A 71580-nucleotide genomic window follows, 5' to 3' on the forward strand; every position below is an offset into this window, starting at 1 on the left:
GTAGGCCTCCCTTCATAGTCACTGACATCAATTGTCTTTCAAGAACGTCCACTTGTAGTCAACCTTGACTAATTGAAACTGCAGAAAAAGTCAAAGTCAAGACAAACCTGAAGTGCAGCGTTGCAGCATTTGATGGCGGCCAACTTGTTGTTACACATCTCATTAAATGACAATGGAGGAAAAAGACTCTCTCTGCCTGCCCCAGGAAACTCACCTTATCCAACGCTTCCTGCTCCTAATTGCCTACATGCAATTACAGTATGTCAACAAAGCTATTAACAGGTGTTGGGAACACCCTCTACTTCCAGTGGGGATATTTGCCTAACGTGAATGTAGTTTCTCTTAGTGCATTCTAATCCAGGGTATCTGTAATAACAACAACAGACCATAAATAAATGTATAGCTGTAATTTATATAGGCCATTAAAAAAAAAAAAACACAAAATCTAGTTTGAAGGTTACATTTCCCTATTTCTAATTAGGCCTATTTGACAATGGATACACCTGAAGTGAGTATACTAAGTCAAATAATGAAAAAGACTAGGATGCCAAACTGGAACAGCAGATGAAATGCCATTTTATTTTTATTCCCAGTAACTAAAAATAAAAACTTTTAGGAAATTATTTGCACCAGGGTTGCCTGTTGATATCTGAAATTGCAGATGTAATTTCAATTATGTTAAATGTTCTTTGTTTTGCCTGGTAATATGAATTAAAGACATGGGCTGTATATCCAGTAAGTTTGGCTGTTAAACGGCTTTCCACAAACATACCTGAAAGTAGCTGCTGTGGTACCAATCGAAAAGGGCGTTGCACGTATGACGGAGTATCGACGTGCCCGCTACAGCTGTTAAATAGACGCTGCCACAGGGATTTGAGGAAGAAGTTGAGAGGTTAGTTGGTGCTGCCTGCAAACGCCCAGTGCATTCTGATCAATTACTTTTTTTGTTTCGGCGCACAGAATATCAGAGGACATGGATCGTATGGATGAAATTACATTTGAAACGACGAAGGCGAGTTATTTTGCATCTCAGCACGCTTTTATGCCTAGGACTACCCTACACATCTCATCAATTTAGCCTACGTTTGTTTGTATTCTGTTTTATAATTTTATGCTGAGGTAGGACTATCTTTTTCACAGTTAAGGTAGTATGTTGCTCTCTGACTAGCTCGTTCTTACACCTGCACTGTAATTTTAACAGGCTACATCAAGACTTAGCCTATTTAATTTCTAATTTGGTCCTACTATTTTAGTGGGAATTTGCCTCAAAATAGGGTGGAGTTAACTCTTAGTTTGCCCTGCAAAAGTTACCTGGTGGTAATTTTACCCAAAATTTGACAACTCACTGACAGCAATGAAGTAGCCTATTATTTTCAACTGATACAGAAACATTACACTCAAGGAAATGTATTTTACTTTTCTGAATATTGTTTTCAACATTTTTTCTTTTCTTGAATATTGTTCTCTGTAACCTCTTGCTTGGCATCATCCACACGCATTTATCCAAAATTGGTGGGACAAGTAGGCTAAACTAGTGACTAGTTGTGACTAAACTAGTGACTAGTGCTGTGTGCAATTTAGCATTATCTTTAATTTCAGGGAGATTGTTTATCATTTTTCATGCCAAAATCTATTCTTGTCTAATATTTTTCACTCTGGCCACTTCCAGTGTAATCGAGAAGCCTACTTAGGACAATATGTCCTTCTCAAGTAAAATAATTAGGCTAATTTTAAAAACGACCTGAAATGGACAAAGTAGCCTTCTCATAACAGCTACACAGTTCCTTGAGTAGGCTAAGTGTTACTTTCCACCCCTGGTTTTCAATGTGCTGAATTGATGGTCTTATCTGTTTTTAGGATGAGGAGCTTGCTTCCAGCTCTATGTAAGTATGCTGTTTGTATGGCCATAGACTTTTTCATCCTGCGCTGTAAATTGTTTGCCTTCTCCAGAGGTTTAATACAATAACTACGTTATTATAATTAATAATTAACAACAATTAATAATAATTAATTTTAATACAATAATCATGCATATTGCCTTTTAGGGCCTGAGCACCGAAGTGCAAGGGCTACCATCTCGTTGCGAAAGATTATTATTATTATCATTGCTGTTATTATTATTATTATTATTATTATTATTATTATTGTTATCATCCTTTTTCTTACCTGGCAAAAGATGTTGTGGTGGTTACATGTACGATGACGTTCTTGTGTACAGGACCAGCAAAGTGGACCTGAAGGAGGCATTGAGTGAAAGTTTCAAGGCGCTGAATCTTTTCCTGAACAACAACTTTTTCGGGGCACTTGAGCTCCTCAAACCATGGTATGACTAAGAATCTAAATCGCATTTCAACCACTCTGTAGTCCATCACAGGATACTCTAGTCCAGGGGTTTTCAAAGTGGGGGCCAGGGACCCCTGGGGGGCTGCGAGGAGATGCTAGGGGGGCCGCGGAAAGTTGATAGGGAATATTAAAATAAATGATTGAAGAAATTGAATAACTAATGTACACCAAAATAAACCAAAATTGAGGTACAAAATATTCCCATTAGTTAATTTTATATATTCTAGTGGGGTACTGACTCACAGGCCTAGGACTGTAGTTGTGGGGGGAGCACAAAATAGTGCGACATGACCCATGTATAGGGGGCCTTGTCCAGAATCTACAGCTAAATGGGGGGCCGTGTCTTGGTAAAGTTTGGGAACCCCCTGCTCTAGTGTAAAGCCAATGATGGTTTTGTTGTTTTAGATTAGATTGCCTGTATTGTCCCCAAGGGAAATTTGTTTTCACCAACCGTCATTAAGTGTTACAGCTAATATGGAGACAAAACATACAGCTCAGTACACAATGGAAGTACACCAGGACAAAACCTAAAGACACAAGTACATACTGTAGTCTCACAGAAGCACATACTGTCACATACACACAACTACACATACACGTACCTCCTTCATGCAGCTGTGTGCAATAGGTTTGGCGTGTATACTGTCTGCACATGTGTGCAGTTCTGTGCACTTTCATCCGTCTTGTGATGGCCCCAAGCCAGACTCTTCGTGTGTGTGTGTGTGTGTGTGTGTGTGTGTGTGTGTGTGTGTGTGTGTGTGTGTGTGTGTGTGTGTGTGTGTGTGTGTGTGTGTGTGTGTGCGCGCGTGCGCTGTACTTAAAAAAATTTTTTTTTACAAAAATTAACTAACCCTTTTTTGCATCTGCACTTGTTGTTCTGTATATTTCCTGTGCACTTTGTATCTGCTAGTGATGTTGGCTATGATTATGTCCTCGTTTGTAAGTCACTTTGGTTATAAAGCATCTGCCAAATGCAATGTAATGTGTATGTGTAAGCACCTTTAATTAACTGCATGATCTATAAAGGAAGTCTACTACTTCTACCACTTCTGCAGGAGGAAGGACAGCGTGTATCATGCCATGGGGTACAGCAGCATCATGACTATGCAGGCTGGGATGACCTTTGCCCCCAAGGACATCGAGACAGCCATAGACGCTCTGGAGGAGGCGATTGTTACATGCCAGAGGTATTCACCGTTCAGTCTGGACTCTGGACGCTATATGTAAATTGTGTGCACGACTGCTGTATGATGAGTGTGTGTAGATGCAGTGTATATATATATATGTACTGTAAATGTTGTCAGTTTTATGATACCATTGTATTTTGAATATAAGATTTTGTGCTGCTATTGTACGAGTATGTAGTATTGATAGCCGACATGATTGTCAGCTATGATTATGTTCTCAATTGTTGGTCGCTTTGTTTAAAAGCGTCTGCCAAATGCAATGCATAATGTCATGTAATTGATGTGTCAGTTTGTGCAGGACTACCGCTGTATGTGTATGATCTGAGTTGCATCCTGTTTCCCCGTATTAGGTTCAGAAGAAAGGTGACGTTTGTGGAGGCCATTTCGAACATGATTACAGGGAGAACCGTAGAGCAGATGACTGAAGGTAAATGTTGAAACAAAATGCACATTCTTCGTTTTGGAAAGAGTAGAAGTCTGCAGTGCAAACTGTAGCTCCCCTTTGAAAATGTATTCAGGTCATACAGTGTTTGGACCCAACAGGGTCTTCTTCATCAGGGATGTCACATGCCTGATGAAGACCCTGTTGGGTCGAAACATTGTATGACCAGAATACATTTTCAAAGTGGAGCTACAATGTGCAGACTTCTACTCTTTCCACTATCGGATACGCCTTTGTCCTGCACCTGGCCTCAGAGAGGTGGGATGTAGAGTAGAGTAGAGTAACTTTATTGATCCCTGAGGGGAAATGGTGTCAATACTTCATACTCTGCATACTCTGCATACTCTTACTCTGATGAACGTTCTTAATTTTGACCTCTCTGTGATGTGGTGATTTTTTTTTTTTTGGAGGGGGGGTCTAATCAATAATCATGCATTTTGTATCCTACCCTGTGTTCCTCAGATGAAAGGCATGCAGAGCTGTGCTATGCTGAAGTTCTTCTCCTGAGAGCTACATTGGCATTTCTGGAAGTAAGTCAAGTCGTATTTATTTGGTCGGCCTTTGTTCCTATTGATTTTGTGCTAAATAAAGTGTTGTACAAGCAGGTCTGGGGTGCATTTCTCGAAACCATAGTTGCTAACTTCATTAGCTACTTTGTTGCAATTTGCCATTGGCAACCAACTACCCAAGTTGCTAACTGGCTAACAATTGCGCTTTCGAGAAACGCACCCCTGGTCAACAAATTTAATTTTCAGTTATTTTCTTATTTAGCCTCATTAAGTGCCACACTACATTAAATGTGTTCATGGACTCTTCTAGGATGAGAGTGTGATCGGCTTCTTGAAAGGAGGAATGAAGATGCGAGCGAGCTATCAAGCGTTTAGGTGAGTGATTTTCTGTTTTGGTTAGCGCTATCGATAATCATTATTCTGCGTCTGAGATGGGTGACTTAAGGCATTACACAAATTAATTCTTCACTTCAAAATGATGTGGCTACAGCCAGTAACATGCTGCAGAAATAGCCTTATTATGTCTTTGCTCCATTTTGCCTTGTATGACATTTTGTTTGCATTCTACCAGACATTGCCAGGATATGTTGAACGCGTACAAAACTCAGACAGAAGGACAGAAGACAGAAAGTGAGACGTTCAAGAATTTCGCTGGAGGAGTGAACATGGGCATTGGCTCCTTCAACTTGGTATGAGACTGTTCTTGTGGGTGAAGACGTGGTGCACACATGCATACTTGAAAAACATTAGATATTGTAAATTTCACAGCTGACTATGTGTATTAACCCATTTTAGCCTAAGCCCTTTTTGGGAAAAGATGCCCTCTCCCTATTAAAACCTATATCTCAGCCTCCGAAGCACATAAAAACATGAAATGAGTTGCATTCAAAAGCTAGAACCTTCATTTCGCACGAGAATGTGTTCATTAAGCTCTGACATATCCACATTTTTAATAAAACAGCTCAAATCTAAAGAACTTGAATGCAGTGTATATGTCGCTCCAGGACACAATGGGTTAAACTTTAACTCATCATTTTTTTCCCCCCTCAGATGCTTTCCCTTTTCCCTACCAGAGTCCTTCGATTGCTCGAGTTCCTGGGCTTTGCTGGCGACAGAGTAAGTTCGCCACTTAAAGTGGAATGACTTTGCCTCGTATCTTGAATGCAATACTACTTTATTTTTCTAGTTGCATTATGTACTGTATTAGAGTAGAGTAGTGTAACTTGATGGATCCCAAAGGAAATTCCAGCAGCATACACATAGTCTACATAATGCGCATTGCATGGCAGGTTGAAGATATTGCACACTCCTGCTTACGTTTCTGATTTTCAGGGGAAACGTTTCAGATTTTAAGCAATATCAATGGAGTTATTATTAAAATCATATGGAAAGGGAGATGTCAAAAACAGAAGGGGAACTACCCCTCCGCCTCTTAAAGATTGCACCCTGAGTATACAAACATTACCTGCACCAAAAAAAGTGCAATTCCATTTATTAGCAGTAAAGCTGGTGAATTCCTCTGTTGTTTTCTCAGAGTTTGTTGTTGTTGTGAGCATGGGCTGTTTGCCTAGCCAGGCCACGCCCTCCTAGTGACTCAACACCTTCGGCGTTGCAACTAGTCAGGGTCAAGAGTAATGCAAGTATTTTCTGAGTTCCCGAAAATACGGGAACTCCTTTCACTTTGTCGGGAAGCAAACGACCATAAGCAAACCAAGGGAGGTGGGTCAACCATGCTGTTTGGGAAATGTTCATTGTTATGGGGCCTATACTACAAAGTTGGTTCAGGATAAGTTAATGTTAAGTTAAGAGGTAAATCATCTAATAGAAGAGCTTTTCTGGAGAAAATCTATTAGATGATTTACCTTTTAACTTAACCTTAACTTATCCTGAACCATCTTTGTAGTATAGACCCATGCTCTTGGTCAGACCAAGTCTCGAAGAGATTTGAACGTCGATGATAATCAGGCTACTGTTTTTCTCTTCCAGGAAGTGGGGTTGTCGGAGCTGCGCGAAGGTGCCGCCACGGGGAGCCTGCGCTCCATCCTCAGCACCCTCACTCTCCTCATGTTTCACCTCTACGTCTCTGTTATCCTAGGTGAGGCACAATATGTGTGTGTGTGTGTGTGTGTATATCAGTGTAATGGGTCAGTGACGTTTCAGCTGTAGCACACGTCAGGGCGGTGCAACGACAGCCAATGCCACTATCGTACAGATTTAGTTTGTTTGTTTGTTTGTTTTTAGTGGACTATCTTAGAAACATTATTCATTGCATCAGATCAACCACACTTTTGCAAATTACTTTATGGGTACTAAATGCCGTTACCTAATGTCTGAGCCCAAAAAGAAAGTCTTGAACGATGAAACAAGAAAAGAAAGAAGGTCCGCACACTGTTGCTGCTCCCAGTTAATTCAACACAACGTTTCGACCAGACCAGACTGGTCGAAACGTGTTGAAAAAACTGGGAGCAGCAACAATGTGTGGACGACCTTCTTTCTTTTCCAATATGAAGAAACAGACCTGCCACAGCTGATGATTGACTTTGACAGCAGATGATTTAATTTGTTTAACAAGACTGGTTTTGGTTGCTGTCTGCAATAATATTGTCTTTATATCTTCTTTGACACCATTAAATGAGTCATGTTGATCCCTGTGCAATCTCTTATCGTAATGTTGATCACCACTAAAGATTGGTTGATGATGGTCAGCAGAACAATTAAGTTTCAATTAAAACTTTGCAAATGATGACGGTTTGTCGGAGTTTGGCTTTCGGATGTTGATCAAAATGGAACTTAAATCTATTTGTTTGTTTTGGCTATTAGGTACAGGTGAGGGGAATGTGGCTGAGGCAGAAACCCTGCTGGCACCATATGTTGCAGAGTTTCCCAACGTAAGTGAAGCGCAAACCTTTGTATGGAGCTGTTTTCTCAAAGATAATTCTAGCTGAACTCTGACCAGTGCTCTCTTTCTCTTTCTCTTTCTCTTTCTCTTTCTCTTTTTTTCTCTCTCTCTCTCTCTCTCTCTCTTTCTCTCTTTCTCTTTCTCTCTCTCTCTCATTTTAGGGGGCCCTTATGCTGTTCTACACTGCTAGAATTGCAGAACTCAAAGGGAACTTTGAAATGGTGAGTGGCATTCCTATTCAACACTATACTATTTAATGGCACAAGGAAAAAAAAAGTTTGCTGAAATGTTTTTACAAAAATATTTCTGATGCTTTTTTTTACAGGCACAGCAGAAGTTTGGCGAGTGCATTGCTGCCCAGCAAGAATGGCACCAAGTGCATCACCTGTGCTACTGGGAGCTGATGTGGTGCTACTCGTTTCAGCAGAACTGGACAGAGGCTTACCGCTATGCAGACCTGCTCTGTAAAGAGAGCAAGTGGTCACAGGTAAAGGACCGCTTTAGTTTGGATTGTATAAGTACTGTACTGTATGTTGTTTCTTCTCCTTCCATTCCAATGATTTGGTTCCACTGACTGTGGTTCAGCCTAGTGGTGTTAATAAATTAACTCTCTTTAGTGATGATGACAGCTCTTCAGGCTTGGTAGTTCTTTTTTAAGCAGCATTCTCAGAAGTGGAAACTTCACTGCCCTCTATACTGCTCGCTATAATAATATATCGGAATTTAAAGTGGGTCCCATTTTCAAGAAATGTGATTGCGGCCTCAGAAACCAAAACCACATGTCTGCCTTTGTTAACAAATGTACTGTGTGTGTGTGTGTGTGTGTGTGTGTGTGTGTGTGTGTGTGTGTGTGTGTGTGTGTGTGTGTGTGTGTGTGTGTGTGTGTGTGTGTGTGTGTGTGTGTGTGTGTGTGTGTGTGTGTGTGTGTGTGTGTGTGTGTGTGTGTGTGTGGGTCTTACTGTCTGTTTATTCATATTCATAGACATTGACATATTCCACATACAGGATCTCTCTCTCTCTCTCTCTCTCTCTCTCTCTCTCTCTCTCTCTCTCTCTCTCTCTGTGTGTGTATTAACACATCTGGTCTTTTTCAGGCCATTTACGTGTTCCAGAAGGCATCCATTTTGTCCATGATGACTGAGGAGGAAGCAAAGGCAACTGGCGAGCAGGTTGAAGACCTGTTTAGGTAAGCAACAACAAGCATAAGACCTGACTCAGATGGACTCTTGATAAAAAGTACAGCATATCACTGCAGAGAAACACTCTCCAGTGTTTGATTTAGTGCACGGTGACTTGCATTAGGATTTTTTTGTTTGAATTTCCCTTAAGTGTGTGAAGGTTTCAACCGAGTTACTTATATAATTTAAAAGCTGGTTTCCTAATTCTTCAGGTCGGTAGAAGGTCTCCGACTGAGGCTTGCTGGCAAGTCTATACCTACCGAGAAGTTTGCAGCGAGGAAAGCAAGACGTTACAGTGATCCCAAGCCATCCAAGTTGGTTATTCCAGCACTGGTGAGCACACATTTGATCTAATCCTCTCTAACTCACTCTTTTACCCCAAACAACTGACATTTCCGTTGCACCATGGTTCAGTTGGTTAACCCCAGTGCACACCGGTTCCGCCGAAGTGTGGAGCACTTCGACTCAGTTCCACACATTCGATTCCATTCGAGCCCACACACCCGCACAGATGTCCGGCCGTTGGCAGTGCAGTACTCCACACCTCGTCAGAACCGATGTGCAGAGGCCCTGTTCGATTCCACCGTTTTCAATACAACCCCGCACACCGGCGTAGATGTCCGTAGATGTCGCCTGCCAATTAGGGTAGAGCTTAATTTTGTAACCGAAATTGTCGGAACCAATAGTGCTCTCCTGTGCTGTCGGAGGCCCTAAGGTGCCATACCATTAGATAGGGGACCTGGGTTCAAGTCTGGCCAAAGGTTGTTTATTTCCTTATCCAGTGGGGGGCCCCTTTTGGACGTATTTTTGCGATTACTATTGATGGAAAATCTAGCAATATTAATGGACAAAAAAATTGGCTGCAATTTTTTATCCACTAATATTGCTAGCTTTTCAATTAATAGATTGTACCCTAATTTTGATAGATTTCCCGTTGTTATGCAATGTCCCTTTTTGTTCTCGACCCCCCTGCAGTACCTCCGCAACACCTAATCCTAATCCTTCCCTATCTATCTCTTCCACTTTTGTAAAACCTAGTCATTTCAAGTATGGGTTCTTACTGGAATAAATCAGACATACGAGTTCGAACTGAAAAAACAAGACTTAACTTATTTATCTCCCAGAATCCCCAAAGTCCCTAAGCCTCTTGGGATGCATACAAAAGCATATCTGCCAATCAAACACACAAAGCATCTTGAGGCAGTCAACAAAACACACGACAATCACATTTTCCGTTCCTACACCATCACTCTCGCATGCTCTTATCAAAAAAGGCAAACAATTTCACATTTCACTTAATTACAGTTTTTTTGTTTATCTTTGTTAATCTTCAACAGGAAATGATGTACGTGTGGAATGGCTTTTCCATTGTGGGGAAGAGCCCTGTCATGGCTGAAGCCATTCTCAGCACAATCCTGAAAGCAGAGGACCAACTGGCCAATGATCCAAGTGAGCAAACGTCTTTCTCATACTGACCTCACTTCCATTTTGATTAGGTATATACTGTATATTCACATCTAGCAATTGCTTACTAAACTAAACTGTTGTTTCATCTGTTGTGGTCTTCAGAGCCTTCAGAGTACCATACTGACGACCAGTGCGTTGTGCAAATGCTGAAGGGCCTGACCTTAAGGCATCTTGGCCGCCTGACGGAGGCTGAGGCTTGCTTCAATTACGTCATTTCAAAGTAAGGACCAAAATCATCTCAATGTCGGTGTTCCGTTTCATCAATTCTATTCATCGATTCTTGACTAGGCCACATGATGGCCAATGTGAACAGTGATGGGGAAAATGGATTCGTGAGTTACAATCCAGTACCACATATCCCAAATGACCTGGTTTTACCTGTGCAATTCAGCCAGGTGATTGGCTGTTTGACTGCTCACTTGATTGAATAAGACAGGTAAAACAAGGTGATTAGGAATATGTGGCCTTGCATTGGAACTAACTAATCAATTTTGCCCATCACTGAATGTGAAGCAGCATTACTAATTAAGATTTCTGCATCCACAGTGAGAAGAACATTAAATACGACGACTACCTTGCACCGTTTGTCACATACGAGCTGGGACTCCTCTACAACCTGCAAGGAGATGCTAAGAAAGCAGTCAAGTGCATCGAAAACGCAAAGTGAGTCCAAGCTTCAGAGCTGATTGGTTTTGAAACGCTTTCTTACCATTGAGTAAATGTTCTTTCAATAGGAGGTACCGCGCCTTTTCTCTTGATGCCTGGTGGTTCCAATAGGTAAACTACAGGAGCAAGCAAGGGGAACTGGCACACCTTGGATGCCAATGCAATAGTGTTCTTTTATTGCAAATAAAATAAATTAAATAAAATTGCAAAAAAAATTGCATCGACATCCAAGGTGTGCGAGTTCCCCTTACCATTGAGTACCCATTACATCCTAATATAATTTGACAAGCAATGGCAAAAGTCATTTCTTTTAGTTGCTAGTTTTTCATCCTGGAAATGATGTTAATGAAAATGCATCCATGTGTTTGTTGTTGTTTGCAGGCTGAATTACAAGGAGTACTCTATGGAATCGAGGTTGCACTTCCGCATCCACGCAGCCCTGTCTAGCATACAGCATTGAGATGAAATCGCCACTGAACAGATGTTTGTCCTTCTCACGATGTCATCGCAATGCAGGCAATGGCAATATATGTCTTTAAATCAACTTGTTGTTATTAATCCATGTGTTATTTTATTTGATATGGATATGAAATCCTTCGTCTTGAATGAATGTGTTGTATGTAATATAATTTAATGTTGAAAATTCTCTTGTTAATAAATTCATCCTCAAACTTGTTGAATGAAAAATTGAAGTGGTGTTTTTTTTTTCCTTTTTAAAAAAAATAATATGCTGGAATTTAGATTTTTTTAAAATTAAGCTTTGTACCTAGATGGCTTTTTTGGTCATGACAACCATTTAGACTTGGTAGGTCTAAGCAGCAGTCTTGGAAGTGGAAACTTTACAACTAACTCACTGGTGCTCTCTTTACTATTTTCTAAGAAATATTAAATCAAAGCCACATGTTTTTCCACGGGTCAACAAACTTGGCACATTTATGATGATATTATTCTTATTCTTTCTGTGTGTGTTTGTTTGTTGAGTGATGGGGGTGAGGAGTGAGGACAGGGGCGACCAATCAGGAAGTCCTCTGTTATTTAATATGTGTGAATGAGCTTTCCTGGTGATGTAATGTCCAACACAGCTATCGTCCTTGTTTTACCCAGTGCTGTTAGCGATTCTTTTGTGTATCTGACAGTGTTCTGGTCACCTTGATAAATGTTAACCTCTGTCATAAGACCAAAGCTGCGTCTCTGTTATTCAGTTTAGGGATCATCTGTTAGTCCTGCTGCGGTCCTGCTGAGTCCTGTTGATTAATAACAATGGCATTTCCTCGTGTGTGTGTGTGTGAGAGAGAGAGAGCGAGAGACTGCTGGGTTTGTTAGTGCTGTGGTGACAAATCAGGAATTTCTCCTGGCAGAATGTCTCCTTTTCCCATTCCATTTATTTTACTGAGGCATGGTCTAATGCTAAAGCTCCCTCTTGGAATTCAGTCTTGAAGTTTGAGGTTTAAGAAGTTTATTTCCATGTCAACAGAGTTGAACGGAATTTGTTGAAGCATATCCCTCACTTCAAATACATATACTGAACAAAGATGCCCAACAGCAGAGCACATAAATATGGGCAGACAGCCATGGACACAGATGCATAAACAGAAGACAGTAGAGGGTCCCCTTTTCATTGCATATTAAACAGCATAATATAATAAGGTGCATGTTGAAGTGTTACCAAGGGTAAAGTGCATATTAAAGAGCAAGAGCAAAACACTAAGTTGCATGAATGGCAAAAGCCCTAGCAAGTTCAAGTGGTCTGGTGTGCTGTTTCTAAACTGGGATGTTGGAAGGTTGTAAAGCTTCTATGTCTGCTACCTGATAAGAGGAGATTAAAAAGATGATGTGCTGGGTGTGAGGGATCGGCTATGATTTTCCTTGCCATCTCCGATAACCCGTGATGAGAAGAGGGAGGGGTTGCCGTCTATGATTTTTGATGCCCTGCGGCACGCCCAATGTCTTCCAGCCTTTTCGTATCCTGTGGTGTTACCACCAGACAAGGATTGCGAATATGAGTATGTCAGACTGTAGTGCCATGCCCCCGTTCATACCTTATGTGTAGCCAAGGTATTCCTACACAATCGACCTCACAACTCCGAATAGTCTACACATGCTTTGACATGTTGACAAGTCTGCATCTAAAACAAATCTGAAAAAAAGTGTGTTCCTTACAGCCAGTGTTAAATTTGAGTGGTTCTTCCCTTCTTTGGTAGGCCGCTACAAATGTCTGACCAGACACTGTTTGAAGAGATTTCTGTGTGTCTCTCTGTATGTCTTTGTTTTGAGTTTTACGATCAGTTTGAACTGCCAGCTTGTTGAACCCGGCACCGGGAGGCCAACAAAAAAATGGCACAGGTAGTCCCTTGGGGTTTATCAGCTTTGGGGAATATCTCTCCTCGGGGTTGTGCTGGCGCCAACTCTCAACTTACTAGTGGGGGAGGTGCATAGGTTCAACAGCCCATTAGTCCACCAACCCATAAGTCCAAAAATAAGCCATATAAGCATCCCATTGGTCCGACATCCTGACATTAGTCTGACAGACAGATGTGCACGATACTCAGGCTACTGAGAATCGTGCATACATAAGGGCACGTTCGTTCAGACAAAAAATGCAGGTGCAAAAACATGCCTTTACTGAGGGTAAGGGATAAGAATTATTTTGGTTTGGGCATAGTTTTACCTTTTCAGTTAACTAGGGTGAATATTTACAAAATCATAACGCTGAAGTAATTGTATAATGGGTCCCTTTTTAAAGACTAATACATACTCAGCGGTCAATTGTCGGAATAATGGGATGTCGGACCAATGGCATGGCACCATGCCAGACTGCGTGTGGGCTTGCAGAAAGACCAGGCAGAGACCATTGATCAAGTCAGCACGTCTGACCCGCCCAGCAAGCTGCCTGCCCCCCTATACCCGCCAATCACTGCCCGTCAGCACATCTGGCCTGCCCAGCGGGTGGAGTATACAGAGAGGAATAGAAGCAGGTTCTCCGGATGAGCCAGATGTGACTGGATATATAGTAGAGACCTTTACTATTTGTACACATGTGACATAATTGGGCCGTGCACACATTGTTGGAGCAGAGTTGACCATGTACCGTACATTTGTAATGAAACTAGCCATGTGTTTTTTTTCTGAAATAAGAAAAATGGATGGTCCTCAGTCCAGTCTGTACGTTTCATTTCTTACAACCGTACAGGCTTCTGGACGGCAGGTCTTCTCTCTTTAGAGTCTGCACTATCTGTGTGTGTGTGTGTGTGTGTGTGTGTGTGTGTGTGTGTGTGTGTGTATGTGTGTGTGTGTCTGTGTCTGTGTCTGTGTGTGTGTGTGTGTGTGTGTGTGTGTCAGGTCTTGACACTGGTACCTGCCAAACGGCCAAATGCTGGTAAAACTTGGCTGTGGCTGGTAACAATTTCAGTGTCACTAGCCAATTTGGCAGGTAGCTTGTTCTATGATATCAGAATAGCGTATATTCTGCACTTTGCCCCTTGTATTGTGTATCAATTGTTTGTATTTAAGTTCAAGAAAAGGCTCAGTTACTCAGTTTCTATTTGCTTGATTTATTTCCATGTAGAAACCCATGCACTCATCTTTTTGCTTTAAGCACCTCGTCTTCTGAGGTCAGTTGTACAGCGTCATGATAACAAAAAACAAAAAAAACTAATTTGTGGCTAGAAGAATAACTAGATGGCTAGTGACTCGGGAAAACCACTAGCCACAGTGGCCGGCAAACGAAAAAGTTTGTGTCAAGCCCTGGTGTGTGTGTGTGTGTGTGTGTGTCTGTGTGTGTGTGTGTGTGTGTGTGTGTGTGTGTGTGTGTGTGTGTGTGTGTGTGTGTGTGTGTCTGTGTGTCTGTGTGTGTGTGTGTGTGTGTGTGTGTGTGTGTGTGTGTGTGTGTGTGTGTGTTTGATCCACACCAATGAGCGCGGGGGTCAGTGATGACGTAAAGTCTAAAGGGGTCAAGTGGGCTCTGACTGCAGACCTCTCGGCTCAGGGCAGGCCACTGCCCTCACAGGCTCTGGTTTCTGATACTGATCTGAGATGAGTTAATGCAGACTTCTTGAAGAACTCTGTGAACTATGCTGAAAACAGCATCATCTCTGAGTACAATTCTCCTAGTTGTCAATAAGGTCACTGTTAGGGGTCAAAGGTCGTTTGAAATATTAAAATCCTTTGCCTTTCATTTAACATTTACATGTGAATGTGGGTGTACGACAGAAAAGCACATTAACACATTAGGAACACTAGAATCGAACTCATCACAAACTCTGAAGTTCAGGAGCAGGGAGACCCCAAATACAACATAACTGATTAGCAATCCAAATAAAGGGTGGATAAAGCACTGCACACTGGTCTTCTTTGCTGGTACTTTATTTGGTGAACAACGCGTTTCGCTGTTGCCTCATCAGGTTCACTCTGACATTACGCATGTCACCCATAGGTGATAAGCAGCGCTCTAATTAAACCTTTTTCTTTTCCAGCCAAAACAGCTAGTAGATGTTTATCTTACTAGCCAAACACACACTCACTGAATGGGTCACAGTGGCTAGTTGGTCTTTCCTACCAGCCAAACTGAAATTTCACCAGCATTTGGCCGGTGGGCCGGTGTTATGCAATTTAGAGCCCTGGTGATAAAAGAGTGAATAGGCACGGTCGCAACCAAGCATAAAAATGCTTGGTCAACACAAGATTGGCTTAGTCTAATAAAGGTGGAGTTGAATGCTTGGTAAACAAGTTGGACAGTTTTTTCTAACGTGATTTCCCAAGACATAAAAAACGCTGCTTCCTACTTGGAGCAGCGAGTGAGCTGCCTCACAAGCATGTGGGATACACCTGCAATTCACGTCAGATTGATGAATGCCAATCACAGCAGATTACCGACGGCATGGAGGAGGTCTTCTGCCCAGCAGTTGCTCTTGTGGTACTGCGTGGCTGCTTGACAAAACTTTTGTTCCCGGGATGTAATAACGCCATGTGATATGACTGCCGCGCAGAGGTCACTCCCTTAAACTGCGCCGTGAACGGAAATTCTAAACAGGATGCTTCACGCGGACACAGTGAGCATGCTCACAGCCTAGCAAATTTGCTGCCTGGTTGAAAAAACACCATCATGAACGACCTTATTACCTGGTCACATGACCTCACCCACTTTCAACCACTCCACCCATTTCAGTCCAAGACAACACCCAATGCTGGTCCAAGCTTGCATATTATCACAGAGCATCCTGCCATTTAAATTCCTATACAATTCCTCTATTTACCAGATAAATATGCTCACACTCCTCATATAACTTCATCTACTGTATATCCACGTAGAGCTTATACAGTACATATCACTCCTCAGATATAGGCTCAGGCCAGGGACTCTGTATAACTAAATAGCTTACATTATGGACTTTCTAATTACATTACATTTGGCAGCTGCTATTAAAGACAGATACTTACAATCGAGGACATTGTTATAGCCTACAACACTTGCCGATACAAAGTGCAAAGGAAATGTAGGCCTACAGAACAATAAGTGGAGATGCCACATAGGGTAAGTGTTTTTTCTAAGTAGGTTACATTGGCACAGGATTAAAGAGTTTATGAAACGAAAACAAACGGTCATTCCCATTAAAGCCTTGTTTTTTCTGATAGCATCGATGAGACTTTGAACCCAATCATCCTGGAGGAACTTGTGAAAATGGCAACTCAAAGTGTGAATTCTGTGAAATTTGGTGTGACTAATGAGCTGGGCTGTGACATCAAAGAGGAGAGTCCCTGGTTTGCTAGTATGGCGATCTGAGAAAACAACACACATTTGATGGACCCACATCTTATAAAGGAACCAAAATTCTGATACAAACATCAGCGTGTCGAAAAACCACACATCCAACCTCATGAGAAAAAAAAAAACAGCAGCACAAATCTATTTCAGAGGCACTGATACATCTGCAGAAAGTGACATGTCTGACAGGCGAAGTGACGATTGTTGACCTAGCCTGACAGTTTGTTTTCTTTATGGTTACGGTTGCTAAGGGCGCTTTGCCATGACCCAAAGATGACATGGCGTGTGTATTTGTTGACAAATGGCACTGGGCAAAAATGCTCTGTTTCCGGGGATGTTTGTATGAAGATATTTCTGGATATTTACAATATACGGAGATATATTGATAGATACGGTACTGATACGCTGGTGCCAATTTTCATATATGGAGCATATCCGAATCTCGGAATGGGACAGTTTCGACATGAGACAAATCCGGATGCCGTTTTCTCACCTGATATGGCACGTGCTTCACGTATTTGATGCAGATACTCTCACGGATGTGTTCCATTCTTGTAGTTGTATATCTCCGGATCTGTGAGGCATGGGACGACCCATACCTCCCACGACCAGGCAATAAATTGATTTCACAGGCATTTATGTACATGCCTTTATCACGCTAGGTGTTTTTAGCTTCTTCCCCAAAGTTGTTACAACAATGAACTCACACTTACTGGACAATGTTCATCTATAAACGACTGTGCACCTTGCAGGGAAGCTCAAATCTCAGAATACTTTGTATAATGACAAAAAAAAGCTTTCTATTCTATTACTTAGGCCTATTACAACTTAGTCTTGCCTGGTTACCATCCTAATCACGAGTGAGATTGTCTTTCAGATCGAAACGATTGTGGAAGCTGAGGATTTCCCAGGCTAACATGTGACGGGCATGTTGCCACATCTGTGATGTTGCCAAAGTTGCCGAAATTACTTATGCTGACGTTAGGTTAAACTGCCCTACAAAAGGTAAACAGCAGTGCCAACAATGAAACTGAGGGGAAAAAATGCCTTCAAAGACTTGGTAGGTTGGATATTGTAGTTACTGCAAATTTGACATAGCAATATTTGTAAAACAGGGCACATTTTGACCATACCTCTTCGTCACAAGATAAAGGAGGTCTTTATGAAAATCATTTTCAGAATGAACACATTTTCAGAATGAACCTACGGTAATTGGTTACTGCACTTTGCCTTTGTAAGGCAGTATACTTCTTTCAACATAATATAATAGACACAAATCTACTGCAAAACAACAATTAGGCCAACTTTAAATTACTGCTAAATCCCAGCTAAAATCATATTATAACAGACAATTATTTTGTTGAATGTTCTTTCTTTAATTGCTTATTTTACATTTACATTTAATCATATTTCAAGCTTTGTCGGCCGCAGAAGGGGGGGGGGGGTCACGAAGGGAGAACCGGCCACTATCGGTCACTCGCTGGCTGGGCTTGCTGGCATCAATTGAAGTACTCCAGCAAGGCGCACACTTCTCCATCTCAGACAGAGCACAACAAATGTGCACTTGTTTCCCCATCAGGCACAAGGCTAGAATCAGCTCCTTTGAGGTAGTCGAGGTCGTCCTCCTCCAGGACATCCTGCGCCACCAGCACCACTGCTTGAAAAGCAACAAAAAAATAGGGCAGTTTTAAACAATGTGTTAAACATTTAAAAAATAGTGTACAGTTCAAAACCCACACTCATGCTTGTTTACCATGAACATGCCAAAGAACTGGTCACATGAGATAATACAGCAGGATTTTCACAAGATTATCCAGCAGATCAACCAAGCATAGTTCAATTGTGGTTTATCCACAGGAGTACAGTAGCTGTCATAGTAATATCCCTTACAAAAATTAACCATGGTTCTACTATTTAACTTTGATACACTATTTGCCATAAACCATGGTTCCCCCAAACCACGTGTTTTAAAACTATGGTCCCCCCCACGTTTCCTTATGCTTGCATCTCTTAAGCCTGGTTTAGACTCGTCCTTTAGTTGGAGGACACGTACTGTCAGCAGGGTAACGGCAGATCAAGTACCCAAACAGCCACCACGCCCTCCCTTTTAGCGCTGAATAGACCCCTTGCCGCGATCAACGTATAGTTCTCCCAGTTTGAATTGTTCGCGATCTGCCACTGCCCCCCCACTGACAGTATGTGTCCCCCAACTGATGGAGGAGTCTTTTTAAAAAAAAGATATTATTGTCTTCATAATGACAGTACAGTGCAGATGATGACAGGAAGCAAGTTGGGAGAGAGAGATGGGGAAGGGCTGGCAAAGGACCCAGGCCAGGAATTGAACCCGGGTCGGTCGCATTGCAAACGAGTGCCCTGCCATATGCTCCATGGTAGGGCCTGACGGAGGAGTCAAAACAGACCTTTAGTGTTGGCTGCCCATTTGCAAATACCTTGTACCAAATGCGGTCATTCTAAAAACTAACAATAGTACTCGGAAGAAAGAAAGGGGATATTGGCTAATTGCCCCCTGAAGTGAAGTAGTGACAAAAGAAAGTGATGGCAGTTGTATGATGGGGTTGGTAGTTGTGGTTTTACCTACCCGCTCACGTCTGCCCATCAAATTTTTCCTTTTTTTCTCACGTCATCAGTCTTCCCCGCAAGGCCCAGTTGTTTGACTTTTAAGATTCTCAAAGAATCTATTTCAGGCTTCTGCGAGACAGAAAGAAACTGAGTTAGTCTTTTTTATACATCATAATCACATAAATGAGTTATGAGTAAACTCTCTGGTCCCCAGCTCTACCCAGAATCCTTACTAGCCTGGATGATGGCATTGGTGACCTCGTCACTATTAGGTAATCTACAGCTGAACAGAAAACATACAATGCTGTACACAAGTTTTCATTACTTTATGACTAAACGTGTAATGGTGATCCAAATATACAGTGCACGGCAATAATGACTACACCCCTGTTGAAAAGTAACATTGTGAATAATATATATATTTTTTAAAACACATAAGTTGTTTCCAAAGAGATTATAGAGTAAGTGTAATACAAAAATGTTTTCATCTTATGGCAGAAAAGTAAGGTCAGTAGTATAACTTGAATGACATATTTTGTGCAATTATGCTATGTTAAACTGTCTGAGAAGGGGCGTGCTGGCCCAAAACGTCTTGAAATTGAAATGGATTTAAAGGGAGGTCATCGTTGTGTGTGTTTCATCCTTGCCTTACATTGAACTTTTACATTATGAGTCCCCACCAGGCCAAAATAGATGTGTGTGAGATTTGAATGAAATCATGTGGAGAGTATGTATCATGATCTGCTTCAGTAGTCACAGTACATGTCGACAAGCATGTTTCTTTTGGTGAAATTCAGCTTCCTCCTGTTGATGGCATCCACACAGCCCCAAGCCGTGCAACTCACTACCATGCTTGACTTTAAGCATGGGCACTTTTCTTTGTTGAGAAGGATACAGCTGATACTAGGGAGGGGGAGGTGAGGGGGCGTGGCCAGGCTTATGATAGGGTCAGGGGGGTGTTTGGAGGCTTGTGATGAGTCCAAGGGGGCGTTTGCTCAAAAAAGGTTGAGAACCACTGATCTAAAGCTAATTTGTTTATCATGGTGTCATTAGATCACAGTACATGGTTCCATATCCCATATCCTTAGTCTGTTTGACTCTGATGAGACCATGATAAACAATTTTGCATCAGTAGATGGTGTCAAGCATGTGTGGTGGTAAAAAGTGATTTGTAGAAAGAAAAGTGCCTCATGCTGAAAGTCAAGCATGGTAGTAGGACCGAAATGTTTCGGACCTGTACCGATGCTGTCCGCAGTAGGAAGCTGAATTTCACCACTAGAAACATGCTTGTTAACATGTACTGTGACTACTGAACATCATCAGATCATGATACTCTCCATAGGATTTCATTCAAATCTCATATACATCTTGTTTAGCTAGGTCCAGACTCGAAATGTAAAAGTTCAATGTAAGGCAAGGATGAAATGCACAGCGATGACCTCCCTTTTAATCTTTCAAATTCGTGAAGATTCGGGCCAACACGGCCCCTCCATAGACAGTTTAACATAGGGGTGTACTCACCTTTGCACCAGCATAATTTCAGAACAATGGACAAATATGTCATTCAAGTTATACTATTGACCTTACTTTTCTGCAGTAAGCTGAAAAGATGTTGCATTACACTTACTCGATGGTCATTTTGGAAATAACTTGTGTGTTTATTGAAATATTGTTCAAAATATTACTTTTTCAACAGGAGTGTACTCATCAACATATATATGTTCCTCTGGTTGCATTACATCTTTCTCTATTAATAGCACTTTGATCACAGAAGTATGGGCTGACATGCTCAGAGTAAACCTGTTTACCTGGCCTGTGGTCCAAGTCGTCACTGCAACTCTTCCTCCAACGCACGATGTGTTCGCCTCACTCATGCCTGATGAAAAAAAAAAATGATAACACAATCACATATTGTTATGCTAAGAAATTTCAATGTGATTCACTAGCCGAAATGGGATAAATGCAGAGAAAGAATTTCCCCTAGGGGACCAAAATTGGCTCCAATCCAAATTGGCTAAAAAATACTGTTACAAACAGTGGACAATTGTTTCTTGAATTTCCCACAGGATGAATAAAGTGCTTAGTAATACAGTGAATAAAGTACCTTATCTGTAAAAGACAGCCTGAACCTTACTGATGTTTTCTCTAGTTTGACGATGAGAACCTCAGGGTTATTTGAGATGGTTAAAATGGAAATTGCACATGTAAAGTCTAGATCATTTTCTTTCCCTTAAAACATGCAGTCAAATATATTACCGACAGGTCCTGAGGAACTCCGGAGGGTTCTGGGTTCCATTGGAGGGTTGGGGTTGCGGGGTGTTGATAATGCATTGCAACCACCGTCTCCTGGAGTGTCTCATGACATTCATGGAGCTGCGGATGTAGAATAGAGTGAAGTACTTTTTATCATGTTAGGCCTAATTCCAAACAAAATTAAGGTGTTTATCAGCTTACATAAATACACAAATACAAAACCAAAACATGCAGAGGCCTTATACACATCATCAGTCTTACACATTCTCTCTCTCTCTCTCTCTCTCTCTCTCTCTCTCTCTCTCTCTCTCTCTCTCTCTCTCTCTCTCTCTCGCTCTCTCTCTCTCTCTCTCTCTCTCTCTCTCTCTCTCTCTCTCTCTCTCACACACACACACACACACATCTACACACACACACACACACACACACACACACCTAGATGGGCATCATGTCATCCATACGATGTCATCAATTACCCTATAACAAAACACATTCTTAAATTCACAATTTCTCGTTCTCTTCTTTCTGGCACAGAAGTCTCTAGCTCTATGTGTGCATTGGAGCAAGGGCAACGACAGGGCATACTCCTGTTCTGTCAAATAACATCGGAGGGGGCTTCTTTACCTCTGTCCCATTCATAACGACACATGCTGTGACCATCTCTTATCTTACAGAAAGGCAATTTATAGTGTTTTTCGCTTGGTCAAGGGGGACAAATCATATATTAGAACAATACAGCCACACTTTCAAGACTATACAATTCAGACACAAGTGTCCATGATGTCATTAACTTTTAGATATCACGGAAAATAAGCTTTATGTCAAACAAATCTGTAACCAAATATTAGTCTCCTCCTAGCTAGTTAAAATGTAGCAGGTTACCAAATGTTGTCGTAATTTCAAAATCTAGCCCCTGCAGATATCCGACGTCATATATCCAATGTCAGTAAAACGTCTATGCATACATTCATTCGTGACACCGTATCACTTGCCCAAAGGTTTAGTATTTTTAGGTGGTGGCAGGCTAGCTAACTAGCTAACGTTAACATCTGCCTACCAGACCGAAAAAGCTAGGCTAGCTAACATGCTAAGATAACCGTCCTTGTTTAGTGGACAGTACAAGGCGCTGGTTAGTTAGCAAGTTAGCTATACGGTCAGTCAGAAAACATTAGGAAAGTTAAACATTACAATGTTCAGGCATGCTTTAATTTTGATCTAGAGCTACTTTACGACAATACACCGTATGTTCATCTAATCTGTTACTTCAACTTACCTCAGAATGTCTTAAAGTCTGGTCCATCCTCATCATGAAATGACCTCGAACAACCTCGCCAGCCATCTCACTTGGACACCGTCTCGGAGTCCTCTCATAGTCCCATAGCCTAGAGCTAGAACTAAATAAGGTTTTTTGATGGCTTAACAAGTCTGCGACAGATTTCTGGAAAGTCTGTGATAAAGATGCTGCCAACTAACGTACAACAGAAATCCAGATAGGAAGCGGCGGGCTGCCGCGCAGAGCTTCATAATCATAACGGCAGAGGGAGGGCCAACATTCTATTCAATGCGATTGGCAGCACACGTCATTCAAAATACCGGTATCCAGTCAAAATATCTCCGTATTCACCAAACACAATTCCGGAGTCAAAATATGCCAAGATTTTCACGGATTCTTGAAAAGTCGGGAAATGGTCGAAATCTGGTCCGAATATGCCGCGTGTCATAAAACATATCCAGTCAAAATATCTCCGGATACAAGCCTATTTTGCCCAGTGTGGGGGTCATTTTGATTCAATTGCGCGATATAGTGTGATTGAAATGCATGTACATGCAAAAATATTATCAACTAGAGAAAAAACGGAGGTAATAGGCTGTTGGAGCAGCCCCGAAATCCTAAAAAAGAAGAAGAGAGAAAAAAAGTAGGCCTACGCTATATGCATCTCTGTTTATTCGCTAAGCAGTAGCCCAGTCTGTGAGTTGGCTGTCCTCGACCGAGAGCACCACGGAGGCTGAAGCGCGGATATCCCAAAACCAATTTATTGACCAGTTGAATGGCAATCAACAAAAAGTGCATATCCCGAGAGCATTTGCATCGGTTTGGCATGTAATGTGCATTACCCTTTCCTGAAAACAACATACAAAGCAGATGGACAAGGTAAAACGTAACCTAAAGCAAAGCAGTGCACGAGCAGTTACAGGGGCAGTTTCAGTCTGCACGCCGGCGATGTCAATTGTTGGAACAATAGCATTCTCTTCAGTCCAACCATGCCCGCGATCTCCACATTTGTGGTGAAGCACGAGGGGTGGAAATGTGCCGAGCACAACAGTGACCATGAGCTTGCTTCAAAACCACGCTGGTGTGGCAGCTTTTGTGATATGCACCGGAATTCTCATCCACATGTACATCTGCTTGTACGAGGCTATGGCAAGCGATGTGGGACAAATGTATGGCAGGAAGCGAATGTCAACATAAACAGAGATTACACAATCTTCGATATGGTCAGCAAATGTTTTGGGGCTGTCATTTATGTTATGCCTACACTTTGGAATTAGATCAGAGTCTTGTTGTTACACAGGCATATTTGATTTAGCCCAACTGTACCCTATACTTAACTTTACTCAGTCTATCCTACAAGCAGATAGCCTACAGGGCGGATGAGAATCCGGTGTATATCACAAAAGCTGCCATACCGGTGCCTGCGTACGAATTGGATCCACAGAGCCCTTGTTTTAGCCTTCTCCACAGTTGGCCACAGTTCCATCATTCTTCACAGAAGGGAACTTGTGCAAAGATATTCCTTCTGTCAAGTAGCCATTTTTGCAGCTGGCACCGTTCGGCCCTCCAGCAACACACTGCTTGACACTGCGCTTTGGTTTGGTAGCCTACTAGCCGCTTCATTGATCTGAACAAGGTGGAATGAGGTGAACTCCCCCCTTTTATGTCACGCATATCATTTGCATGTCACCAAAAAAACGAACATAACACTTTTTGGGAACGTTTTAACATGACTTTTAGGACAAAATATCACCCAGACAATATCCCATTTTATTCACAAGGCTTAGAACTTTCAGAATCTGTCCCGGAAATGGTCAAATTCCTTTACTTTGTTTTCGTTTCATAAACACTTTAAGTACAGTACACACACACACACACACACACACACACACACACACACACACACACACACACACACACACACACACACACACACACACACACACACACACACACACACACACTCACCATGCCATAGACTCTATCCCTGGACTGGGCCGAGCTTAGGCATTAGGGCAATAAATAGTCATGAAAGAGAAGGGTCTTTATTTACTTGTTGAAGTTGAAAGAGATGTGCCTAGTCTTGCTGCCTCTGGGGGTTTGGTCCACGGGACCGTGACAGAGAACAGTCTTGACCTGGATCACTTTGAGCAGCGTTTCTCAATGTGTGGTCCGTGGACCACTGGTGGTCCATGAGAGAGCTCAGGTGGTACAAGGACTCCTATTAAATGTAGTCAGTGCTTTCAAGAAAAGCCAGCATAGGCTATATTTATGACATTATTAGAAGGCTGCACATAGCCGACGCTCTTCTTTCACTATAATAAGGCAGGCCAGTAATTTTATATGAAAAATAAGCGATCTGTATCTATATTTGTAACACTTAAAGCTTTTACTATCAGTTGACAGGTGGTCCATGAAAAACAAATGGGTCCTTGGTCTGAAGAGGTTTGAGAAACGAGCGAGCAGACAGCACGACCAGATGGTTTGTGTTGGAGGAGCGTGGACGTCTGACAGGAACGTACGGCCTAAGTATCTCCTTCAGATAATCTGGGGCTGTTCCTCAGATGATTTTTGCAGGCAAGGGTCAAGGCCTTTGGCTTTTTTTGGGCCTTTTTGGGTTGAGTGACTACCTACCGTGTTACTGCTTTCTGGACCATCTGTAGTGGCTTTATTGTACAAGCAGGTAGATTTGCTCGGAAGAAGTTACAGTAGTTCAGGCAGGAGATGACCATGGACTGGGGTTTTTTTAAAGATTTTTTTTTGTCTTTTTGACTTTATTTATGATAGGACAGTGATGGTGGTGACATTAAGTGAGTGGGGAGAGAGACGGGGAAGGGCCTGCAAAGGACCCGGGAATCGAGCCCGGGTCAGCTATATGATAGACGAGGGCCCTGCTAGCGGTTGGCTACGGCAGGGCCCGCTAGACCTATTTTACATGGGCACGTGCCTGGGTATTGATTTGCTGTGCCCTGGTATGAGTTTCACAAAAAAACCCAACCTTGCTACCTTGGAATTTAGCTCAAGTTAAGCATACAGAGTAATCTACAGAATGCGCACAAAATAGTGCACACGCACTGGCCTACTTGCAAAAATATAATTAATTTACAAGCTTTTTAAAATAAATAACTGCAAAAATTGTTTTGCTTGCACGCTTTGCACGCTCACATTATCTCTCGGTGCCCTACTGTGCCCCTGTATAGCATTAGGTCAGCTGACGCCCCTGCCCATGGTCTGAACCAGTCATGCTGCATGTTGGGTCAGGTAGGGTCAGATTTTCTTTATGTTGAACAGCAGACATCGGCAGGCCCAGGTCACTGATGCGCTGTGGTTGGGGAATGACAGCCGCCGGTTATCACTCATGATGCTTTTTGCTGACTTTGTTTGAGGCCAGAGTGGCAGAGCCCATCTTGACCTCGATGTCACAAAAACTCTTTAGCTGTGATCACAAGGAGCTCTGTCCAAGGTTCCTCTGCAGGTTCAGCATACATATCCGAATAGGCTACATTATGATCTTTCTAATACAATGGAATCTGTATGCCTCACCTCAGTTTTACTATAATGTATGTGTGTGTGTACTTACTATTTAATTTTGTTGTGGATGAGCATGTGCAAAGTATTTATTTTGCTCCTGCAGTGCTCAACACAGCCACAATGTACCAGCCCATAGTAAGCCTGTGATGCCTTAGGGATAGGGAGTATTTTCCACAGTGGTTGCCAACCGGTAGGCCTACATGCTGTGCTGTCAATCCATCAGTTTGATGGACTGGTAAACTATAGGCTACGGAAGAGGTGGGGACCCATGTCTTGAAGGCCGTTTACGGTCCTTGAGGCCCTTTTATTCGGCCCCCGATATAATTTTGAAGTTATGCAGTCCCTGCAATGTTTAAATAAAAAGAAAAGAACAAGAAAGAAAAAAAAACTGAGTGCGATCCATTTCCTAATGTTATGCAGCTCCACATGAAATTTGAAATATTTTGTAAAGGAATCTTAGAACTTACATTTGCAATACAATTGAGCTATATTCAGGGAACCTAGAGAAGGTGGGGTCTGTTTTAAAGGTGGTATTATAGGCCCAAAGTGCATGGGAAATTCCTGGTTTGTGTACGGCCCTCGGAGGACTTTTACGGCCCTTGGATGAATTTGTAGTGGCCCCTCGAATGAAAGAGGTTCCCGACCCCTGGGTTACAGAATCAAGTCAGCCTGGTACAATGTTGCTTCAAAGCATCTAATGTAGGGGGTTGGGATATTTTCCAGTGATTTTGACCTTTGGATGAAAAGATATGCATCCTTGTCTCATTGATATATCTAAGCATTCACTTGTTCTGTCATGAATCTGCATGTGGCGGTGTGACCATCACAAGGGTTGTGGCTTTGCTCTCACTGTCACACCAATGAGCGTGGCTCTTAAGTCTAATGGTCAGGTCAGAGCACATGTTTGGTACCCTGGAGGCCTAGGTTTAAAGTCAAGCGGGGCAACTGTCCTGCCTGTCCATACAAATCGCAGCAAAGTCTTTCTAATTGGGACAAGGAAAGGTCACTCAACCAGACAAAATTGTATGGAAAGCCTCTTTATCCTGCTGATACATGCCCTGTATCCTAGACAATCTTTCTTTTTTCTTCTTTTTTTACCGAGACCACAGAATGAGGAAGTTGTATCACAGTAAATTAAAGAATAAAATGCAAGCAGTGCTCAACCACAGATTTTTTTTTCCTTGGAAGACTAAAAGGGCAGTGGCTCAACTAATGCTGGGACCGTGAAACACCTTGTGAATAGCCATATTGAATAATTATATTGTGTGCTATCGAGCTATCTACATTTCTTCCAGACAGATCTTCTTAACAACATTTTATATATATATTTTTAGGGCCTTTTATGTCTTTATTTGACAGGACAGTCTGAGATGGTGACAGGAACCAAGTGGGACAGAGAGACGGGGTGGGATCGGGAAATGACCCCGGCCGGACTCGAACCGGGGTCCCCCTGGGCAGAGGCGATTCTAGGGTCAGGTGGGGCCCCAAGCGAAAATGCAAAAGAATGGACATTTGAACCAAAATCGCCACTACTGTGGTAAAGTGTGGGCTGTCATTCACTATCTAGGGCAGACATGGGCAAACTCAGGCCCGGGGGCCATATGCGGCCCCCTGAGCCATTTCATGCGGCCCCCAGAGCCTTTACAAGAAAGACAACTTTTAAATCCAAATTCATACGGTCATATTCAACAATGTTAAAATGGATAAAAACATGTGTTTTGCCAATTTAAGATCAGCCAATTACATAGGCTATATCTTAATACATTTAATTGCAGTTATGTCTGTACAATGTACAATTAGAAATACAATTAATGTTAGCATACGCTTTTTCTTATTATTGATATGGGCCAGTTGTCCGCAGACACCTGGCCCTTCGGCCAATATTATAAACCCAATGCGGCCCTTGGGCCAAAATAATTGCCCACCCCTGATCTAGGGGCTTGGTGGCCTGGTGGCAAGATGCGCCTCTGCCCGTGGGCATGCAAGCCCAAATGTGGGGGGCATAGCGCGCTGCTATCTACAAGTCTGTCTACAAGAGGCTGGAGTAAGAGTTGTTGTTGCTGTTTTAACAGGGTGTCAAGTAGCATGCATACATACATACATAAATACAGAAGAAGACACAAAGACATTACACACAACATTGCACATATATTCACCACCAGGCATATAGGCTATTCACAATGCAAATTGTTTTCCCACTCTATGGCTTTATGACTAGAGTTCATCCTCGCTTAGTAGGCCTACTTTTTAAAACTTTTTTAGTTTAGTTAGTTAAGGCTGAGTGTGTTAAGTTTAAACTTTTTAAACTTTTTAAGGCGGCTTTTAGTACCAAGAAAAGCGCTATGTAAAACTGATTCATTATTATTATTATAGTTTTATTATTTTCTACTGTGCGTATGTTTTGGTCGCAGTAGGCCGCCCATTAAAAAAATGCTTGCTCAAATGCCCTGAAAGCATAATAAGGCCATCCATTCCTGGTAAAGTCAAGACTCTTATTTTGACATCTGGCTTTGAGGAACACGTGCTGGGGGACTCTGAACTTTGAATCTACTCGGGCGTGCACTGTAAAGTGCTCGCACATTCAGCAACATTAAGCGGGCAGCAAGCGTGTATAAATAGTACCATAAGTAAACCATTGTGTTTGTTTGTTGGATAATTAGCTTAGTTTCCTATAAATCGTCGAAAAAAACATTATACAATTTCGACCAATGGCACGATTGGGGGCGGGGTATATGACGTAGTTGGGACTACAATCTTAATAAGAAAATAACAATTTCCCGCTCTCCTGCTCGTTGTAACAATGTTTTTGAGCTATATAGATAGTTAACTTAAACTAAATGTCGATATCTAAATGGAAAACGCGCCGTGGAAAGTAAGAGAGAACTACTGCGAACCCACCGTGATTGAAACAACTGTGTACGAAGGTCTGGCTGTTTGCGAGCTCAAAGAATGAATTACATCAGTGAGGTCAATCCTTACCTGTTGTTCTCTCCGGAGAACTGCAGAACGTGATGTTTGGAGTGGGATGAATTCATGATTATTCACTCCCTCCGCGAAGGTCTGCAACACCATCGCGGAACCATTCTGATCTGCTAACTCTGTCGAATGAAAAGGAGTTAATATATGTATATCTTAACAGTAATTATGTTGAGTTTTTGGTGTATCCTGATGTTATACAGTGAGATGTGTTGCAACTTGAAAGTTGCAACAATGTTATAAGTGCAGCGACAGTGTGTTGGCAATGTTGCCATGCCTATTTCCAAATTAGTCAAACTAGACAGGTAGCTTATTTAACTGCAATATAGCCTGCGCTGGGAAACCTATTTTTGTTTTTCAATTTTTTTTTTAAATTTGTTTAGGGGGAAAGCCCCTTGAGATAGGATATCTCGTTTTCGAGGGGGTCCCCAGGACAGTTGTTGATGTGTGGTGTATGGATAAGGTTACCACTTTAAAGCTGCTGATTAATTGAATACTTGTGTTATTTAAACTGTAAGTAAAATAATTTCAAATTACACATTACGTGTCTGAATGCAGTCACTAGAGGGCGCCATCTTACAAATTATTATGAGACGCCTGTTTGGGCCTAAAGTAGTGGCCTACTGTTATACTCACAGACATCATATATGAAGACTAGATACGTCATCGCGTATTTCAAGCGCGTCCGCACAGGTCGGCCATATTAGCGCAGCCTAAACTCTCCACAGACCCTCCGTTACACCTGAAGTAAACGGAAGAGTTGAAACGTTGGGATACTTGAAAATGTATACTGTTGCTTCGCTGAAATATTGACACGTGTTTATAAATGGTAGGGCTCCTTAAAACTTACGTGTAGACTGGGGGAAAACGCCCAGGAGAGTAATAGGCCTATGCTTCCCACTTAACCTATTTGTCCAAAAAAATAGATAGACCTACAGCAAATACACATTTTAACCACGTGCATTACGTTGACGGCATGGATATATTCATTGCATCAAATTATAGACGACAGAGATGACGTACTGGAAGAGAGATGTAGCCTACAGCGCAACAAGTTAATTCTATCTGGATGGCTTTAGCGTCACGACTCATTTTGGACACAAGGTGGAGCTGTCGAAACCAAAGTAGAATGTAGACCACAAGTGAACGTTTATTTGTTATTTTACTGAAAATACAAAAGATTACTTTGTGCATTTGTTTATGGGATCTATTTAATTGCCTGAATAAGCCTACTGAATTATATTATACATGATTTTAGACCTATGAACATTATAATATAATGTAATATAATATAATAATAATGTGAATATGCATCACTATGCAGTATCAACATATACTTTCGTTTGGATTTTTTTTATACTGTATAAAAAACCAACCCTTTCGAAAATCGATATAAATTTGAGGGAATTATGGCCATCTGAAGAGTATACAACACCCAAAACTCACTGCAACTGGTTGAGCCAGAAGGCTGCTTTAACATGGCCGCCATGCGCGGACGTTCGACTTGCATGACGGGAACGCGGTCGACGCATCTAGTCTTCATATATGATGTCTGTGGTTATACTGCCCTACAAAAAAATAAGCACAGTGAGTGACTACATATTAAGCCAAAATTGAGTTTAGACTGAAAATGGTATTAATTACACCCTCTGCATCTTGTGATAAAGCCTTATGGTCCAACGTGTCCAATTTAAGATATTTCTATACCAAATTTGAAGTAACAAATATCCTATACCTACCTATAGCCTACTGTACAAAGCTTTTAGTGGGACTCTTGAGTGAGGGGAAACATACACCAAAAACACAAATATAATGAAATATGTAGGATATGAATACATTCATTGAAGGTAACCTATATGGTAATTGGACCCCCCCCCCCCCCCCACCCCCTCCTTTTTTTCACTGTGGACTGAGTCCCCAAGTCACTGCAGTCCCAGCAGTCTGTAATGTCTGTATGAAGTTTAATGTGACTTTCACCCTGTGAGGCCGTCTTCCATAGTTCAAAAATCCTGTCACATGTTTGTCTGAATTTGTTTTGGTGAATCAAATGGAATGTATGACTATGACAGCAATTTAATAGCCACGTAGGCTACTAGATAAACTATATGATACAAAGAGCAAACAATCTGAGCTATTTATTTTTTAAATATATGTTTTGGGCTTTTTATGCCTTTATTATGACAGGACAGTAGAGAGAAACAGGAAATTGGCGGGGAGAGATAGAGATGGGGAGGGCTCTGCAAATGACCTCAGGCCAAAATCGAACGCGGGTTGCCACGGTAGCAATCTAGTGCCCATTCGAGTGAGTGTCAGCCATGGCTGAGCCAGGCAGGCTTTCTAAAGCTGATCAGGAACCAAACGTGTTTGAGTGTAGTCACTAGGGGGCGCCATCACACAATGTATTATTTGTCTGGTCTGGGCCAAAGATACATGTAGTAGGCCAAGGCTACATGTTCTATTTGGACACCTTTGGGCTATTGTCTTCTGGAGGGTGTGCCCCATCCTCTGAGGGGCATTTTACTGTAACATGACATGACAAAGACTTGAACTGGAAAAGCTCGTGTCTTTTTTTGACCAATTTTTCGCTTTGAAAATGAGGACACTACAGTTAACAAGTTAACAAGACAAGTTAAAAGAGGGAATATGTCGCTAAGCTAGTGAAAGTCAATGGATCCGTGTAGCGTTGTAGCATGCTACACGATTCCATTGACTTTCACTAGCTTAGCGACATGCTCCCTCTTTTAACTTGCTTCAAAGCAAGACAACGGCTTACATGAAAAATAAGACACTTTACCACCTTTATAAACCCTGGCCAATGATTTTAACTGTATTAAGCCCCAAAATAGTGGCAACCCCCCTTTAAACCAGCATCTCAGAAACTCAATACACTTCCGCTCTGAATGTACAAATGGTTTCAAAGTAGGACTATTTGTGAGTGCACCGAGCATTCCAATATGTTATAGGTGATCATCCCCAGTTAAAATGCTCCCAGAGAATTTCTCACAGTGTGACGTATCATGAGCCTACAACATGGGGGGGGGGAATGGGGTTCTCCAAAAGGCCTCCACAACAAAGTAATGTGGGCTATATACATTAGATATTTTAAAACACAATATCACAGGCAGTACATTTCAGAACAACCAGTTGTATTTGAGAAATCCAAAAGTGTACATCACACAACAAAATTCGTTAAATAAAAATGGGGTTGAAAAAGGGTGTAGGCCTACTGTATACTACATTCACCCTGTGGGACATGGCAAAGAAGTGCATTTGAAGCAGACACTGCATACAGTGTACAGTGTTCTATCATGTTTAAAGAACATACAGTACACACTCTGAAGGGTTGATTACATTATTTTGCTTGTCTGCAGGGCCGCTGAAAGCTTTTGCTGGGCCTGGGACAAAGTCATCTGAAATGGCCCCCTAACACATACAATGTAATGGAGACCTGATTCTGGGCCCTCTATCTCCCTGGGCCCGGGACAACATACCCCTTTGTCCCCCCGTGTCGGCGGGCCTGCTTGTCAGTATAATAGGAGTATACAGTATAAACATAATACCATAAGTCTCCATGTCATGTGAGAAGTAGGTCTTACGTGGTAGATTGATATTCATTTGATGTATACACATGTAGTGCATAAACAAAATGTTAATACACAGATCTATGGCACATGTGATGTAATGGCAATTTGTTTGGTGGCAATAATGTCATACATAGGCTGCACCTGAACTTGAACGTCCTGCCAGTGAAACCTGAATCAAGTTATCGAGTAAAGCATTTGTTTATTCTTTCTGATAACAGTGTCATCTACTGTACTTGTCAACTTTCACACTTGGCTTAACATTACATTACATTACAGTTGGCTGATGCTTTTATCCAAAGCGACTTACAAATATTTACTGGGTATATTGGTTACAGTCCCCGTAGCAATGTGAGGTTAGGTGCCTTGCTTAAGGGCACTTCAGCCATGGATAGAGGTGTAGGGAGGACTGGTAAGGGTGGGATTCGAACTTGCAACCCTCTGATCTTGAGGCCACATCCCTAACCACCACTAGGCCATGGCTGTCCCCACCACTAGGCCATGGCTGCCCCCACCACTAGGCCATGGCTGTCCTCGTTGTAAGCTGTTCCTTTACAGTCACAGAACAAAGCTTTGGATGTGGCAAGAGCTCCAGCTCAGAAGGACCCAGCTTTATCATCTGTGGTTTCATGGTATTTGTCAAAAGGGATCTCCACTATGCCAAAATACTGCATTTTAAGCCCCTATTGTCAGATATTTTTGGCCTTGTGAAATTGCATTTGATGAATCAAAGTCAAATATGTCGCATTTGAAGATCATGGTGCTGTACGCTATTCATCTATTATCTATGCACCCTGGAAATATGGAGTGCATTCCAATATGCACACTCCCGTCCTTGTGCTTGTGGCCTCACCCCACCTCCTGGCCTCACCTCCATGGAGAAAACGATAAAGTTTCCCCGCTGTCAGCCTAGCCACAACAATTTTCGGAGGACTGTTCTTCATTCACCATCCCGATTGCAAATGAGGAAATTACATTAGAATTGTGCTTTTGCAAGATATTGAATTAGTTTTCTGTCGTCGGTGACGTCATCATGAGGTCACAAGCAGGCAAGTGAGCAAGGAAGAACGGAAGTCCACATATTGCAATGCACCCATTCTTTTGCTACTTCCTCTCTTGCCTGCAAGATATGGATCAAATTTCAGCTAGAGTTTTACTGCTGTGACACAAAGACGAGACTGTTGAAAAGCAGTACGATGATTCCCCCATTGGCCTATGAAACAAACACACAATTCAAGCTCAATGTAAGAACCGATTTGTTTCCGTTAGACAAGGATAAGACTGTTGTAGTGGGACGCAATAGGCCTATATGTTTCCTCTGGGCTTTCTGAAGACAGAGCCCACTAAGTGGGGGCTGCAACCATCACATCCGTCTGAAACCTCTGGACCCCGCTCACCACCCTCTCAGTGCTGCTGTGATATTGTCAAACATGTATCTGCAAGACGTATTGTTCTGAAATTAGTTTTATATATATATAAAAAATGTACTTTCATAAAAGTCAACCCACAGGATTAGGATAAAGTGGCCTCGTTTACATGAGATATTTAATTCAGAATGAACTCACTTTAATTCTGAATACAGCTCAATCCCGCTTAGAAAATGTCATGTAAACACAATTAAATGATAGATCAAAGTAAACTCGACGGAACTATTTAATTCTGAATTATTAATTCGGAATTAAAAATGTCATGTAAACGTTGCCAGTATGTACAATAGCACTTCAAATAGAAACCAGATGGACTGAACGGGTGGAAGTATAAAAAAATACACTCTATGCGGTATGGTCTGTACTAGGCAGTGGCTTCGAGCTCTGTGTATTTTGAGTCACTCGAATGGGTTGTGAAGGTGACCGGTGGAGTGATTGTCTTCCGTCTCATTTGGCAGAGGATGGCGATGGCCAGTGTCAATCCAAAAGCCTACAGAAAGCAACAACAACACAATCAGCTGATGGTAGATGTAGCATTCTGCAGTCTTGCTGCAACCATTTACTTAGTGAACCTACCCTGATTCACAAACAAATACATTTCTTTTTTTCAGATTTTTTTTGTCTTTTCTGACTATTTGATAGGACAGTGTGAGAGGTGGACAGGAAGCAAATTGGGAGAGAGACAGGAAGGGGTCGACAAAGGACCCGGGCCGGGAATCGAACCTGGGTCAGCCACATGGCAGACGAGTGCCCCACCGGTTGGCCACAGCAGGGGCCACAAGCAAATACAGTTCAGACCAAAAGCGAGCAAATTATAGAAGCAGGTTATGCCTCTTTTCCACTGCCCTTTTCCTGGTAGGCCTACAGCTTGACACAGCATGACTCAGCCGCCACTTTTTGCTTTATGATTGAGCTGTGTGTCATGCCTTTTCGAAAAGCATAAAGTGGCATCCAAGTGGTGCTGTGTCGAGCTGTAGGCATTAGAGGCAATAGAGGTTTGAGTTAGACCTATCTTCTCAACCTGGAACATTGGTAAATGTGTGTCCATTGGTTATCACCACCAGACAATGGCTCATTACTCTGAAGGATAACTTGATTTTAAGATTTTCTGTTCAAGTTGGCCAACTTCTCTTCGCTGCTACCCAATTTGCGACAGTCAAATAACAGTGTCCACTGTGGTCACTTTTGGTGTGAGCACACAGTAGGGAGGTGATGCCCATGTGCTAGCCATGTAATAGGAAAGTGTAGCCTATTTGAAAAGTTTTGTTGCAAAATGGTGTTTAGAGAACATATTTTTAAAGAAATATTTTGAGAACATACACTTTACACCTGTATAAAATGCATTTTGCAGTGCAATGCAATGGAATGCCCAATACAAAAATGTCAATTAGGCCTACCCAAAATGTTCCAAAATGGATATATACCATTTTGCATTGAAACTCTTCATTTGTACTATAACCATCAGAATATCTTACTTACCACAGAAATTACATATGAAAATGACACCCCTGCCAACACTTGGAAAATAATCCTGAAAAGTTCCACCAGGTATGGATAGCAGGTCTGAAAAGAAATTTCATCTCATGAGTGCTTTATCTATTCAGTCAGTTCAGGTTGTGATTCATGTTCAGTTTTACTTCTGTCATATCTGAACTTTATTAACAGCATCCCTGGTTGTGGATAGGCTCTGGCTGCATGCCACAACAACAGGGCTGTCTTTTTTGACATCATGGTCATGTTTATATAGCCTGGGCATCAATCAGTCTGGCAAAAGCCATGAGGAATCTGACTCCGTGGACGATGGGAGATGGTCTGATCTTACTCTATCATTTAAATTAATTGGAGTTCCAAACTCAAATTAAAACCCATATTGTGCTTTTTTAGCATGCCTGTTACGTTATAGCATATATAGTTACCTTAACCAATCAGTAACGGAGCTCGCGGGTGAGTTCTACGTCACCACTCTCAACTGTTTGCTGATTGGCGAAACACTGAGAGAACCGAGCTCGAGGCTTTTGCCAGACTATTGTTGCCTTCACCAGCTCGGGACCTCTTGAGACAGCTGACGACACTGCTCACATGACAATCGAGTTCTGGAGTTTGGCGCATGAACGCCACTGATCCCGGAACAATCGGGATTCATGCGTGTTTTGTTTTGGTTCTCTTTTCTTTTTTTCACCTCACCTTGAGCCTCCACACCCACGACATATAATTTTAGCTGAAGTAAGCTAAATTAAACAGCCAGAGACCAGCATTACTGACATATGTGCATCTGCAATTGAATGACTATTACCTCGTTCAAAAAGTCGAGAATCCCAAGAAAGCCGACCTAAAACCTCGGGAAAGTGGGCGTGAAGATTTGGTGACGCAATGTCAGATCGATAATTATCGAGGTAGATCTCTGGCGGAAGTATAGAACAACGAGTTCCCGACCTATGTTTTGTATGACGACACACGCATCATCAACATGGCGCCCATGCATGGAACTAGCATGTAAACAGTATCAGAAATGCTAAAATATCATCTTGTAATCACTATCAACAACACCAGTTAATGTCATTCAATTGCATATGTACATATGTCAGTGCTGCTGGTATCTGACTGTTTGATTTAGTCTACTTAAGCTAAAATGATATGTCGTGGGTGTGAAGGCTCACGGTGAGGTGAAAAAAAGAAAAGAGAACCAAAACAAAACACGCATGAATCCCGATTGTTCCGGGATCAGTGGCGTTCATGCGCCAACTCCAGAACTCGATTGTCATGTGAGCAGTGTCGTCAGCTGTCTCGAGAGGTCCCGAGCTGGTGAAGGCGCCAATTGACTGGTGTTGTTGATAGTGATTACAAGATGATATTTTAGCATTTGTGATACTGTTTACATGTCAGTTGCATGCATGGGCGCCATGTTGATGATGCGTGTGTCGTCACACAAAACACAAGCTCGGGAACTCGTTCTTCTATACTTCCGCCAGAGATCAACCTCGATAATTATCGATCTGACATTGCGTCACCAAATGTTCACTCCCACTTTCCCGAGGTTTTAGGTCGGCTTTCTGGGGATTCTCGATTTTTTGAACGAGCCATATGTGTGGAGCCAAAATCTTTGGGTGGAGTACAGAGGATGACGTCGCGAGGCTAATGTTTATACCCCAGACAGCTAGTTTTAGAGGTGACTGGGCTCTCTCCAGTGGTGGAACAATTGCACACAGGGGCCCAGGCCAAACCACCTATAGGGCCCCTTCATACAGCCTGCCAAGGTCACAATAACGGTACATGCACACCAAGATATTCGTGTTCGCTTATCGTGTCCGGGAGCATTGCGAATCCGAGAGGTTCGCGGGCTGCCTTTCACACTGCACAGTCAGCGTCCACGGTCTATCCGCGGGCAGCAGCCATTCATTTTCAATGGAAGCCGCTCATTGAACGCAGACGTTGCGCAGGAAAATAGACTCGAGTTCTATTTTCAAGGAGCATCGCGGACATGTCCGGTCGGGATGGACATGCGCCGTGCTTACACTGCGCTCCTGTGTGCAAGGCATGATCTGTTTAATTGTATTCTCACCATTTCGGACTGATACCGGACACGTTCAGTGGATGTTAAGTGGATGAGCGCGCTGTCGGTGTGTATGCACCCTAAGGCCCCCAACACCAATACAGGAGGGCCCTGGGCATTTATTCTTAAATGGGTTAACACTCTTGGCTGTATGTACAATTCACTTGCTATATGTTTTATGTGTTCATTTTATGTGTTCGTATTGTTGGTTCATTGTCTGTAATGTTGTGCTTGCTTAACTTAATAGTTCAGGCCTCTTAGCAAAGAGATCCGGCGACATTTGTACAGGCTGGTCTCTTGGCATGTGAGGCGCCTTCTTGTTCAGTATCCAATATTAATAAAGATGACTCAGACCAAGGAGTCTTAAAGTGAGAAGTTTTCAGCATTCTCTTTTGATTTGATGCAACCACTGCAGCACATTGAATGGGAGATGTGCTGGCAACACCTGGATGCATGTGTGTGTAACTGAGGTGCCAGAACTGTGAGCTTACCTGATCATAGACAGACACTTTCTCCTGTCCTATGGTCACATCAACCTGCACAGGTGAGAGGAGTTCAGAAATGCAAGTGAGACATTGTGATTTGTGAACCATGATAGATGTTTTCTACTGTAGAACAGTGATGGAAACATTTATCTGTGAAGCCACCCATTTTGTTTTCTGCCAACAAAATGGCTGGACAACATACATAATCATTTTCAGTTTACAGCCACAATGCCATTCAATAAGTGCGACGAAATCAACCCAAGTGTGAGTGTGGATGAGTGTGACCTGAGTGTTATCTGAATCGACACGGCAAGGTTAGGTGAAACATGAAGGGTTGAATAGAATAGAATAGAATAGAATAGAATAGAATAGAAGTCTGAAATGCATCACTTGTATAGAACCCTTTGGGCTACTCACACATTGTGTAGTAGATTCAGGTGCACTGCAGATACAGGACTTTGGTATGGAATCACCCCAATCAGAATGTCCATTTTCGAAACCACAACACTGGAACTATTAACACAGACATATGTTGAAAACACCACAATAAATGTTCTCTCTTGTGACACATAAAATAGCAGTAGAGAAATGCTGAGTATTAGAATCAGTATTTCCTTATGTAGGTTGTGTTGGTTTTTTTGCCAAAACTATTGTCAGCTCTGACAAAGGACTCAGAAATTCCAGTGTGACGAGGTAGAGAAGGCTTACCATGGTTTGATACTCTTCAAAATCTTGCCTTGTCTGCTCACTTGCGTCTTTCAGTGGTGTTTCATCAAATGCCTCGGAGAGAAATACTTCTGTCTAAGAGTGAGAGTTGAAGTTTCAGAAAGGCGTGTAGGCCTACAGTGTATGTAATCCTCAAGCACAAAATACAAAATACAATACTTGTAATTCACTTCAGAACAATTACAAAGTAATATTTTTGTGCTGATTTGTTTTGTACATACATGATCTGCTGCAACAGCGGATGGGATTCCGACCACAAGAAACAGCAGTGTCACCACACACATGCCAACACAAAACTGTAAATGAATTTGAAAAATTTGACTTCATAATACTAGTATTGGTACAGCAACTACTTTAATAATAATGCAGTTACTACATTCAGCACCACAATCATTAGGACTACTAGGACAAGTAATACATGAAGTAATCACTAATTACAACACAGGGCCGGCCCGAGGTATAAGCGAACTATGCAATGCTAAGTTAAGCACTTTGAGTTGCATCCCTTGTATGATATAGTGCTATACAAATACAATTATTATTATTATTATTATTATTATTATTATTATTATTATTCATTATAATTATTATTATTCATTATAATTATTAATAATGTAATATAACTGTATACAACTTTGGGAGATGTAAATTAATGGTCCGGTCATTTTTTTGACCGAAACACCATGAATGTAACAAGTTGGTGTATCTTCCACAGTTCTTTAGGAATTTCATTATATTTTTTTGACCATTTGAATAGGTTAGCTGGAGGATATCATGAAGTGTCATTTCACTGATTCTTGAAAGTTTGGCAAAAACATGTCCCTGCAGTAAAATATTAATTCTGTTGAAAATAAACTAAATTTTCACAAACAAAATGAACCCAGGTAATGGCCAAGGGGTCTGTCACACAAATACACGGTTGTTTGAAATATTTAAGTGTAATTTTATTACTTTTCATGGCTATAAACCTGTCCACACCCTGTAAAAACGCCTGTCACAAGGACTGGCATCATCATTTCAATTGACTTAAAACACAAAAATCACTAACAGAATTGAACAATATCACCATGATGTGGAAGACCATATTAAAGTGGTTCTACAGATGTGCACATAGTGGATGTAAAACAATATTTACTATTATTTACTGATTGCTCAAAATGTGTCCAGCATATTGGTCACCACCTTCAGATTTTTTCTAAAAGACAATAAAATCAGGTATGCACAAGGTCATTTTCATTACTGAGGACCCCTTTTCAAACCTTTAGCTCTACTGCCTACTTCACCATCACTGAAGCTCCTGTAAGTTTATTATTTTGTCCTCAATTTGTTAATTTGTTTGGACACTGGTACTGTCCCAACCATAAACTGTCAACACCGTCGGGGGTTTTAATAGTATTGTATTACATTAATGTTAATAAATATATTTTTTTTCAGAAAAGGTATGAAGCACCCAAGAAACAGAGCGAAAATGAAATGGCTAATGTGAACAAACAATGCATAATATTTAAAAGAGTGTTTTTTCGTCTCACACCGTCAGATGTCACCACCGTCAGATTTTGTTCTGCTCATCATGTTGTTCCATATTTTACCAAATTGTGCTGGTTAATGAAACATTACTAGGCATGTTAGTAATAATTGTGATCCAAAATGATACTCTAGCCACCACTGAGGTGCATTTGGAGGTTTTTTTGTCAGAAAACCTGACGGTGGTGACAGCTGATGGAGTTCACCAAAAAACACATGTTTTACGTGTTTTTGACATGTTTTAAGAATATGCATACAATAAGTATCTACAGTTATGTTGAATTGTTAAAGTAATTCACTTTAATACAGTAAACATGTGTTTTTACTTCTAATTCTGTCTGCCGCTGTTGACAAAACAAGAAAGAGCCCATTTTATGAAAAATGTTAAACATGGGGAGCTTGGCCAATGCATTCACTGCACAGCCAAGACCTACATCTATGATAATACACCTCTATATTTTGGATTTGAACAACTTAAAAGCTGTTTTTACCACATTTTCAACAACCAGTGGCTTACATCCTAGATAATCTAACTAATGAAGTAAAAACACATGCTCAAACTGCGCACACACAAAAATAAAGTGTTTATGCAAGATGCCATTGACTTGAGAGGGCTATTTATTTTGCTAAATGCAGGTACTAATTAGGCCACTTTCACCACTCTCAGATTACTGTCACCACCGTCAGTTCTTAAGTCACCACCGTAAGAAGGAGTTTTGGACATTTTAAAGGAATGTGCTTACAACATTTTCCTTAGGAGTTGTTGAAATATCAAAGTAATAGCCAATTTAAGCCTACACGAATATTTGTGAAATTACAAAAAATTGTTTGTTGTATTTAGGCGTTAAGTAAGCATCGTATGACGATACATATTTTAAAATTGGAACACATGAAACAGTATTAAAATAGAACAAAAGTGAATTGTCAACATTTAAAGGCATATGTGTGAACCAAAAAATACACATAATCACTTAAAAACTCTAGATACATATGCAACCAAATCAATACAATTTTAATAACTTTTAATTGTGTCTGACGGTGTTGACAAAAAACAAGGTATGATCGGAGAAAAGCCTGATTTCTGAAAAAAATACATAATGGGGAGATTGGCCTTGTGCATTTCTGAAAAGCCAAGACCTTAGTCTACGAGGATATACCATATAATTTTGTAATTCACTTTGTTTTTTTCTGTCAACATTACAACCTGTTTTAGCCACTTTCTCAAGAATCAATGATTTGTGTATGATGAAAAATAGAGAAGCTATTTAAGAATGAAGTTTCAAAACGGTCATTTTTGACCGTAACACAATTGGGTTCACTGTACAAACCCTACAACAAATGCAGAACATAACAAAGAATAATAGTTTTGAAGTGAAACTAAGATATTGTGATAAATGGCTTTCTGAGAAATTTTGCCCCAAGAAGTGCAGTGCATAATGGGTACACGATTACAGGCAGCCTACCTACTGTATGTCCTTAGCTCCTACCCCTCACTTGTGCAAGTAAATGAAGCTTATGAAGCATCTGATGATGAGTAGGTGGTGGTAGGGGCCCCCGGATGAACTTTTGCTTAAGGCCCCATAAAGGCTTGGGCCGGCCCTGTTACAACATCAGCAGCAACAACAACAACAATGACAGTTATGAGAAGAAATAGAAAAAATAATTAGATTAAATGGCCTACCACAATCAGTGCCCATTGCTTCTGCTTCATGACACCGTAAAGTGCCATGGCAGCCAGAGTCATTATGCCTATTCCAATGGCATACATCACCGAGAAGGTTTGAAGCCCAAAGAAGGCATCATTCTGGAGGGAAAATGTTCAAAGAACATGAGACTTCTACGTTTCCTTTCAGGAACTCACAAAAATGTTGGCTTCTAATGTGATGTGCTCAATTGTGTACACTGTAGGCTATATTTGAAAAGCATTCACATCCATTTAAAGGAGCACTGTGTAAGATGGTGGCCAGTGTAGGTAGGGCAAATATGCTGCTTATTGAAACTGTGCTGCTTATTGCCAAATTTAATCTTTTCATGAATATTTACCAAATAATGAACTAATATTTACTAGTATGACTATGACCATAGTGAGTTTTGCAGCTATAAAATATCCCTCTTTCATGTAGGAAATGTGTTTTTTTCTAGTCATAATGAATATTGTGATTTTGATGGTGGTGGTAAGCATTCATGGAAAAGGTAACATTTCTGAATGGGCAGCATGAATTCTGAAAATAAACTACTAAAATATTACACTGTGCACCGTTAAGAACAAATTCTCGTTGCTGGACTACAAACTCCAAACAAGAAATAAAAGTAAGCAGTTACAAGGCTCCTCTTCATTTCTTTTTAATGAGGTTTCTGGCCTTTGTTTCTGGCTTCATCAGATATGATGGATATGATAATCATATCTTATGACGTGTGCAGGCCCGGAAACCGCATTAAAAAGAAATTAAGGGGAGCTCTGGTCTCGTGGACCTCAATTTCTGTTTTTTTTTTTACTCATTTTGAAAGTTAGAAAAAAACATGCACACACAACTTACAGTAAGTTAATTGCAACAGTATGTGGCACAGTAGCAGCTTACCTTTGGGTCGCCGTGATAAGCCCCATGGAAAAATAACGATAGGACCAGCCAGATAGTGCCAAGGACCTGTTAGGAGGAGATCATATTTGGTCATTTCATGGACAGTCAGTGTACAAGGAAGTCTCACAATTGGATGTGGATAGTGTTGGACATGTAACTGACATTTTGTGAATGCACAGTCAGAGATAAACATTTTTCTAACAGAAAGTCAATTGTCAAAATATCATGCTGACAACAAAGCATACAAAACTGCAGATAATAATACTAATAATACTAATAATACTAATATTTCCTGTTTTAGCACAATTCAGTTATAGCCTATTTAGATGCAAGTTATATTACAATCCCACAACACCCTTTTTGTATTTATTTTTATACTTTTTTTAAAACATTATTTTTGCTTCTTTGTTGAAGATATGCCCTTGTTGGAAAGCAAATACTCAAGTGCCACCAGGTTGTCAAATCTTTAACGTGGTATCATGACAGTTGTCCTTTTTTCATCAGAGGACTAACAGAAAGATCTTCCCTGAGAGGGAGGTCAGTGTGAGTAGCAACAGCTGTAAAGGCATCAAAATGTGGAATGTCAGTAATGACCAGTAATGACCAGGTCCAAAGCCTGAAATGTAAAGGTGTGAGGCTGGGAAGTGAGAGGGTACAACAGGGGAGGAAGATGTTAATCAAACTGACCGAAAAAAAATATGTTGACAAGCAAATAATAGAAATACAGGGAAATGAAATAACCGGTAGGCCTATTTTATTTTTGAAAGTGAAGTGAAAGCCCCACTGGGAAACTCCATTGTGGTTGTTGCACCACAGAACACCTCACCACAATATACAGGGCACACAACAAAACTGCAGCTATCCCTCACCCTAACAAGGAGGGTGCCCATGAAATGCATCAAGGGAGCAGTGTGGGGGGACAGTACCATCACCATGACAACATTGTGAGAGAACCTTCAGGTGCACCATGGGGAACCTAAACATTCTCTGAGGAAACGAAAGCTCTGAGAAGAACCACAAGGTTCCTCAGAAAACCTTTTTGGGTTTCCCCCCACATTGGCAACGGAAGGTTTCCTCAAATAACCTGTGGGTTCTTAATTCTCTGAGAAGCTTTCAAGAAAATGTTGGGGTTCTTCCAAGAAACTTTCTCACGCATACATTTACTTCCTCTGAAAATCTGTTAGGCTCCTCTGAAAAGTTCTTCTGGGATCTTTTGAATTGTTACAGTGTGGGGGAGAGCAACTTAAGCCCAACCGGGAAACTCCAACTGCTATTGTCATTGTGACACAGCACACAAGAAAGTTGCATTTATGCCTCACCCGTGCAAGGAGGCAGGCCCCAATGGCGCCGCAAGGTGGGACGGTACCATGCTCAGTCATGGAGGAGGATGGGGAGAGCACTGGTTAATTACTCCCCCCACCAAGTCTGACGCCCATGACTGCCCTTATTAATCATACTGATTTATATACTGTTGTAATAAAGTGGTGTGTCCTACCACCAACATACTGTAGTGTTTTGTGTCACTGAAGTCAGTTATATTTACTGCATTCAGATGAATGGTGTCATCGCACAGCATTCACCATCTTATTCTGATTTTTGAAGCACGGGACAATCTTCACACCAGTCGGTCAGAGGCTTGGTCATTACAATGAGGATAAGCGCAGGGATGTTCAAATAAATATCAAAGATGTAGTTCACATCACATTACACATATCATGTCATTTAGTTGGTAGGTGGGTGTATATAAATTATGCATGCAGTGAATCTCAAATGTACACAAATCTAGCATGGTATGGAGAGCACACTGACCTCGTACATCAGTATACATGTCAGGATGTTTTGAAAACGCAGCTTCATATCCTCAAGATAAGGGTAGCAGCAGTGACAGAGATCTCACTCGAGCACTAACTCTCTCTCTCTCTCTCTCTCTCTCTCTCTCTCTCTCTCTCTCTCTCTCTCTCTCTCTCTCTATCTCATTAAAGTACAAATGTTTTATCTTCCATGGTGAGTAAAAGGAAAGTGCGTGTAGGCCTACACTTCACCCTCATGGTAAATTAATCCATTAATAATAGCAACATTATGTTTCTTTCATACATTCTGAAAAAGTAAAACATTTCTTGGAAAGTTGCATGGAACATACTCTCAGAATGGCGGACAAGATTGCTCTGGACCCTTTGCATGTGCTACACCAGGAGTATGAGCTCCTTCCTTCTGGAAGACATTTCAGAATGCCATGCTGTCGAAAAATTAAATAGGCCTATTAACACTCTTTTCTCCCTCATTCTATAGTGTTGCTTAATAAAAGGGGAGAACAGTAGACAATTTGTAGACAAGTTGTAACTTAATTAGCAACTAATAAACTCTTTTTAAGTAACTTTTAGAAACTTCTTTTTATTAACTAAACTTAGTAACTTAACTAGTTACTTTATTTTTTTTATTGGACTGTGATGCCCTAACAGCTTATGGACCTAGATGACTAGACTCTATAGGCCATGTTGTGTTTTGTGTGTCTTTAATGGGCATTTACATGTGGATTGTGGAGAAGTGTCATGCAACACAAATGTCTGTGCAAACAGACAGTAAAAGTTTATCTTAGCTTATCTTATCTTATCTTATCTTATCTTATCTTATCTTATCTTATCTTATCTTATCTTATCTTATCTTATCTTAATAGTTCCCTCTAGACCTTTCCACTTTGCCGCTGTGGAGGAACCACCAAACATCATCTGAGGGGCTTAACAGTTCCCCGAAGAACCTATAGGCCTAAATGGAGTGCTCTAGTTCTAGTGTGTTAGTTCTGTTCAGGCCAGGGTAGTCAAGAGCTGCTGCCTATTATGTATCTCGGGTGTTCCAGTGAAAGTGAAAGCCTAACTGGGAAACTGGCAATAGTCATTGTGATACAGCACACAAGTGAACACTGCACACAACGAAAGTGCAGTTATGCCTCACCCGTGCAAGGGGGCAGCCCCCAATGGCACCCAAAAGGGAGCAGTGCAGCATGACGTTACCATGCTCAGGGTACCTCAGTGATAGAGGAGGATGGAGGAGAGCACTGGTTTATTACTCACCCCACCAACCTGGCGGGCCGGGAGTCGAACCGGCAACCTTTGGGCTACAAGTCTGATGCCCTAAACGCTTACCCATGAATGCCCAGTAGATCATTCTAGATCAGCGAATCAATGCCCCTCACAACTCATTGGTCAGTTTCCAATTTTTATTCCAACTCTTGGCTGTTCGCTTCTTTGCAACCCACCACCTCCCCAACTCCACCTTGTCGTGTATCACATGGCATGGGTTACTCCTTGTCACGTTGCTTGCTCCGTTCATGGGGGGAATTGTTTGTTCTCCTAATCTGAAATGGGGTGAGCATTCCTACACTGCTGCTGTCCCCTGAATACCTCTCCTTTGTGCTCCTGTAAATCCAGGGGCTCCTCTGAGCAGAGCCATACCGCCAAATATAACGAATTACTATTTAGTAAAGTAATTGTATTTTGCAATTGCATTGTGTTTCTTCACTGTAAAATGGTCCTGACACAAATTAAATGGAAGCACCTTGTGGATTTCTTGAAGGTCTCAGAATCCAGAAACCCAAAGGTCCTTTGAGTAACCTTCAGTGCCATTGTTGGAATATCGCTAAAAAGGTTCTAACTTGGAGTTTTCCCCCAGAACCTTTAGGTTCTTCTGGGAACTTTTAGGCAGAGCAGACTCCATCAATAGGCCGAATAGGCAATTGCCCAATGCCCTACCAAAATCTCCTCAATATCGCCATAGTAAATACCAGCAAAAAAAAAAAAAAAAAAACTCAAAACGGCTCCATTTTCCATCACTACTGCTCCTTTTAGGGTTCCTCAAATAATGTTTCCCCATGTTGTTGTGGGCCTTAAAAGTCAGAGAATGCATGCACATTAGTAGCAGGTGCTGGACCAAACAAAATATCATTGAAAGGAAAATATAGGTCCGCAACACTGTTTGATGCTCCCTAACAAAATGGAAAGGCCGCCACATTATTATAGTGTGCCCTGCCATACCAGAGCCCAACATTCTCCAATGGGAGTACTGTACTCTCTGACAGTGTAAGCCAATTTTATGTTTATAAGGTAGGCAGTCATGTGGGGAGAGCAGGAGCACTCTTCACCCTGCAACTGTTTATACGATGGACTCAGAGTGGCTTCTATGGGCTGACAAATTATAAACTTAAAATGCCAGTGCAGTGGCACAAATGAAATCACATTTCTGACTTGCTGTTAACGTTTAGCGCGATCAACTGACTTGGCATTTCGATGGTTGCCATGTGACTTCTGAGCAGGCATATTTTCAGTTTATTAAACGTCAGAAGGCAGCCAAGCCAACCATTGTTTTCCACTGAGTGTGACAACACAATACTGGCTTTTTTTCTTTGTGGGGTGTGCAATTTTTATCATACTGGTAGAGAGATTTTACATGTCATAGGCCTGCATACTTTTGGTGAAAGGTGATGTTTTTGAAAACATCTCTTCAAGACCGAGAACTGACAGTCACATGGCCATTTGTTCACAAGTCATTATTGATCTGTTGTTTCCACAATGTAGGAACTACTGCTGTGAAACCTCAAGGTGGATATGAGGCAACAAATAAGTGGAATGGCAGGAATAGGCTAAAGGACAATGTTTTTGTAACAGATGTCCAATTGACCATCTGCCAACCTCTTTAGTGTCACTGTGTTTACAAAATGACAGAATCAGCTGTTCAGCATTACAGCCAGTCGTCTCTGACGTACTGTATAAATGAGCAATGTATCCAAGCAATATTTTCCATTCCTGTTCGAGCATCAACTAAAATCAGAGATATGACTTCAAGGACTGAATTTAGAGCAAGACTTTATTTGTCAGATACAGGTTTCAATTTCATTACAACAACAGAGCGAGAGAGAGAGAGAGAGAGAGAGAGAGAGAGAGAGAGAGAGAGAGAGAGAGAGAGAGAGAGAGAGAGAGAGAGAGAGAGAGAGAGAGAGAGAGAGAGAGAGAGAGAGAGCACTGCTTTTGGAACTGGGGCTCAGCTTGCATTCTATTGACACCTGTTGTCAGCCAAAAATGTGCTATGTGTATTCAGGCTAATCCAAAAATGTGAATTCCCATGTTTCCCCCTATTTGTAGTGCACAATGACACCAAGTTGTGGCTACAATCATCAACAACCTGCACTTATCAACAATATATTTGATAAAAACAAAAACACGACTTACCCCAATAATCACATCCACAACAATGAAAGCCTTCTTCAAGTTGCTGTTGATTGGTGCCATAGTCCACAACTGCACTGCAGATGAGATATATCAGCCAATAAACTCCAGCTGTGGCCAAACAAATCTTGGCCAAAAAATGCTACTCCACAAGCGAAGACCTCTGCCGAGCAATATGCATGTAAGTGTGTATGTAAATAAGTGAGTCTTTTCCGTCACGCTGTTAGAGAGAATTCTCCTTGCACGCTTGATCAGTGTGCTGCACTTCCCTGTTATATATATCTAGGGCCGAGAAAATGTGTGGAATCAGATTACAAGGGGAGGGCTGAGCCTTGGAGATCATCATCTATGCATGTGGGGGAGGGGGGTGGGCAGTGGGGAATGTTGGCATTTCTGAGGGTCCTCCTCATTGTATTTAAAGCAATGAGCAGCTACCATTAACAAAGTACAGTAATCACATTTAAAAAAACATTTCAGATTACCACTGTCAAGTTGGTGAAGGTAATGGCTGTTGACACAGATTTACTCACAGATGTATGTGTAATTGTGGTTTGAGGATGACTCATAAAATATCTGAATGTTCAACGATTTTTGATGGAAAAATGTTCACAGTTCTCAAGGCTCTAAGGTTCATAGCTGAGTGTTCTGACCTTGGCTTGTGGATGGTGTGGTAGCCTTAAGCAGTCCGCGGATACTTCCACTGTTATAGAGAAACAACAACAGATATGTTTTACAGTGATACAGAAAGATAACTTAAGTTGTGATAGGCCACTGCTCATTTGTTTAGAAGGTGCAGGATTCAGTTGAAATTTCTGTATAAAAAGGAGACAATCCGCACACTTCAGATCTTTTTTTGCGCAAAGAAGCTTTACTTGACTTGCAAGCTTTCGGTCCTTAGACCTTCGAAAGTCTAAGGACCGAAAGCTTGCAAGTCAAGTAAAGCTTCTTTGCACAAAAAAGACCTGAAGTGTGCGGATTGTCTCCTTTTTATACTGTGATACAGAAACAAATGGCAACACTCTATCTCTTTGCTCCAAGGTCGCAAATTCTTAGCATGGTTTAGTATTTACAGTGTAAGTTTGCTCGTCCATGGTGCATACTGAGGCACATGATAACAAAAGTTGTAAATAGAAAGAGATGTGTTATTGTAAGTAAAATGAAGTGTGACAAGGGATGTGCTGCATGTGTAAGCATGAATGTGTTAGTATCTAAGGTGTGTGTGTGTGTGTGTGTGTGTGTGTGTGTGTGTGTGTGTGTGTGTGTGTGTGTGTGTGTGTGTGTGTGTGTGTGTGTGTGTGTGTGTGTGTGTGTGTAAAAAAAATGGAAAAGCAGTTCCCATGAGAGGCAGTTGGTAACCACTAAGCCCAGCTTAAGGTGTGTGTGTGTGTGTGTGTGTGTGTGTGTGTGTGTGTGTGTGTGTGTGTGTGTGTGTGTGTGTGTGTGTGTGTGTGTGTGTGTGTGTGTGTGTGTGTGTGTGTGTGTGTGTGTGTGTGTGTGCAAAAATGGAAAAGAAGTTCCCATGAGAGGCAGTTGGTAACCACTTAGCCCAGCTTAAGGTGGAGGAGGTTATTAATCACTCCATTAGGAACCAAACACTTGGTCCAGCTGTAGTTTAATTGGCTGGGCACTCGACTGCTACACCTGCAACCCAGGCTTGATTCTGATCTCTCATTTGGGCGGTGTACATTTGCCTGGTTACCACCAGACCTAATCACAAGTGAAATTCAGATCGATTCTACACGATTGTGTAGAACAGAAGGCAGTATGGGAGTTCCCAGGCGCACATGTACAATGCTTAGAATGAGTGGGGCGAAGTATGGTTGTATTGATGTGCTGCGGCGATGTGGTATTTCTTTCTTTCTTTCTTTCTTTCTTTCTTTCTTTCTTTCTTTCTTTCTTTCTTTCTTTCTTTCTGTCTCTCTGTTTTTTAGCTACATTTAAAGAGAGGATAGTGAGAGAGATACTGGAAAGTAGTGGCTGAGAAGGAATGGAAGAAACTCTAACCTTATTTTACCCTATGATTAACATTTGGTTATGACATTAATAATGGGAGAGATTAACTTCCTTCCTTTCCTTCCTTCCCTTCTTTGTTCCTCACCCGTTCGTTGTCTAGCCCGTTGTCTGGTCACAAGACCAAACCACTTGCAGATCACCAGGCCCAGATGTAACATGGAAGGAAAAGTTTTTTGGTGTTTTTTGTATTAGTTTATTTGTGACAGGGCAGGAAATGAGTGGGGGGAGAGAGAGGGATGAGGAAGGTTCGACAAATCGAACTCCGGTCGCCGGCGTAGCAGCAGCCCAGTGCCCTACCGTTAGAGCCAAGGCAGGGCCTGAAGAGACTGGACTGGACTGGGCTGAGTTTCTCAAAACCATAGTTGCTAACTACATTAGCTACTTTGTTGTTTGCAATGTAATTTCCCATTGACAACTACTCAAGTTGATAACTGGCTAACAACTATGCTTTCGAGAAATGCACCCCTGCAGTGCTTACTGCATGTCTGTCAAGGCCAGGCTCCTACTGCATGCCACTTCCATGTGACTGAGGTACCGTGAACTTGGCACTCTCTCCCCACACACACGCACGCACGCACGCACGCACGCACGCACGCACGCACACACACACACACACACACTGCATTTTGATTTTATAATACAGATGTAAACATACTAAGATATGTTTGTTATTATACTAATTACCAAAAATGTATCTGATCACAAGTGATGGAGCTGCAGTGACAACCTGCTTAGGTAATCGTGTATTGTTGCAAATGAAGGAAATATTGTAATGTCTTGTAACCAAAGGATAGTGAAATGCAGAAAATCTTGCAGACTCAGTGACTACCAAAAGGTCAGAGGGTGATCATAAATAAACTGGCCGCCAGGAAGAAGGTTAACAAAAGCAATTCCACACCCAATGGAATTCCCAGATGTTGGTGACAAACCTTCCCAATGATCCACGAGAAGAAACAAACGACAAAAGGTCTTACTCCATTTCCCTGTGGAAGGAGACAATCTGTATGTAGGGGGAGTTGTTCTGTAAGCAGGCACGTGCACAGCATAGTTGCCCACGGTGCCCGAGCAACGGCCCTTTTGCCCACATTGGCTGATATTGCCCTTCCAAGGGAGGGGAAAATAATATGGCAATTATAATTTCATATTTCAATATAATTTGATTTCTTTATAATTCATAATTTTGATTGAAGTTTTGTACAATAAAGACTTAAGTCAGTCATACAAATTCATCAGACCCGTCGAGAATGGGCAGGAGGATGTGAGGTAGGCCTACGCAACAACTCCGGTGGGGAGGGAGAAGGCACGCGACAGGCGCTTGAGCGCCTATAAGAGACACGAAAGATTTTGAAGATGCCTGGGTGTCGGCACCCTACACACAGTCTACATATTAGGGTACAAAATATGCTCACAATCAACCTCTCTATTACAATGTTGAGTTTAGAACTTTTAGTTATCATACATCTGACAGCCAGCCAGCGCCACGTTTAGGTAGCAAAAAAACCGACAGCCAGCTGTAGATATGCCTTGGAAAAATAGGCTAAGATTTCATGTTTCAACTGATTTGCTTTGCAATTCGTATTTTTGATTGAAGCTTCTTAAATTAAGTTTTCAAATTCAGATTCACCTGCACCTCGAGAGATAGGCAAAGGGAGGGGCAGCATGCGCGTTGCGGGGGACACGCGCAGCTCTACATGGGAGGGAGGGGGGAGCAAGCATGCGACCAGGGCAGAGACGCAAAATATGTCGAAGATGTCGTGGGAGTAGAGCGACTGCCCTGGCGGCCTGAGGTGAGCTGGAAACATAGCAGACTACACAGTATTATTACATGATCACAATTAATGCCTCTTAAATCCGATCTCGAGCTTAGGACGTTTAGTGATCCTAAATATTCTGACAGCCGGTGTGCCACGTTCAGATATTGGGGAAAAACGACAGCCAGCTAGCTTGCAGTCATTGTCAACGTTTTACATGGCTCAGGTTGTTTTGTGGAAGGCTAACCCAACTAAGAAACATGCAGATGACATGTCGTTTTATCAAGCAAGAGAGAACTTAAGGGGGTAGGCTAGCTAAAGGAAGCACATCTCTGCAGAGTTGGCTGCGAAAAAAATGAACAGGTGCAGGTGAGGCAGGCAGAGAATCTTTTTCAGGATTGTAGAGGTTTGATCTTGGTGAGACCGCTAGGAAAGTGCTTTTTCTTACGCTGATATATTATCCGACCCAAATTGTTTCCACTGTCAATGTCCATGTAATTGAAATAATTCCACTCCACATGATAACTGACGTTTGTTCTTCTCAAGACATAGGCCTACAAAATGTGCATGAACTAACTAAAATATAGCCTATGTAATGAAAATAAAAGTTTATAAAGTATGCGAGAAGCTCGGAGCTTCAGAGCAACAGATAAGAACTGGTCGCTCCCACGCCACGGTTCTTTGCGATCTGAAATGAAAGCCGGCTCGTCAATTCTTAAAGCGACAGTACACATTTTTAATATAGGCTACAAAAGACCCAACAAATGACCTAAACCTGTGAATTCTTATTGTTTTAGCTTTCCTATATAATATTCATCATTTTAATCATGGAATATGCCTATTAATCAAATTTCATTTTCAAATTAAATGATCTTTTTAACCATTTTTAAACTATTTCTATTTCTTATAACTTAAAGTCTACTTTGGCTGCTACAAGGATTATAAAGATGACAGTGGGTTAATGGATTAAGCATCCTCATATTTAGCCTATTAATTTAGGCCTACTCATCATTTCATTTCATTTAAGATGAGGATGACTCAGAGCCACAGACCTCTGCACATAGGGCAGGTAGGCATGAGACTGATCATATCTGTGACTGATACAGGTTTAAAAACTATCAAGGCTTTTTCTCATAATTTAATTTAATTTAGGGGCAGCCACATACCACACATGAGGAAATGTGGATCAGGAGACATTTAGGGCAGGTGGGCATAAGGCTGATCATCTCTGATATGATTAATAGGTAGGCCTACATGTTTAAAAACTAGCATGTTATATCATATGGTACGCATTCAATATACTATACAATAAAATAATATGAATAATTATGACAATAATATACTACTTCTACTACTACTACTAAAAATAATAATACCCATGGTGCAGTTTCCTAAAAATTCTGAAGGCCGCTCATTGTTGATGGTTTTTTTTTTTTTTGGGGGGGGGGGGGGGTTGCCCTTTCTTCAGGTTAGAGCAACTGCCCTTTGAGATTCCTGTGCACGTCCCTGTCTGTAAGTGTTGTGTCAGTGGGTATACTGTATACAGTATATCACGAAAGTGAATACACCCCTCACAGTTTTGCAGATGTTTGAGTATATCTTTTCATAGGAAAGCATTACAGAAATGTAACTTTGACACAATGATTAGTGACCTTTGAGCAACATATTTAACTGCTTAAATTTCTTGTTCACTCAGAAAAAAACAAAATACAGCCATTAATGTTTGAACATGTACTCACAAAAGTGAGTACACCCCATATTAAAATCCGGTAGAGAAGGGGCTATGTTGGCTCGAATCGTCTCGAAATGAAACGAAATGAAAAGGGATGACAAGGGAGGTCATCAGTGTGCGTTTCAACCTTTCTTTGCATTGAACTTTTACATTTTGAGTCTGCATTTGGCTTAAATGGATTGGTGTGAGATTTGAATGCAATCCTATGGAGAATATCATGATCTGCTTCAGTAGTCACAGTGCATGTTGACATGTGTGTTTCTTTTAGGTGTATTTCAGATTGCCAATGTTGACAGCATTCATGCATCCCCAAACCATGTCAGTCCCACTACCATGCTTGGCTTATGAGAGGATACACCTTTTTTGTACAACTCACTTGTTTGCCACCACACATGCTTGACACCATCTAAAGCAAATTTGTTTATCTTGGTCTCAAGAGAGATGAACAGACCAAGGATATGGATCACTGGAACCATGTTGTGTGATCTGAAGAGACCAAGATAAACAAATTTGCTTTAGATGGTGTCAAGCATGTGTGGTGGCAAACAAGTGAGTTGTACAAAAAAGGTGTATCCTCTCATAAGCCAAGCATGGTAGTGGGACTGACATGGTTTGGGGATGCATGAATGCTGTCAACATTGGCAATCTGAAATACACCTAAAAGAAACATGCATGTCAACATGCACTGTGACTACTGAAGCAGATCATGATATTCTCCATAGGATTGCATTCAAATCTCACACCAATCTATTTAAGCCAGATGCAGACTCAAAATGTAAAAGTTCAATGCAAAGAAAGGTTGAAACACACACTGATGACCTCCCTTGTCATCCCTTTTCATTTCGTTTCATTTCGAGACGATTCGAGCCAACATAGCCCCTTCTCTACCGGATTTTAATATGGGGTGTACTCACTTTTGTGAGTACATGTTCAAACATTAATGGCTGTATTTTGTTTTTTTCTGAGTGAACAAGAAATTTAAGCGGTTAAATATGTTGTTAAAAGGTCACTAATCATTGTGTCAAAGTTACATTTCTGTAATGCTTTCCTATGAAAAGATATACTCAAAAATCTGCAAAACTGTGAGGGGTGTATTCACTTTCGTGATATACTGTATCTCTCTCAATCTCACTGGTTGCTATTATTAAAATCTGCAGATCTTACCAATTGACTTGCTTGTCGCCAGTTCATATATTTTTGCTACTCAATCAATTGGAATGGTCTGTACGATTTGTCTGCAAGTGTGACCTTTCTGATCATGTGACAGAGATGCATTTTACATTGTTTTAGGGTTACGTGTGCACCATACACCACTGGACTCAGTCAGCTGTATTTGTCTTGGCGAAGCTGCAGGCCCAAATGGGCTGAACCAGGCTCAAATCCATGTAGTACAACAAAGACATGTGGATTCATATTTCAACGGGGCTAGATATTGCAGAGCTCTCCATTTTCTTGAAATTGTGTGGGTGCTGGATGTTGACTTAGCCAGAGATTTCTGATAAGAAATGAAAAGTAAAACACAGTATGCTGGCTATTACGAAACTCTGCAAATAAAGTCCACCCTATCGGTTAAATTAACTTAATGTGTGCCATTCCACCAGTGGAACTCTGTAACAGTCACTGAAAAGATTTTTACTACCACAGTACACACCCCTATGACAGTAAACAGGGCCTTTCCTCGGGTTGCTGTTGTTTCTGGAACGACATTGCAAAGTTGACACTGGATCAACATCGGGTTTGAGTGGTCATCTAAGTATGTTAGATTTTGCGACAGTAACGTCTTCTGCAGTATAGGTTAAGATCAGTTACATGCAGAAGTGGCTGTTACAAAATGCATTATTCACTGACAGGCTAAGTTTAGGAATATGTTTTGGTAAAGGCATAGTTTGGCTTGATGTTGGTGTAGCGGCTAGCCGACACACATTTTCACTGACAGGTTATGTTTAGGAATTAGTTTTGGTTTAGGCAGTTCCACATCGTACCACTGTAGCCATAACCGTAGGCTATATAGGCCTACCATAACCGTAACCGTGACTTGGCATGCCTGTTAAGTTTTGGAATCAGACCTAGAATACGTAGATAAACCAGATGTTGATCCAGGGCCAACTTTGCGATGTCGTTCCAGGAACAACAGTAACCCGAGGAAATCGCGGTCACCCTTGCCATTCTGGTAACAGCTTATTTATAACAGGGGCTGTGTCTTACTGGATTAATAGTCAGTTGACACAAAATAGAATTGTATCATTTTTACACTTCCCCTTATGACTTTCCAGTCAGCCAGTGTTCTGTCAAGATGATGGGCTGCTTTATTGAGGTGACCTACCAATAACTTGTGAACTTAGCACCCAAACCCTAACCCTTATCCCTAGGGGCACTGTGATGCATCACAATGCAGCGGGTGGCACATATCACCAAACTAGTGTTGTGTCTTTTGTGAACGAATCGATTCTTTTGAACGGCTTAGACATGAATGGCGGGAACCAAATCGATTACCTCCCATTGGTCCGACAGCCCATTAGTCCGACTACACATGTTAAAACTATGCCCAAACCAAAACAATTCCTAACCCTAGCCGCCATTAAAGGCATGTTCTGTGTTTTCATAGGAGAGTTCCTGGTCTGGTCTTTCTTCCTGGTTGGAGAGTTCCTGGTCTCACTATAGGCCCAACGGCAGACAGCACCAACAGTACAAGTTAGCTGTTATTGTAGTAGCAGTAGTAGCAGTAGTGGTGGCAAAGTAAGCAGGAGAGGCCACTAATTTTTTGTTTAATAGATGTGCGTATGTGTACTGTTTGAGTAAAACTTAGGCTTTTCTTATACCCAGACATGTAAAAGTTTTTATCTTTTACCTTACATGTTTCGGCGGTATAGCTTCCATCTACACCATCTGACGAAGACGGAAGCTATAGGCCTACCGTCAAAACATGTCAGGTAAAAGATAAAAACATTTTTAAAAATTAAGTATGAGAAAAACCTAAGTTTTTCTAGGGGAGGCCACTATTTCCAATCTAGTGCTGATGCTAGATGTACATCTGGAGCTGAACATGATTCTGAGGGATTTGCTATCCCAATGGATCAGGTCATTTACCGGACAGCTGCACACTCCCACACGCTTTTTACAGGAAAGGAAAGGAGAGAAATCGAAATGTGCTTCAGTGCCTCTGATCCACAAACACACTTGCACTTACACTTACTGTACACTTGCACCCACACACGCACGCATGCACACACACACACACACACACGCAGGCAGGCACGCAGGCACGCAGGTACGCATGCACACGCGCACGCGCACACACACACACACACACACACACACACACACACACACACACACTACTACAGCGATTCTTCCTTCATATTGGGATTCACATTATTGTCTCAGCAGATGCAGAACCAGCAACCTTTGGGCTACAAGTCTGACACCCTAACTGCTTACCCATGACTTCCCATTACGTATTTCAGGGTGACGGGACTTCCAGAAGACCCAGGGGCACCATGGCCAAAGATACCTGTCGAAAACTCCTGTTTAGGGTTTTATGGGTTAATTACATGTGAACCAATTTAGGGGCCTTGCCTCGGTTATTTCTAATTTGCAGACATTTCATTAAAGGTGCACTGTGTAGGATGTGGCCAGACTAGTAGGTATTGCAACTACCCTGCTCATTGAAACTGGGATGCCTATTACCAAATATGATCTTTTCATGAATATTTACTAAGTAATACACCAATATTTACTAGTATGACCAAAGTACAGCAATTTTCACAGCTAAAAATGGATATTTCTTGAAATTCAAAATGGCGAACAATGGAGAAGATCCCCTTTTCATGTAGGCCTATGAAAATGCAATTTTCCCTGTCATAATGAATACTTTTGGTGGTGGTGGTGGTAAATATTCATGAAAAAGGTATATTTGTGAATGGGCAGCATGAATCCTGAATCAAAAAATATTACCTTTAAGATGAATTTGAGCACAGCAACCCCAAACTTGTGTGGATTCATATTGGGGACAGGACAAAATCCATCTTAAATGACAATGTCGCCCACAGACAGGTAGGTTTTGGCTCATATTAGCTAAAACCTACAATAACAAAATAAAAGTATCACAAAGACGGTATAATAATAGAAGCATTTTACTTTTTATTTCATAATTTACAGAAGTTATACATTATCCACCGAGGAGATTAATTCCACTCCACACAGCATTCCATTATTACATCATTACATCAGATCACTCGAGGGGGAGTTGGGTGGACGGACCCCAGTGGATGCTCATTGACGATTACGTTTCGGGGATTTTGGATGAAAACATCGGACAGGAAGTGCCGTATAGCAAGACCTCCTCAGCAGGAGGTGCGGCCTTTCCAGTAGAAGTTTTTGCAGCTCTTGCGCTCCTTGGTGGGGATCTTGTTGGTCTCGGCGGAGCGCTCCATGTCGTCCTTGCCGGCCCCCACGGTGGAGACCTCGTTGTCCTCCTGCACCTGCACCTCGGCCTCTGGTAGGGACAGCTGGGACAGCAGGTCCTCTACGGCACGCTTGCTCCATTCCTGTTATTATGGAAGAAAAGGAAAGACACGAGAAATTAGATGAGAGTTTTGTGACTGTGCAGAAAAGATAAGCCGTGCAACAAGAGGTGTCAGTTCTAGGTTCAAAAAGTACCACAGATGACTCCAGAGAACCAAGGCTACCTGTCTTGATTATTATGCTACTCCAAGTGTTTAATCTAGGGCTTCTGAACGCAAGACAATTTCCTTTTTGGGCAATAGAGGTTTCATTCATTCATTCATTCATTCATTCATTCATTCATTCATTCATTCATTCATTCATTCATTCATTCATTCATTCATTCATTCATTCATTCATTCATTCATTCATTCATCCATCCATCCATCCATCCTAGGATTGACACATCTGCTTGTAACATGTGCAGGCTATAGTGAGGTAGTCATACTGGCGCCATCTAGTGCATATCTATTTCATTTCTCAAGTAACCACGAATGAAACCTGCTGATGCATGCTTTGGAATTCTGACACAAACTGGGAGTGGAGAGTATATGACATAGCCATATACGATCAGAGACATATACCATTCCCTACACCATTTTGTTTTTTATACCATTCTCTCTGTCCAACTGCCTAATAGTTAGAAGACGATATGGCAAGTCTGGGCTGTTAGGAGAACAGTAACAGTAACGGTATATTGCATAGCTGTGATACTTACATGTTAAACAAAAAGAAAGCTTGGAGCCAAAGTCAAATATTTTGGAGCCAAAGAAAACAGTGGAGCTGCCCGGCCCCTCGCATTCACATCACATTGCTGATCTGTACCTCTCTCTCTCTCTCTCTCTCTCTCTCTCTCTCTCTCTCTCTCTCTCTCTCTCACTGTGTTGCTACAGCTGGCCTGTCTGTTTCATTTGTGTTACTAAAAATAACGTAAAATGAGGCGCACACAAGGCTTGTTTCGAAAACTATATATTGTAGTTACAATATAGGCCTGTAGTATATTTTAGCTACAATGTATAGTTTTCGACAGTCAAGGTGAAGACGCTTTGTTTCTCCTGTGTTGCCCGGGCCTGGTGGCCTGGTTTTCCCATGTCTGGGTCTGTCTTTCTTGCAATGCCTGTTTTTCTTACAATGTTACTATGTCTATGCTGCCCCTCTCCTGTGTTGCCAGATAAGAACCGTAGAAGTGGTGGAGACGCACTCATACTATAGTCTAATGATTCTCACAGTTTTGAACTGGGTTCTGAATCCCACATAAAAGAAAAGAGAATGAAGGAAGCAAAGGACAGCACTCTTCAGATTTGTTCTTAGTTTATTCGCCCACAAACATCGAGCTCTGCCTGAAACATTCATGGGTGAATAAACTAAGAAAAAAAATATGAAGAGTGCTGTCCTTAACTTCATTTAGATAAGAACTGTCTCACCATCACTTGTTGCCAGGTGTGGCCTCTATCTCTGTGCCTCTCACCTGTGTTGCCAGATAAGAACTATCACACCATCTGTCTCACCTGTGTTGCCAGGTGTGGCCTCTATCTCTGGGCACGCTCGTGATGAAGCAGTGCTGCTTTTGCTAGGCAGTGTGCATGCTCAAATTGCCAGTTTGATGCATTCTGTTTAGAATTTTCTAAGCAGAATGCATCAAACTGGCAAACTGCAAAGCAAAAGCAGCACTGCTTCATCACGATTGAGCCCTCTGTCTCTCACCTATGTTGCCAGATAAGAACTGACTCACCATCTGTCTCACCTACTGTATGTTGCCAGCTGTGACCTCTATCTCTCTCTCTCTCACCTGTGTTGCCAGATAAGAACTGTCTCACCATCACTTGTTGCCAGGTGTTTCCTCTTATCTCTATGTGCCTCTCACCTGTGTTGCCATGCCGGCGGCGCGGGCCCTCTGCAGCAGCCTGTGGTGGCGCAGGTCCAGGTCCAGGTCGGGCTGTGAGGTGGCGCTGTGGCTGCACAGGACCAGGGACAGACCCAGCAGGGCCAGGGCAGAGCAGTGGATCCCACAGAACCTCATCATGAGCTGGGCAGGGCCTGGGCGGAGGGTGGCTTGGCGTTAGTGGTGGTGGTGGTGGTCCTGGTCTTTGGTGGTGAGGCGAGCTGGATGGCTGTTGGTGGTGGTTCTGGTGGATGGTCCTCATCGGTGCTCCCCCTTTTAAAGTCCGTTGGGGTAGGGGGGTGACGTGGGTAGCTGGGGCAGGTTGCCGGGCGATGAGGGAATCATCATGTCATAAAATGCAACAATGTGGAAGGAGTTTCCTGTTTGTGTTGTTCATTAAAGGCATCTTCTGAAATGCTCTGAATCCTCACAAACCTTCTATGTAGAGTAGAGCTCATTATCTGATGTCGGAGAATAACCATTTTTTTTCTCCCCAACTGTTTTGATGCAACTCAATTTCCCACTTTTCCCAAGTCAGTTCACACACCAGCCTCAAAAGACACGTGTTCAAAATCCCATGTTTTATTGGTAAAGACTGCTCTAACAGCGTTGGAACACGTACAATGTGCAATAAAAGAAAAAAAGAACAACAACTTCCAGCCAAATGCACAAGCTTTCCCAGGCAATCATTACACAATGGACGACAAAACAAAATGAGATCTATGTGAGACAATGAAAGCAATGCTATTTTTCGACTTTACAAGGTACTACATGGAGCAGCTAATGATGCACAAAGTCTGTCTCTTTTTAAAGTGGAGTCTGAGTCTTTTTTTTCTTTCTTTTAAAAAAAAGATATTTTATGGGCTTTTTGGGCCTTTATTTTGAATAGAACAGTGAAGGTGTGACAGGAGGTGAGTGTGGGGAGAGATGGGGTAGGGTTGGGATATGACCCAAGGCCGGACTCCAACCTGGGTCTCCATGGGCGTACAAGTCCAAGTGTGGGGGGCTTAGCGTGCTGTACCACAGCGCCCCCCCTAGAGTCTGAGTCATGTCAATCCACAGATTCTATGATTATTTCTTACCTGCCTTCTAGACACGGTTGTATCAAGTATTGTGATGACCCTGTCTGCTTGTCTATATGTCTGTCTGTCTATCTGTGTGTCCGTGCACAATGGTTTGGGTCAGGGCTGGACTGGCCATCTGGAATAGCGGACATTTTCCGGTGGGCCCAGCACCCTTGTGGGCCCCTATTATTATTATTATTATTTCAACATTTCTAAAAATAGGGGCCCACGAGGGTGCGGGGCCAGCCGGTGAGTCAGTTCTGCACGGCTAATTATGAGGGGGCCCCCTTTAAGCCAATAGTGCCTGGGCCCTGTTTCTCCGCCATTAGAGCCCTGGTTTGGGTCATCTAAGGGGGGCTCCAAACACAACCTCACATGCATCTAACATTGGCAAGGGCACCAGGTTGCCATCTCTGATTTCTCTTGTCTATACAGTACTTACTGGTACGAGTGAAATCTGATCCAAAAGGCTATTCATTTGGTTGGACGTGGCCCCTGAGTGTTATACATGTAAGTCTGTTGTCACCGGAATGGCAATGTGACCTACCTGTAGTCGTAATGTATTACTAAATACTGTGAAATGTTGTAGCAATGTAGCACTATGGCAGTCAACGTTGCTCAGCATTTAATTGGCAGAATGCATTACATTACAAGCTTACAGAAATAATGCTGGCCTTTTCAATGATCCTATGCTGTGTGCACTGTGTCTAAGTCATGATGCACGAGGCAACTTGTTGAGCAATGTTGCAGGGCAACATCACGATTGCCTCCAAATCCTCTGATGGAGAGGTTAGAAAAATGGTAACACTTTACTTTACGGATCGCTAATAAGGTGGTAATTTCGTGTTAATTTCATAGTTATTTCACAGTAATAACTGTTTGTTTTTAGTAACAACAGCAAAATAACCATACAGCTTCCAGTGCAGTGTGTGTGTGTGTGTGTGTGTGTGTGTGTGTGTGTGTGTGTGTGTGTGTGTGTGTGTGTGTGTGTGTGTGTGTGTGTGTGAACAAAGTGTCACCGTGCTGCGAGTCATCAGGGTATCACCACAATGCACTGGACTGTATGGTTATTTTGCTGTTGTTACTAAAAACAAACAGTTATTACCCTGAAATAACTATGAAATAACTATGAAATTAACATGAAATTACCACCTTATTAGCGATCCGTAAAGTAAAGTGTTACCAGAAAAGTTGTCTGCTGCTGATTTAAGTTTGCTTGAAAAAACGTATTTCAGTTATGACCATCCAAACAAATTCTTACAGTATCGTTGCCCAAACACAGTGCTAAAAATAATTGCCCCGTGTATCATTGATGCGTGCTGCTGGTGTATTTTCATGTGTGAGCTCGATCAGGGAATGTGATCCTCCCTTCCTGAACCCTCCGCAGTCCACCGGATCAGGGGTTTCCAAACGGTACAATGACATGGTACTTTGGTTATTTTATTTTATTTAATTTCTTACTCTGTTTTGCTATACTTTTCCTACCAACTTGCTGCACGCCACACAGGGGTCCCCGGCACCCTCGCCCTCGGCCCCCATTTTGAAAAGCAGTGGACCAGGTAATAATTGGCTGAGGACACTGAGAGCTGAGCAGCCATAAAGCACTAAGCCCTCCACTTAGAGACGACCCCACTCAAACACAACACAGAAATGCTCCAAATTTAATGGACTGTTACGTAGACCAGTGTGTGTGTGTGTGTGTGTGTGCGTGCGTGCGTGCGTACGTGTGTGTGAATGTGTGTGAGTGTGTGTGTAAATGCAGAAATATCAGTGTTCATGTGGTTGAAAGTGTGTCAGTGGAGACTAATGTATTATATCATGTGCTTTGGAACAGGCAGAACCTTCTGCCAGAGTTAAGGGCAAAATATTTCTGCCGACCTCTACTGGTGTGTGCATTCTGTCATTGGTCTGCATCGGGTCTGCATGGCACAACATAGAGCTGTCACATCAAACACACACACATATACAAAACTACAGTTGTATATTTAATGCAGTACATGATCCAGTTTTGTGGACAAAGTAAAAGCTTGGTTTTTTTTTTAAACTTTACTAGCACAACATCCCAACCTGTAAGAAGACACCGTTAGCAGATGTTTAATGATCATCACAATCAAATATTCCATCTTGTACATACAGTAGATATGGAGAAACAGAAAATAAAAAAAAATAGAACCCATTAGTTTGGAGCGAATTTCGATTTTTTTCCCTCCAGAAAGTAAGCATGGTCATCGATCAGCATTATCCGTGTTTTTTTGTTTTTTTTTTAAACTGCAACTAAAATTCTAAATGTGACTTATCGATCTTTGCCCTGCAAGCATTAACTTCCAGCAATATGGAAAACATCATCTAAAATATTGTGGACTATTTGAACCACTTCCGTGATCCAAAAGACCACACACCTTTACACCTCTTTCCGATGTTCAGTGCATTTTCAAACACATCATGTTGTGTACATTTCACTGCACTATGCAAACTAGCATTCCGACTTTGTATTATAAAAAATATTACAACAATAATTTACAACTATAAAGGCACACATTTAGCAAATACAAGTAAGAACATTCTAACATACCAAAGAAATAGGGTTAATCTGACATCCGTAGAGAAGTATCGGCTTCAGCAGGGACATACAGTGTATTCATGTGTTCTCCACCTTGCCCAACCATCTGTATCAGCTGTGGTGGAAATTACTGGACAAAACTAAGTAGCCAAACCCATATTATCATATAGTATATAGGCTATACCTTATGGCCCTCTTTACATAGTATGTCATGGCATGTCACACAACCATTAAGTCATAGGCTTCGCATTTCAGGCCTTTAAATCCAGTGTCGCTCACATTTAAGGTCCATTGTGTTACTTTATAATTTTAATTCCAGAAATATTTACGTAAATCTGACATTTTGTATGACCAGTTATCAATAAAGTATCTTTGGCTGCAAAAGCTACTCTGGACAGACCAGTTAATAGTGTATTACAGTATTTCTCAATTGGTTTTGTACATTTCTCGAATCTCTCTCGCTATTTGCAAAACATAATATTCATTCTCAAAACAGCTTTAACAAATGGCAAAACACGGTGGATAACCTGCAAAACCGAGTCTCTTGCTCAAAACCCTTATTTGTCTTTCAAAACCAAGTTTTTTGTGTCAATGAACGTATCAGCGCCAGCAGAATGGTTAGTCATTGTGTCATAGTGTATAGACAAGCTAGTCAAATAAATTTCTCATGTTGTCAATTGAATAGTACACTCTTGAGGATCTTTTCTAAAGCGAAATGCTGTTTAGATTGGATGGGAAATGTTGTAAATTCAGTTTTATATTACATTGATCAGATAAGATTGAGATACCTGTAGTTTCATGCATTCAGTGACACAGCTTTTTGAGTGATATGACAAAAGCAATTGATAATGTACGAAATCACTGAGAATTGTACACAGCCATGGCATGGTGGACGAGAGCATTTGCTATATGCCGAAAACAATGAAAAACTGATTTGACCATGTGCACAGGTAACACCAGGAAGTCACAATTGAACAAACACTTTTGAGAATCATTATTCTGTTGTGAGAAGTGTCCAAAACCAATTGAGAAAAACTGTAACTTATAGGCTTATTGGGAATAAATTACCTAAATTACATAATGGACCTGATCAGCGCATTAAAAACTATGCAGAAATTACACAGTTTTGTTGTCAGGTTTATATGATCCATAACAATGACACAACAGTGAATTTCATGACTTGTTTTATACAAGCTTCCAATGTCTCAGTGGCACTCTGTGTTGATGTAATGTTAGAACACAGTCTCATACCCCCTTTCAGTTTTTTTTAACCAAATTTGTCAACACCATTTGACCAGGTGGCAAGATCTGACGCCAAGGGCACCCCTCTCCTTTTAGAAGGCAAGGGCATACTCTTGGTGGCAAATATTGCTACCTGGAGTCGAAAAGTGGCGCATCGGAATGATACTGTGTCATGTAAATAGTAGGCCCTATGGATCCATCCATCCCCAAGGCAATCAAAACCTTTCAGACTCACCAGCAGTCCATATGGCACAAATAAAACCTTGATAAACGTGTTGATCAATGCGTTGAAATGTCTACTAGTTGACCATTAACCTGTAATGTTTGTTTTTCCCCCCGCCAAACTCTGTTTTGCATAAACAATTAATTTATTGTTTCAGTACCATATTCATCTTTGACTTGCACCTACATATTGCTGCACCAGAAAAGCAACGAATATGTATGCAAGAGGCAAGTAGATGCAAACGTGCTGGGTTACTAAACTCAGTTTAAAACGTTTGCCAGTTACGCAGCAAAGACGACAAAATAAATGTAGCATGAAAATAATTCATGTGCACCTCTGTCTTATTCCTGTAAAACCACCTGACCTATTTATACTGATATGATTTTAATGACAACTTGAATGTTTTTTGTTGGAATTGTTGGAATTTGGTTGCACTGACTCACTAATATACTGCGGATTACAACTGTCCCTTTCAGGATAATGATCTGATGAGATTTTTTCCTATTTGCAATAATACTGTACGTGTATGTGCATCTTTGAGTGTAATATTGAATATAACTTGCAAATTAGTACTTACTTGGGTTTGTTTGTTATTAAGCTTTATAAATAGGTATTCCATATATACATATATAAAAAAACACAACCTATCTTCCCATAGCACCAAACCTGTGTAAATCATTCAGAGAGTGTTATTGACAAAGCAAGAAACAAATTGCAGAAAAGAAAAAATAAAATCAGAAATGTGTGGTTCTGTGATACCACCGTGTTTGTTTATGGTTTACGTGTATACTCTGTAATATATGAAAGCCGAGAAATGCAGACAAGATAGATAGATAGATAGATAGATAGATAGATAGATAGATAGATAGATAGATAGATAGATAGATAGATAGATAGATAGATAGATAGATAGATAGATAAAAGAAAAGAAGTGACAATGGGAGATAATGGCTGCTTGAATTCAAGGAGTTCATCTCGGGTGCATTCCAATATGCAGACTTCTGTCCTTCCTTGCTCAATTGCCTGCTTGTGACCTCATGATGACGTCCCCGACGACAGAAAATGAATTCAATGTCTTGCAAAAGCGCAATTCTAATGTCATTTCCAAGTTTCAATTGGAATGGTGAATGAAGAACAGTCCCCCAAAAATTGTTGTGGCTAGGCTGACAGCGGGGTACACATTATTGTTTTTTCCTCGGAGGCGGGGCGTCAGCAACACGCAAGGCCACAAGCACAAGTGGAGGACGAAAGTCTGCATATTGGAATGCACCCATTTAGCACCATTTGGGTTCCATGACTTCCTCTTCTGGTCATGTGACTGAAGGCTCGAAGGGCCATTGGCTCTTGTGTGCGTGAGTCTGTTTGCTGCACTGGGCAGTGGGGCTTTGCCCTCGGACTAGTTCTTCATGCAAACTCGACAGCGGCTGATAAGGTCACCAGGGGTCTGTTTCACGGTTCGTGGAAATGGTTTACTGCAGCGATGAAGAAAAACAATGAAGAGAAAAATATAAATCAATAAAAGGCTGTAAAAGTTCGAAGATCCATGCACAGCTGCTGGTAAATGTAGAGTATTAGATACACACATTTTTGACTTCGTTGTTTGCTCTGAAAAAAGAGCAAAAAGTCAAACAAGTGTGCAGTAAACTTCCTTCTTTTTAAAACTGGAAGACTGTATTAATGTATGTATATATGTACTGTACATAGATAAATGTGGATATATCCAACTATTTTTGTACAATGCACGTGCCTTGTTATATGAGTAAATTTAGGATAGGGAGTTGTAAGTAAACAGTGGGCACCATAGATACAGTATCACCCAGTATCACCCAGTCTCCGCTTATAAAGTGCAGTCAGTACCTGAACATGGTGGCTGGGTTTATGGAGGCCAGCCAGTAGCTGTAGGAGTCGGTGTAGTAGTTGCACGTGCCCCGGCCGTGGCACTCGATGGAGGGGATCCTGCGGAAGTGCTCCAGGCAGGAGCCAGGGGAGGCCAGGGGCTGACCCGAGCCCTCCGCACCCGCACCCAGTTGCTGACGGAGCGGAGGGGGAGGACCACGGGAGCAGAGAGGGTGGGTGGGGGGAGCCAGGTGGAGAGACAAACAAGACGTTGGGAAGACAGAATAAAGGCAGATGACAATGAGAATGAGGAAGAAAAGAGGAGAAATGACCTTATAAATAAACATTTTTGCTTTACGATTGATCTGTGTTGTGCCTATTCGAAAACCAAAAAGGGGCGGCCGAGTTGCGCTGTGTCAAGCTATAGGCCTACCAGAAAACGGCAGTGGAAAAGAGGCATTAGTGAGTGTTTATTTGGGTAGTAAGAGTAGCATCTACAAATCATTTTGGCTGGTGTTTAAAAAAAGTTAATATAGAGCCCTGATTACAAACTACCAAATGTACCTTCATAAGATTACACAAGTCATTGTGGAGTAGATGATATCATACAGTGCCCTCCATAATTATTGGCACCCCTGGTTGAGATGTGTTTTTTAGCTTCCAATTATTTATTTTTTTTCTAAATAATATGGGACCTTAATGGAAAAAAAAGAGAAAAATCCAACCTTCAATACAAGTGCATTTATTCAGTGGGGAAAAAATCCCACATAAAGAAATAATTATTTGACATCAAATAATGTGTGTCACAATTATTAGCACACCTGGTGTTAATATTTTGTACAACCCCCTTTTGCCAACAAAATAGCTCCTAATCTTCTCCTACAATGTTTCACAACATGGGAAAAGACAGAAAGAGGGATCTTCAGCCATTCCTCTTTGCAGAATCTCTCTAAATCATCCAGAGACCTGGGTCCTCTCCTCTGTACTCTCCTCTTCAGCTCACCCCACAGGTTCTCAATGGGGTTGAGGTCAGGGGACTGAGATGGCCATGGGAGGAGCTTGATTTTGTGTCTGGTGAACCATTTCTGTGTAGATTTGGCCATATGTTTAGGGTCATTGTCTTGCTGAAAGACCCAGTGACGACCCAGCTTCAGCTTTCGGGCAGAGGGCAACAGATTCTGATTTAAAATGTCCTGGTATTTCAAAGCATTCATGATGCCATGCACCCTAACAAGGTTCCCAGGGCCTTTGGAAGCGAAACAGCCCCACAGCATCACTGACCCACCCCCATACTTCACAGTGGGTATGAGGTGCTTTTCAGCATGCGCATCTTTCGTGGTACGCCACGTTTTTGTTGCCAAAAAGCTCAATCTTGGTCTCATCTGACCAAAGCACATGGTCCCAGTTGAAGCCCCAATACCGCTTGGCGAACTCCAGACGCTTGCGTTTATGATTGTGAGTGAGGAAAGGTTTTCTCCGTGCATGCCTCCCAAACAGCTTGTTGGCATGTAGACAGCGCCTGATGGTTGATTTGGAGACTTTGTGACCCCAGGATGCTACCATTTGTTGTAATTCTGTAACAGTGAGCTTTGGAGATCTTTTGATTTCTCTTACCATCCTTCTCACTGTGCGTGGTGGCAAAATAAACTTGGGTCCTCGTCCAGGCTTGTTTACCACTGTTCCAGTTGTTTTGAACTTCTTAATTATTCCTCTCACAGTGGATATGGGCAGCTGCAGTTGAGTGGCAATCTTCTTGTAGCCTCTGCCTGACCTGTGAAGGTCGACGCACATCTGCCTCACTTGTATGCTGTGTTCCTTTGTCTTTCCCATGTTTAAGAGTGGATAAGAGAAATGGCCTCGGTGTCACGTCATATTTATACCCCAGGGAAACAGGAAGTGATGAATTACTAATTAAATGTTCCTACATACTCTGGTAAACTTTGTAAACTACTGTAGAAATGACAGAAATGCTTCAATTATATTTATTTCCTGGGAATTGTTAAGGGTGCCAATAATTGTGGAACAGGTGATTTAATGAAAAATAATTATTTTTTAGTCAGGGATTTTTTTATTTTCTTACAATTCATTTGAGTTGAAGGCTACATTTTCCTACAATTTTCAGTGTGACAGTATTCTTCTGCAATAAACACTGAATTTATTTTAAGGCTTTTAACACATCTCAACCAGGGGTGCCAATAATTATGCAGGGCACTGTATATATTCAATATTCAAGATTAGTTGTATTTGTCCCGCAAGACATTTCTCTTGGACAATTACAAAGCTGCTGCAAAATACAACACTTTACAAAAAACAAAACAAAACAAAATGAAAACACACATAACACACAGACTCAATAAATAGGCCTGTTGAATGTGCAGTACTGAAGTGCATAATGGGAGTATTCATACATAGATAGCATCACTAGACAGAAGCAGAGGCGATTCTAGGGTCAGGTGGGGCCCCAAGCGAAAATGCAAAACAATGAACATTTGAACCAAAATCACCACTAATGTAGTGCAGTATGGGCTGCTATTCACTACGTATGAGGCTTGGGGGCCCCAAGCGGCTGCCTGCCTTGCCTGGTGGCAAGATGCGCCTCTGTACAGAAGTCAGTTAGCGGCTTGAGTTCAATAGATTAATAGATGTGGGGAGGGGAGAAAATGTATACTGATTCAGAAACCTTTTTTTGCTTTTACAGGTAATTGGGACTCTACATCACCTGCCAGGAAGGAGAAGTTCATTCTCTGAGTGCAAAAAGTGTGTATACTTGGATTTCCTACAACTAAAACGACTACAGTCTGAAGTACCTTGAAGACCGAATAAGTATGTGTGTGTGTCCAAAGCAAGTCTCACCATGACAAAGGAGTAGCCCGTCCACAGCGACACCCAGTCGAGAGGACAGTCGGGGACCTGGCTGGTCTGGCTGTGCACGGCGATGACATTCGCATGCGCTTCACACACGGCACACCTGCAATGGAAACAAATAATCACAGGACTGTGGAGGAACGATTTATACTGAACTGCTTCTGATAGATTCCTCCCCCACTCATATTTCACTTCGTTTGGAGACACACCACTTTTTACATTTACAGATATTTACCTTGATATCATTAGTAAATTCAGTTATACCTACACAATTTCTAAGAATCCAAATCTCTCTGGACCAAGGGCTCTGCCTTAACCAAACTTTGGTTCCAACCTTCTGTGTCAAAAATAAGTTTTATAAGCCCTCTAAAATGATTTAACATGGTGGATTTTGGAGTGCACGCTGATCAAGCTGGCATTGTTCTAAAGGAGAACTCTAGGGTGAGAGAAACAAAGAGCAGAGTTGTATAAACTACTAGTAGAAGAAGTACTCTTACAGATGTAATTACAACACTACTAGTAGGATATTACAAAGTTGAAACCATGTAATAACACTCTACTAGTGTTGTAAATACATCTGTAAGAGTACTTATACTTATACTTTATATAACTCTGACAAAGTGTTCAATGAAACAGTTCCCAGTGCCTTGATTTCGACACCAGGCCCATTGTTTCAATGCAGAGGAAGTGTGCAGAGCAACTCTGAGCATTTCTCATAGTCCAAAAATAGCAATATCGTTGTGCGGCTGGGATTTCAGAATAATTTGTCTCCTCCTCAGCCAGCATACCAGCATGTCATCAGCATTGACCCACCGCTCATTTCACAGCACATTTCTCCTTTAAACTGTTAAATAACGTGGACATTTCTTGACAATAATCGTCCCTTAAAGAACAACTAAACTGACATCGTCTTGGAGACATTATGACTAAACAACTATTTACTGTCCCTTCAGTATGCTTTCAACAGAATTCCTGCAGTGCAAACAGCCTATAAAGCACTGTCCCTAACTGCAGCTCAGTGAACCATAGCCTAATGAGTTAAATTGCCCTCTCTTACACAGTACACTAGTAGGCCTAAAGGTAAAGGGCCAATGGGAAATGGGAAATTAAATTCAAACATCATGCAGAGAGAGAGAGGGCAACAGAAGGCCTCAGCACTGTTTACTGAACACATTATGCATGTAATGGCTGTAAGCACTACCACTCTGGAAGGTATGCAATTATGAGGTGCACATTTACTTACAGGCTCTTTTTTACAACTCCTTTTTCATCAAACGTTTTTAAACCAACATCATTGCAAAGCATCATGTCACACACCCGATCACATACATACCCCTACATTTCTGTCCAACTTCCAAATAAATACCATGACAGTCACCCACATTTAACATTTCAGTGATGATTATTTCAATTTGGTGGTGTGATTTGACTGTCATATCGGACAACGTAACAGATCACACTCCTCAGGTTCTGTCACTTCTTTTTTTGTCAGAAGAAGGAGCACAATGGATCTGACTCATACGCCTTCCTTAGTGTGTATAATTCTTTCTTCAACGTACATATTTCCTGAACTCATCCCAGACATCTCCTTGCATCACCTATCTCTAGCTGATGATGGTGAGGTGCACTAACCTGGCTCTCACGATGGTTGTTGCTCACGAAGTTTAACGAAGATGCACGAAGCACGAAGGGTCTGTGTGAGAGCCAGGCTAGAGGTGCACAGCTTGTGAGCCAATCATTAACTGGATCACTCACA

The 71580-nt window shown here is 41.6% G+C and overlaps 4 protein-coding genes, 1 long non-coding RNA gene and 1 other non-coding gene across 8 annotated transcripts in view; 2 read left to right on the forward strand and 4 right to left on the reverse strand.

Moving 5' to 3' along the window:
* The first annotated feature begins 869 nt into the window (after positions 1 to 869).
* LOC134454440 (tetratricopeptide repeat protein 39B-like) lies at positions 870 to 11378 on the forward strand. Of its 2 annotated transcripts, none has more exons than XM_063205433.1 (19): positions 870 to 1012; positions 1858 to 1883; positions 2219 to 2321; positions 3394 to 3530; positions 3881 to 3957; positions 4435 to 4502; positions 4792 to 4856; positions 5053 to 5170; positions 5532 to 5597; positions 6468 to 6576; positions 7302 to 7369; positions 7542 to 7601; positions 7706 to 7867; positions 8475 to 8566; positions 8771 to 8891; positions 9896 to 10007; positions 10128 to 10245; positions 10572 to 10688; positions 11073 to 11378. In XM_063205433.1, exons 1-19 carry the CDS (start codon positions 974 to 976, stop codon positions 11149 to 11151), a joined length of 1737 nt encoding a protein of 578 aa, XP_063061503.1. In that variant the 5' UTR covers positions 870 to 973; the 3' UTR covers positions 11152 to 11378. The 2 variants fall into 2 exon arrangements, with proteins under 2 accessions (XP_063061503.1, XP_063061504.1); XM_063205434.1 differs by having other exon boundaries at positions 871 to 1012; positions 2219 to 2323; positions 3399 to 3530.
* Positions 11379 to 17641: 6263 nt separating this feature from the next.
* LOC134453633 (uncharacterized) lies at positions 17642 to 22753 on the reverse strand. Of its 2 annotated transcripts, none has more exons than XR_010035685.1 (5): positions 22559 to 22753; positions 21289 to 21405; positions 20841 to 20908; positions 19052 to 19161; positions 17642 to 18109 (listed from the first exon to the last, which is right to left on the reverse strand). It is a non-coding gene; the product is annotated as an uncharacterized LOC134453633 (long non-coding RNA). The 2 variants fall into 2 exon arrangements; XR_010035684.1 differs by having other exon boundaries at positions 17646 to 18106.
* Positions 22754 to 29045: 6292 nt separating this feature from the next.
* Positions 29046 to 29178, forward strand: LOC134454859 (U8 small nucleolar RNA). Its single transcript, XR_010035925.1, has one exon. It is a non-coding gene; the product is annotated as a U8 small nucleolar RNA (small nucleolar RNA).
* A 2021-nt stretch (positions 29179 to 31199) lies between these two features.
* On the reverse strand, positions 31200 to 48410 carry LOC134454447 (tetraspanin-8-like). The gene is made up of 9 exons (XM_063205442.1): positions 48157 to 48410; positions 42938 to 43003; positions 42040 to 42162; positions 39056 to 39130; positions 38817 to 38909; positions 38526 to 38621; positions 38115 to 38159; positions 35553 to 35636; positions 31200 to 34563 (listed from the first exon to the last, which is right to left on the reverse strand). Exons 1-9 carry the CDS (start codon positions 48214 to 48216, stop codon positions 34438 to 34440), a joined length of 768 nt encoding a protein of 255 aa, XP_063061512.1. The 5' UTR covers positions 48217 to 48410; the 3' UTR covers positions 31200 to 34437.
* A 9356-nt stretch (positions 48411 to 57766) lies between these two features.
* Positions 57767 to 60275, reverse strand: sst1.2 (somatostatin 1, tandem duplicate 2). The gene is made up of 2 exons (XM_063204418.1): positions 60017 to 60275; positions 57767 to 58196 (listed from the first exon to the last, which is right to left on the reverse strand). Exons 1-2 carry the CDS (start codon positions 60173 to 60175, stop codon positions 57993 to 57995), a joined length of 363 nt encoding a protein of 120 aa, XP_063060488.1. The 5' UTR covers positions 60176 to 60275; the 3' UTR covers positions 57767 to 57992.
* Positions 60276 to 63156: 2881 nt separating this feature from the next.
* Positions 63157 to 71580, reverse strand: part of col4a3 (collagen, type IV, alpha 3) — an 89751-nt gene continuing 81327 nt past the window's right edge. The window contains exons 50-52 of the mRNA XM_063204580.1: positions 69813 to 69927; positions 66981 to 67153; positions 63157 to 66595 (exon numbers count right to left, since the gene is read on the reverse strand). Of these exons, the coding sequence (XP_063060650.1) occupies positions 66520 to 66595; positions 66981 to 67153; positions 69813 to 69927 (364 nt within the window). The 3' untranslated portion in view covers positions 63157 to 66519. The remainder of the gene's footprint in view (positions 66596 to 66980; positions 67154 to 69812; positions 69928 to 71580) is intronic.

The sequence above is a fragment of the Engraulis encrasicolus genome, chromosome 8 (assembly GCF_034702125.1).
Source record: "Engraulis encrasicolus isolate BLACKSEA-1 chromosome 8, IST_EnEncr_1.0, whole genome shotgun sequence".
NCBI classification, from domain to species: Eukaryota; Metazoa; Chordata; class Actinopteri; order Clupeiformes; family Engraulidae; genus Engraulis; species Engraulis encrasicolus.

What these genes read in the sequence shown, in the direction of transcription:
- LOC134454440 (XM_063205433.1), top strand. Translation starts at nt 974, where the DNA reads ATGGATCGTATGGATGAAATTACATTTGAAACGACGAAG. An exon ending in CACTTGAGCTCCTCAAACCA is followed by an intron (nt 2,322 to 3,393) that starts TGGTATGACTAA and finishes TTCTACCACTTC; the next exon opens with TGCAGGAGGAAGGACAGCGT. An exon ending in TTCAATTACGTCATTTCAAA is followed by an intron (nt 10,246 to 10,571) that starts GTAAGGACCAAA and finishes CTGCATCCACAG; the next exon opens with TGAGAAGAACATTAAATACG.
- LOC134454447 (XM_063205442.1), bottom strand. Translation starts at nt 48,216, where the DNA reads ATGGCACCAATCAACAGCAACTTGAAGAAGGCTTTCATTGTTGTGGAT. An exon ending in AGCAATGGGCACTGATTGTG is followed by an intron (nt 39,131 to 42,039) that starts GTAGGCCATTTA and finishes ATTCATTTACAG; the next exon opens with TTTTGTGTTGGCATGTGTGT. An exon ending in CTGAATCTACTACACAATGT is followed by an intron (nt 38,160 to 38,525) that starts GTGAGTAGCCCA and finishes TCACCTGTGCAG; the next exon opens with GTTGATGTGACCATAGGACA.
- sst1.2 (XM_063204418.1), bottom strand. Translation starts at nt 60,175, where the DNA reads ATGATGAGGTTCTGTGGGATCCACTGCTCTGCCCTGGCCCTGCTGGGT. An exon ending in CCGCCGGCATGGCAACACAG is followed by an intron (nt 58,197 to 60,016) that starts GTGAGAGGCACA and finishes CCATAATAACAG; the next exon opens with GAATGGAGCAAGCGTGCCGT.